The 72089-nt window shown below is 41.7% G+C and overlaps 1 protein-coding gene across 1 annotated transcript; it reads left to right on the top strand.

Moving 5' to 3' along the window:
- The first annotated feature begins 23701 nt into the window (after positions 1-23701).
- LOC119252309 (boLa class II histocompatibility antigen, DQB*0101 beta chain-like) lies at positions 23702-40927 on the top strand. Its single transcript, XM_037519485.2, has 6 exons — positions 23702-23869; positions 25681-25950; positions 38539-38820; positions 39296-39406; positions 39982-40005; positions 40595-40927. Exons 1-6 carry the CDS (start codon positions 23761-23763, stop codon positions 40606-40608), a joined length of 810 nt encoding a protein of 269 aa, XP_037375382.1. The 5' UTR covers positions 23702-23760; the 3' UTR covers positions 40609-40927.
- Positions 40928-72089: the final 31162 nt, after the last annotated feature.

The raw sequence follows: 72089 nt of genomic DNA, 5'->3' as shown, positions 1-72089 counted from the left end.
GAACAAGAACAGACATACAGACCAATGGAATCGAATAGAAAATCCAGAAATAAACCCACAGATTTATGGTCAACTAATCTTTGACAAAGGAGCAAAGACTATGCATTGGAGCAAAGAAAGTTTGTTCAATAAATGGTGCTGGGAAAACTGGGTCGCTACATGCAAAAGAATGAAGCTTGACCACTACCTCACACCATACACAAAAATCAACTCAAAATGGATTAAAGAACTAGACATAAGACCTGAAACCATAAAATACATAGAAGGAAATATAGGCGAAACACTACGGGATTTGCACATCAAAGACATCTTTACAGACACATCACCCAAAGCAGTGATAGTGAAGACAAAGATAAACAGCTGGGACTACATCAATTAAAGAGCTTCTGCACAGCAAAAGAGACAATAACAAAAACAAAGAGAAACCCCACCAACTGGGAGAACATTTTTGCACCCAACACTAATGATAAAGGACTGATCACAAAAATCTGCAAAGAGCTGATGAGACTCAGCAACAACAAAGAAAATAATCCAGTCAAAAAATGGGCAGAAGAGCTAAAAAGAAACTTCTCTGAAGAGGAAATGCAAATGGCCAACAGGCATATGAAAAAATGTTCAACATCACTTGTCATCAGGGAAATGCAAATCAAAACTACCATGAGATACCATCTCACACCAGTGAGAATGGCACATATTAAAAAACTAGCAACAACAAATGTTGGCGAGGGTGTGGAGAAAAAGGAACTCTTCTGCACTGTTGGTGGGAGTGCAAACTGGTCCAACCACTATGGAGAGCTGTGTGGAGATTTCTGGACCTACTAAACATAGAGCTTCCATATGATCCAGCAATTCCACTCCTAGGTATTTACCCAAAGGACACAGAAACATCAATTCCAAAGAGCACCTGCACCCCTATGTTTATAGCAGCACTGTTTACAATAGCTAAGCTTTGGAAACAACCCAAATGCCCAAAAGTAGATGACTGGATCAAGAAGATATGGTACATATATACCATGGAATATTACTCAGCATTCAAAAAAGATAAACACATGCAATTTGCAGCAACATGGATGGCGCTGGAAGGGATCATGCTCAGCGAAATAAGCCAAAAAGAAAAAGAAAAATACCGGATGGTCTCACTCATAGCAGGAATCTAGAAAACTTAAATAAGGGACCAGGAAAATGAATATAAGAAAGTGAAAATCAAAATCAACAAAAAACTATGAACCAGAGACACTTTTTGGGGGGTGGGGGGCGGGAGGGGAAGGATTGGGGTCAGAATGGGGCATTTGCAATTGTATGGGGGAATATAAAAATAAAATTTAATATTTAAAAAAAAAAAAAGAAAACTATACAATTTGGCCCACTTGACAATGGGAGACAATTTATTGTACATGCCTGACAAACATCCCAGCACAACAATTATAGTAAGTCCTCCTTTTGCTTTTTTAGAAGTTTCTTAGGAAAGTTTTAAATGAAGTTAACTGTGTTAAGGAGTTTCTAGGTAGAAAAAGTTCTGATAGCTAAGTAGCAGCTGGTCTCCAGCTGAAGCCATATGAATAGAAGAGTCTTTTGATGCTTAGACTTTAGCTGATAGGGATGTACTGGCGGCTATCCACTGTCTTAGGTAATTGTCTAGCTAAAAAAATAAGTTTTAGTGTAAGGTTTGGTTTTTTATCTATTAACCTTGAAGGCTACCATCTAGCTGAGACCCGTAGGAGCCAATAGTCCATGGGAATAGAATACACTAACTTTTCCTGCTTTGTACATGATGATGTATTTTTCTGATTACCCAAATTGTATAGTTTTCTAAACAGATAATTTTCCATGCCATTTATTTGCAGTATACTGATGCATATAATTTATTGCCTAATGTACTTTTTGGAAATTTTTCTCTTTTTATGACCGAGAACAAAAGTGAAGAGATGTTAGATCTTCAGCCCCATGGTGTGAGGCACAAGGAATCTTCGGCCCCACGGTGTGAGGCCCTTTAGCTTCACTGCTTGCCAGTGTCTTATCTGGCTAGGACAACAAGGCCCCCTGCAACAGTAAACAATCCAGTCATGAAATGGGCAGAAGAACTTCAAAGACTCTTGTTCAAAGAGGAAATGCAAATGGACAACAGGCATATGAAAAAATATTCAACATCTCTCATAATCAGGAGACTGCGAATCAAAACCACAATGAGATATTACCTTACACGTGTAAGAATGGCACATATCAAAAAAACTAGCAACAAGTGTTGACAAGGATGTGGTGAAAAGGAACTCTCCTACATTGCTGGTGGGAGTGCAAACTGGTCCAACCACTATGGAAAGCTATGTGGAGATTCCTCATTCTACTAAAAATGGAGCTGCCATATAACCCAGCAATTATGCTACTAGGGATCTACATATGACACAAAAACATTAATTCAAAGGACTATCTGCACCCCTATGTTTATGGCAGCATTTTTTATAATAGGTAAGATGTGGAAACAACACAAGTACCCCAAAATAGATGACTGGATCAAGAAGATGTGGTATATATACACAATGGAACATTACTCAGCAATCAAAAAGATAAATCCATGCCATTAGCAGCAAAATGGATGGAGCTGGAAGGGATCATGCTCAGTGAAATAAATCAGATGGAAAAAGAAAAATATCATTTATAGGAGGAATATAGAGGAACCAAATGAGGGACCAAGGGGAAAAGCAATAAAAAACACAATAACAACAACAACAAAAAACATTAAAGAGACAACTATAAATCAGAGACATTCTTCAGGGGAGGAGGGGGGATAAGGACCAAAGCAAAGGTGGAAGAACACAAGGGACTATGGTGATGATGCATGTGTCAATTGGTGGTGGAAATTCTATGGGGACTATACCTGAAAAAGAAAGCAAACATTGTAAAAAAAATAAAAGGAACAATGATGTAAAATACACAAACACACACACACACACACACACACACTGAGGGCTTTTGTTAACTTGTGGGTAAATAAGCAGAGGAAGCAAACTTTATTTCAAAGTGTAAAGGGAAAAATTTATTTAGAGGAAGGAATAAAAGAATAAAAGCTGAGACTCCTGAGCCTGTGCTGCTAGGGAGGGCAAAGATGCCATAATGGAGTCACACCTTGGGGAATATATCTTTTTCCCTAATTAGTCTTCAATGTCCTCAACCTCTTTGTGATTGGCTCTCTCCATGCTTGCACTCCCCGAGCTCCCAGCTCTTATTTCAGTGTTTTTTTCTTTCATTACCCTGAATTAAGGGGTCTTGTTACTGTTTTGAAATTTACTGTTTTTTTGTTTGTCTTCCTGGATTTTACTGCCCGTATCTCCCAAGAATGTTTTGGGTAGTCCTTTGGAATTTACTGGCCTTATTGCTGCTTTCTTCTGAAGATCCCTGTCTATTGATAGCTGACACTGATGAGTTCCCTACATATGCTGACGCTGACCCTAACTTGCCCCAAGGACCAGTTATCATCAATTAAATCTTGTTCTAGGTAAAGAGAAAGAGAAATTCACATACGAACGAAATTCTTGAAAAATAAGTATAGTAAAAAATACAAGCTATTGTATTTGACAAAAAAACATGGATGGTACAACTCCAAAATTAAAAGAAGCACATGGATTAAAAACAACTTAACTATTAAAATAATAATGTAACCTTGATGTATATTTCAAATCAGCAAACATACTTCTGTAAACTAAGCTTAAATTTGGCCCTCTGTTGGCTTTGTCTATAAATCATGAAAAAGCTAACAAGGCTCCTCTAGAGGGGCCCTCTCAACTGGCCACTCACAGGGCAGGGGCAACTGCTGGGGGAGGGGTGCCACCCTGCTGGACACTGCTGCTGCTCCTGTTACCTGTCTATCGCCTGTCGCTGAAATAAAGACTTATTCCTGGCCCCACATGCAGGCTTTGTTACCTGTTTTCTTGTCTGCTGCCATGGAGAATGGGGCAAACTTGTAGTTGAGGTGCCACATATGGCTAAGCAAACAAGCAGGAGGCCCACCAGTACCCCCTACAGCTCTTGGTTCTCTGAAGGCCCTGGGCAACCCTCTGATGAGCTGCACCAACCTGGGCTGTGCCACAGCAGCCTGGTACAGCCAGATATGGGTTTTAGGGGGAAAAAAAAACAGAAATAAAAGGAGAAATAAAAAAAAGACCACAGCAGTATCGAAGATGCTCAGGTCGGGTTAAAGCTGGCAGTTGCCATTCAGATACAGCAGAGCTTACCTGGCTCTCGCATGAGACAGTTCAAGGCAAGTCAGATGCACTACCTGGGTTTCAATTTTGAATCCCGAGCTGGCTTTGAAAATGGACAAGTTTCAAGCACCCACTGGCACTAATTATGTTTAAACTTCCACTGGCACCAGTTTAGTATTGGAAACAGATAGTTTGGAAATAGCCTAGGTTGAAAGGTAGGTATGGGAAGAAGGATATAAACCAAAGCCCCAGCGAGGCCTGAATCAGTTCAATAGAGAGGCTTGATTCGGCTTCAGGAGGGACCGTCACAGAAGACTTTGCTACTGCTTTCATTGGGAGTGCCGCAGGCTTATGCCCAGCTTATTTAAAGAGCTGTCCGGTCTGATGTCTGGCACCACGCAGCCTGGTTTTGGATTGTTTCCACACTGCTGGGGTGTGGCCTGTGACTACCTCCAGCTGCCACAGATTAGTTGGGTTCTAGTCCACTACTTACTGGGGTGCCACCATCTCCAGGCTCTCATTGGATGGAAAATACCGTCTTGCACAAACAGCTTTTGGTTTGGATACTGGACACTGTGGCCACTATCTGGGTAGGACTGTCAGCCAGCTGTGGCCTTAGGAATGTTTACTTTTTCTCAATCATCCCTTTGTAAGTAATTCCTTTTGTTGTTGCACCCTGAGATTAAACTGTGTTTTATGATTGTGAATGCATGGATGAGAACCCACCACCATAATAGCTCCCCTTTTGCATTACCATCCTCATAGTGACTGATTCTTTCTTTGGGTCTACTTGATCTATTCTACTTCCATAGCTTTCTCCAGAATTTTTAATCTCTACTGATATTATTACACCCTGCATCTACTATTTCTTATTTAAAGTTGTGATTTCTGGCTTCTGTTCATTAACCTTATTTCTCAGGACTTTGCAATTGTTTATCTGAGCTTCATTGTATATCTTTGCTCAGATTTTCTGTGTTTTCTTACATTTTTTTGAATGACTTTATCATGACAAATTTGGATTCTGTATCTAATAGGAAGAAAATCTCTTCCATGTCAAATTTCGATTATATTTCTAATTATTTCACTTAGCCTACTCTAGGTTCATTCATGTTGCAAGGAGAAGGAATTCACTTTTAGTTTTTATAGCCAAAGAGTATTCCATTGTGTGTATATGCCACAAGTTCTCATCCAGTCACCTGTCCGTGGGCATTTAGCTTTTTCCAGCTCTTGGCTACTGTAAATAATGATGCAATGACCCTGGGGTTATACCACATTCTTAATTTTTCCAACATGAAGGCAGGATAACTTATTCTGTCCTTGAAAGTAGTCCAACATGGCATTCTTTTAAAGAAACAAAAGTTAAGTTCTTCAATACATAATTCAGGGTCCTCCCTGGTGGCGCAAGAGTTAAGATGCAGCCTATGAGGCTGTCCGCAGCCACTGCAGCACGAGTTTGATTCCCGGCCAGCCAGGGAGCAGCCCACATGGCACAGCAGATCTCTCCTTACTGGTCTGCTGCTCCCCTCAGCAGTATACTTCGGTCAATCTGCCTGTTCTGTTCCCTACTCTGTCTCTGGTGAATCCTCTCACCTCCCCAAACCTCTGGCCTGTACCCCAGCTCTTGGATGCATAAATAAATAAATCTTTAAAAAACTACATAATTCAATACATAATTAAAAACAGTTCAAATCATTTTAATTTGCAGTCTCTTGCGAAACATCAAATTTTTATTATAGTTCTTTTTTTTAAAGATTTATTGATTTATTGATTGATTGATTGATTGATTGATTTATACAAGCACTGGGTACAGTCAGAAGCATGGGAGGGTGAGAGAATTCACCAGAGCCAGAGCGGGGAGCAGAGCAGGCAGAAGGACCAAAGTACACTGCTGAGGGGAGCAGTGGGCGGCAGGAGAGGTCTGCGCGCCATGCTGGACCCTCCCTCACTGGCCGGGGAGCAGCTGGGGATCGAACTGGCACTGAAGAGGCTGAGGGCAGCTTCACAACCCAGCGCTCAACCGCTGTGCCACTGGGGAGGCCCTGATTATATTTCTAATTCGAGAAAAATGTTTTAAAATATCTTCTCCTAAATTTTCACACTAAAATTTCTTCACCAGCAGTTTCCTCACCACCAAATTGTTTTCCCTTCCATTCCAAGTTGTAAGTGCCCCGATGATCAAGCAAATCTATAAAGACTCTCAAAAGACATATGTTTGGTGGTGGGTGTGGTGTGGTAATATATCTGAAGATGTGTGAGTCTATGTCTTTAAATTATATACAGAGTTGTAAACTAATGTTACCTCAATAAAAATGATAAAAATAATTAAAAAATCAGTTCAAAATTTATTATGAACAGTAGCAAAAAGAGACTTATCTTCTCACCCCCTTCTGACTCCTTCACACTGCATTGACTTGCAATGTGCTTCAACTACTCTTCTTCACCCCTCAAACCAAGGCTGACTCCAGAGCAGTGGAGTGTGCCCGTCTGTGCAACGAAGAAGTAACTGTACTATGAATGTTTCTTAGAAATATGTTTCTGTCTCCCATTCCAAATTTCTCTCAAAGCGTTATCAGATCCCAAGAAATATAGTAAACAACATCCTCAATCTCATTAATCTTAACATAAATTTTTTTCTGCACAATTTTTTTCCTCAGTTGTCCTTTTTTAGACATGTTATTAACTGTTTTGCTTTATAATCATTTTCAACACCTATTAGAGCAACTTTGATTATTCTTAACTTTTTTTGTACATTTATTATTCTTGAAAAACTTAGTAAAATCTAACTGGCTACCCTATTGATATTTAGATTTAAGCAACGCCAAATCTATGTATAGTGTTTGGGAAATTAGCATTATTTTCCCAGTTCTTTATTAAACTTCTTTCTGTCTTTATCGTAGATTGCATACATGACTGTAGAGTTTACTGATTTGTTATTTTATATATTTATTGCTCTTACAAAGAAACAGACTTTGTGTGTTATTCTGCCAGAACAAATGATGCTGCCTCACATCAGCTCGTTGGATGAAGAAGAAATTATTTGGTACCAAATATGGTATGGTGCTAAAAAAATATTCATTGACGTTATATTTAAATTAAACCTGCAAGAGCCAGGCTTGTGGTTAAAAGACTCCTCTGTAGTCACTTAGTCATTGCTTCCCTTGTTCTGAGTGTCTGGGCTGCTACTTTCATGTACTCACTTTCTTCTAAATTTCTTATGTAAACTTTGATTCACAAAGTATTTTAAGTGGATCTATACTGTAATAATAATATCCCACCAGTGTGAAGAATATAGGCAAATATCATTTTGAAGAAGTAATATCAGTAGAAATACTTTAAACATATACAAATTCTGTCATTCAGAATATCTTTCTATAATTAACAAGCTATATATTTTGCAGGCTATAATTAGAAGGCTATGTATTTTGTTTATTTTCAATTAACTATATATTTTAGAGAACACTTGCATATCAGTATATTAATACTTGTTTCATTTTGAAAATAGCCACTTAGTCTGATAGTGAGAGCCTTTTGAGTTGTTTTCTATCTTTGGTCTTTTAAACATTGGTGCAACAAAATATTTATAACTGTATGTACATACATTACTTTACACATTCAGGTATATGAAAGATAAATTACTAAAAGTGGAGTTGCTAGGTCAAAGACTGCACATTTGCAATTTTGATTGATCGTACGAAATTTCCCTCCACAAAAGTTTTACCAATTCATAGCTCATCAGCAATGTATAAGTGTACCTCTTGAGATTTGTGCGTTTTATAGGTGAAAAATGATATGCCCCCACATCTTTCTTACTACATTAGTTAGGGTAAGTCAAAGTGCTGTAAGAAATTATAGCTCACAAATATATTTGATACCTCAAATATATAGCAGTTTATATCTCATGAATGGAACTGGCAGTTGATGTTGAAGATTAGTAACTGTTCTCCAGAGGTTGACTCAGGGACCAGGCTCCCACACACAACCCTAGCTTCCCATGGTAATTAATATTAATTTTTCTTACAAGACATAAGCTCCCTTGTTTGTCTGTTGGTCCATTGGAATGAGAAGACAATTACAGTCAAATTTCATTGAAATCTTTGTGCCATCTTGCAGAAGCATTTCTTTTCCATGAACCAGGATATCTAAACTGGTACAGTCTAAAGTCATAGGGACAGCTAGCATAAATGTGACAAGTGGCTTTCATACTGAGAGGAATCTCTCCATTTTGGTTCACATAATTGGTTTAAGACTTCCAGCACATCTTGAGGGCAGTGTTCTCCAGCCAAACCCATTCATTCTATTGAACTGGTTTTGTCTTGGTAATGGAGCATATTTCATTAGAAATTGTCTATCTCCACCATTGTTAAAATGGTTCTGTTGTTTGAGGCAATATTATGCATGATATTATGCTAATGAATGCACAAGTCCTTTAATGGTGATTGTTCTGGAAGCACTGTGAACAAAAATGGCAAACCCAGGTTCAAATATTTACCAAGTCACTTTCCCTCCAAGGTGGAAGGATTTGATATAGTCAACCTGCCAATTGGGCTCTATTGGTCTTCCCAATGAATGGAGCTATGTTAATGGCTCTGTGTCATTCTTATTCTCAGCTATGGGGACTCAGCTCTGTCATTAATTGTGTCATTCTTGTTGAATGCAAATTTGTTGTTGAACTCTTTCCCTACTATTATGTTGTGCTATTCATGAGCTTATTGCACTATGCTGCTATAGACAAGCAGAGAAACAAGAGGATATTCATAGGATTGTTGCCAAACAAAGGGTTCACTACCCAACATGAACAGGAGCTAATCCACCCAATTCTGAGAAAAGAAAAAAAGCTTTGTTGCTAATCAATGGCAAAGATGTAGAGAAAATTCAAATCTACCACCTCATCCCAAAAAGGGAAAGGGTTTACATTGTTTTGGGGAAGTATGTTTGAGAACAAAGGAGCTAAATTCTATTGGCTAAAAAGTGTAGAAGCAAAGAAGCAAAGAAATGTATACATGACTGAAGTTCATTGGCTAGTTGTGGGGCAGTTCATACATGGAAAAATATAACTAGGCTTTTTTAATTTTATAGCTTTTTTTGTATTGGTCTACAATGCTCTTATATGACATAGGAGCATCATATACATTCTTACACTTTGAAGAAGCTTTTCTTTGGATAACTGGAGCTGTGAATTTCTGTTGGTGAACCCTTTACCTCTGGAGAGCTCCCTGCCTCTGCGTTTGCAGTCACAGCTGGTCTTGGAGCTCAGTTTAAATTTAGCTGCTCAGGCAGAGTCAACTGTGTTTAGGGAAATAAACCTCAAAGAAAAAGTAAAATGAGTCTTTTTCTTTTGTGCTGTAAGGACTGAGAGAAATTTAACCATTTTTCAGTTCCAGGGTATGTTGTGCTAGCCCCTTCTAAGAGCCACCTCTGATGTAGATCCTTCTAGTATGATAATTGTGAAATACAAAGGTCTACACATTTTGTATCTATTCACAGGAGCCCACATATTTTCCTCTCACATTCTTCTTGCTCCAGAACTAATAGGTTTATTCCTTTTAGGATCTTGATCAACCAGATGAACTGTATGAATGAATTCTATACTGCAGGCAATTCTTCTTGTATTCAATACAGATAGTAATCAAGTTATTGAGTCATCACCAAGTGAGGCAGTAAAATAGCAGCAGTCCCTTTCCATATAATGCCCATGTAATCCAGTCCTTTTGGGAACTAAGCCATATTCTTTCTTCCTCCAAAGATTATATAAAAGTCTCATGAAGTTATAGATGGATGATCAGGGAGAGGTGATTTGGGGTAGAAATAGGTAAGATGTGCTATTATAGACTTACTATTTATGTAATTTACTAATGTATTTTGGATTTGTTTATATTTGGTTCCAAGTATACCACTTAATTGCACAATGGTTTGTGGTTAGGCATGCCCAATCCTAGACTTTATGAATTCTCTAACATCCATTTTCAAGTAACAAATTCACTTAATTTGCTAAGTGCATGTCAAGAAGTAGATTCAGTTGATCTTATCCTTAGAACAGAGAAATTAAAGCAAAGTTACTATTAGAGAAATTTTCCTATGATCATATTTTGGAATATGTGGTATTTGTGATAGTTCTCAGAAGAGTTTGAATTGTGACTTTCAACTTTAGACCATGAGAGTAATTGGTAACAGACATAGTCTATTAATGTAAATAATTAGAAAACAGGAAAATTATATGGGAGAATATAAGGGCACTGTTGGACCTGGGGTCTTATAGGACTATGGTTTCTGAGAGAAGGACATAGGAAGAGGAACACTTTCATGGGTTTGGATTTCAGTCTGAAGAATCTCTTTAAAACATGGTGCCCAGAAGTTGGTTACAAGCAGAGAATGGTGAACTTGCTGAGTTAAGATAATGTGATTTGAATTTAGGGTGGCTAAGGAGGATGGAGTTTGAAGAGTTTCAGAGAAGAGGGATGACTGAAGAAAGCTCCAGAATTCTACATAGAGTCCCTTCAAGACTATTTGCTTAATATGAAGTTGAAATGTATAGAGTGAAATTATAAGGCCTAGGGAACAGTTATCCAGAAGCTGTATTTGAAGAGTTCCTAGTAGACACACACTAAGAGAATTGCATTTTAATTAGCCAGAATGTGGCATGCCTTGAATACCTGGAATTCAGTGGTGACCAGGAAGATCATACCTTAGTAATAGATCTTTCAGTCCAATTTATTTAAAAATAAATTTTGAAAAGAAATACAAAGGGAGTAGGGCCTCCCCGGTGGCGCAGTGGTTGAGCGCTGGGTTGCGAAGCTGCCCACTGCCTCTGCAGTGCCGGTTCGATCCCCGGCTGCTCCCCGGCCACCGGAGGAGGGTCCCACATGGCGCGCAGACCTCTCCTGCCGCCCGCTGCTCCCCTCAGCAGTGTACTTCGGTCCTTCTGCCTGCTCTGCCCCCGCTCTGGCTCTGGTGAATTCTCTCACCCTCCCGCGCTTCTGACTGTACCCAGTGCTTGTATAAATAAATAAAAATAAATCTTTAAAAAAAAAAAAAGAAATACAAAGGGAGTAATCATATCTTCAAGTAACTTAACTGTTTGTTATATAAACAACTATTTAAAGAAATACAACAAAATCAGGCACTTAGCACAATAAAATCAATGAGTCACATCTAATGAAAATTATCAGACACAGCAAGGAAGAACAACAATGAGGAGAAACAATAATGAGGAGAACTATAATGAGGAGAAAAAGAAGTGGGTGGAAAAGAAAGAAATGAGAAAGGAGATGGAATTAGTAGATAAAGAAATTAAAACATCTTTGATAAATATGCTCATGAACTAACAGAAAAAAGCATGGGGGTGTAGAGCAATGGAAAGTATAAAAACAAAAGAGAGAGAGAGACCTCTAGAAATGCCAAGACAATATCTGAAATAAAAAAAAAATTAGATGAATCCATCTCCCCTAAGTGACTAAAGCCTTAATCTACAAAGTGAACAACAAAAAAATCATAACCTGAGGATACTTGTGGAAACAAATTACATCTGGGGAGAGACAAGGAAAGAAGTATCACCTATGGGGAAGGGAAAAAGAGCTTGTGAAGGTTGCTATGACATGACCCAAGTCCACAGGGTCTGTCTAAGATTAAAGCATAATTATAGCCTGAGAAAAGGACCTGATCCTACATCTCACCACTATATCACAGGTATTGAGGAAAAATAATGAATCAAAGTGGGATATCTCCAGGAGAGATACAAGAGACAGATTCTCTCTGGAAAGTGACAGAAAGCTATGTGATGACGAAAATACAAGTTATTGAGAAATTTGAAGACACTGATGCACTGAGAGTGAATTTTACTATGTATTGCCTTTACCATTGATAACATGTTTCTGTTATAATGACCAACTTTTTCTTTCCACTTAAAGAAGTTTTATATTTGCTGTAAGATGAGGCTAACTGGGGATGAACTCCTTTAATTTTCACTTGTCTGGAAATTTCTCTCTCCTTCAATTCTTTTTTTTTTTTTTTTAAAGATTTTTATTTATTTATTTATACAAGCACTGGGTACAGTCAGAAGCGCGGGAGGGTGAGAGAATTCACCAGAGCCAGCTAGAGAGCAGAACAGGCAGACTGACGAAGTACACTGCCGAGGGGAGCAGTGGACGGCAGGAGAGGTCTGCGCGCCATGTGGGACCCTCGCCCAGCAGCCGGGATTGAACCGGCGCTGCAGAGGCTGTGGGCAGCTTCGCAACCCAGCGCTCAACCACTGCACCACCAGGGCAGGCCCTCTCCTTCAATTCTTAAAGACAAGTTTGTTGGATAGAGAATTATTTGTTGGAAATTATTTCCCCCTTCAGAACTTTAAATATATCATGCCAGTTCATTTTGGCCTTGAAAGATTCTGCTGATAACCTGTTCATAGTAATGGGGTTCCCTTGTTCATGAGTTGTTTTTCTCTTGTTGCTTTATTTAAAATGTCTCCTGTCTTTTGGTGTTTTGATTATAATGTATCTTATTGTGAGTATTTTTTGGCTCATCCTATGGAACTCTCTGAGCATCAGCAATCTGGATGTCTGTCTCCTCCCCTGGATTTGGTAAGTTTTCAGTCATTATTTTTTCAAATAAGCTTTTTGTTCCTTTCTCTGTCCCTCTACTTGATGTTGTATCACAAGTCCCTCATTTTCACATTTTAAAAATTATTTCTTCTTTTTTGCTACTCTGACTCAGTGAATTCAATTACCCTGACTTTGATTTCTTTGATTCTTTCTCTACTTCATTTAGTTGGCTGTTGAAGTCCTTTGTTCTATTTGTCACTGCAGTTATTGTGTTCTTCAATCTGTAACTTCTGTTTTTGTGTTTCTTCTATTTTCTCTCTGTTGAAATTTTCACTTTGGTTACCCATTCTCCCAAGTTCTGTGAGCATTTTTATGACCATTATTTTGAGCTTTTAGCAGGCAAACCATTAACACTGCTTCATAGATCTTTCTCTGAGTTATCTTGTTCTTTCATTTGGAACATATCTTCTGTTTCTTCAATTTCCTTTGCTTTCTGTGTTGTGCCTTTTTGCTTGTCCAATCAGAATATTTGTGTGGCTTTCAGCAGTTGAAAGTGTGTCAAGAACTGTCAATCTCACAAAGGGAAGGATTTCAGTCGGAGCCTATATTTATGCTGATTGGAATTCAGAATTTCAGGCAGCAGATTTTTAAAATATACAAATATACCTCTTTCAGAGGAAGAGAGGTAAATGAGTGTTTCTGTCTTCTTTCTCTGTGTTGAGTCATGGAGTGACAGCCAATTAAGAACTGTTTGTTTCTTTACTACTATCCCCTGAACTTGTGGCCATCCTTGGGTGGTAGCTGAAAAATTTGGGACATCAGATGAGAATACCATGTCTTCTCCCTGGGAAGCTGGATCAAGGCAGAAATGGGAATGCAAAGATTATACCCACCAACCTCCATTCTTCTGTAGGCCCCCAGATGTGTGCTGGCCTTTGGTCTGGTCTCCACTATAAGTCACTAGGCTTCTTTTACAGTCTGTCTTCTGTGCAGTGCCTTGTTGCTGGTAGCTGGTCAGATTATTATAGTCCCATGGGACCCACAAAAGCAAACTCTACTTGTCACCAAAGCCAGGTGATCAAGTAACATCCCCTGGGAAACAGCCATGAAAATTGGGGCACAGACATTAAAAACTGGGGTACCAAGCATATGTATACATTCCTTGCTGGGAGATACTAGTAGCTTGGGGGTGTGGTAGAAGGAGACCATAAAGATAGCACCTGCCCCTCTGGGAGGATTAGATTGACCCTATGTGTGTGCTTAATTAAGTCTGTCACTCAGGTTGCAGATAAAGATAAGCTACTAGGTTTCTTTAACAAAGGAATTAGATGTTTTTCTTTTCTCTCTGCTGTTTCCTGGAGTTGGTAGCTGATTAAGAATTCTCTCACTATTTGTTACAATCCAGTGAAATTTGTGAGCTTAAGCCTTGCGGCTACCAGAGCCAGATGAACTAGAAGTGTTGGGTTGATGGTGTGATTGGGTGGCCTTTTATCATTCATCTGATGTGTAGAATTTGCTTGGGCTAGTTTTATGTTTGTTTTCAGATGAAATTTCCTATTCAGTTGTATATTTGTTGGTCCATGGGGGGAGATGACTTCAGGATCTTCATACACTGCCAGTATGATCTGGAATTCCTGGTTTAGGTATATTTATTACTATACTTTCGTATTGAATTTGGGAAGGTATGTTCAAATTAAATTGCATTGCTTTATAGTGCTGAAATAGGAGACAGTCTCCCAAAACAACAGGAAAACAAAAATGAAAAAACCAAACAGGCAGAATATAATGTGATTTAATAGTTAACATAAATTCAATAGTTAAGTCAATATTCAATGTTTCCATTAATAAAATTTTTAATGTTCAATATACTATTGAGTACAGTTACAACAAATATGAACATCTGCAATTAACATACATGCGCTTTGTTTATTTGAAGTACTTGTTGATTCCTAGAGGAGAGAACCATGTATTTTCACCTTTGAAATCCAGGATCTTAAATCTGTAGGTGTATGAAAAATATTGTTAAGTGACAGTACCTCTCCAATTGGGATCTGTTGAGTTTTTGGGAAGGGGGACAAAACTACTAGAAACAAAACCACACACATGTGTGATAACTCACAGGTGAGGGTCCCCTAATCAGAAGGGTGAGGAACACAGAACACTCAGGCATGTGACCAAAATGGAGTTTTTAGACATTTGACAGAAGCTACAATGAGGAACGGCCAGTTCCTCTTCCTCTAAATCAAATCAAGATAGGTGAAATATAATCCTGGATTTTTTGCCAAAACAGTCTGTATAGTTTATGACTATACTGTCTCTTCTTCTCCCATCAATTTATGTTGACTGTGATTTGTACTCAAATTCCCACATTTGTGAGCCTACTCAGGTTCTGAGACCCAAGTTATACTTAAAATGACAGTTCTGTGTAGGGACAGCCAAAGCACTTCAGAGATAGAAAACACAATGGATTCAAGATCAAATGCATCTAATGTGCTCTTCCTGCTCTATGTCTCCATACTGATGAGATAAAAGTCAGTGATATTGTTATGGGGCAACCCCGATATAAAATGGGTTGTCTGGCTGTGGGTCCTCACCCGCGTGCTTACAAGGGACTTATTAATACTCCACTACAGGCACACACAAAAGGTTAATAAAAGGTTTATTTACAAGGGAAAGGGAATTAAGGAAATGTACAACTCAGGGAGAAAATAGGGAAATAAAGTCTTTAATGCGTCCTACCCGATCCACCGACCTGGAAACCCAAAGGTACTCTCAGAGCTGGCCGAATGCTGCAAGCTGGCGGAGAGCCAAAATGGGGGGAATCCTCTCCAAAGCCTACATGTCTGGCTTTATACCAAACCTGGCTGCTTAACCCCACCCTCAGGTCCCAGTAACCTTCCCTTTGGTGGTTATGGGATTTGGAGTCCCCAGTGTCTTTTGGCTTTGGTCTGGAGTGGGGGGTGGAGTCCACAAAGCCTGTATGGAATCAACACGCAAAAGTCAGTAGCCTTCCTATACACAAACAATAAATCTGAAGAAGAAGAAATCAAAAAAACCATCCCTTTTATTATTGAAACAAAAAAATCAAATATTTGGGAATAAATCTAACAAAAGAGGTAAAGGACCTACACAAAGAAAACTATAAAACACTGTTAAAAGAAACAGAAGAAGACACAAAGAAATGGAAAGACATCCCCTGCTCATGGATTGGAAGAATAAACATTATTAAAATGGCCATCCTTCAAAAGCAATATACCGATTCAATGCTATTTCAATCAAAATTTCAATGTCATTCTTCAAAGAAATAGAACAATTATTGATGGAATGCATATGGAATCACCAAAAACCCCGAATAGCCAAAGCTCTCCTGAAAAAAAAAGAAGGGAATGGAGGCATCACACTCCCAGACTTCAAACTATGCTACAAAGCCATAATCATCAAAACTGCATGGTATTGGAACAAGAACAGACTACAGACCAATGGAATCGAATAGACAATCCAGAAATAAACCCACACATTTATGGTCAACTAATCTTTGACAAAGGAGCAACGAATATGCATTGGAGCAAAGAAAGTTTGTTCAGTAAATGGTGCTGGGAAAACTGGGTCACTACATGCAAAAGAATGAAGCTTGACCACTACCTCACACCATGCACAAAAACCAACTCAAAACGGATTAAAGAACTAGACATAAGACCTGAAACCATAAAATACATAGAAGAAAATATAGGAGAAACAGTACACGATATGCACCTCAAAGACATCTTTACAGACACATCACCCAAAGCAGTGATAATGAAGACAAAGATAAACAGCTGGGACTACATCAAATTAAAGAGCTTCTGCACAGCAAAAGAGACAATAACCAAAACAAAGAGAGACCCCACCAACTGGGAGAAAATTTTTGCACACAACACTGACGATGAAGGACTGGTCAATGTGGTTTTGATTTGCATTTCCCTGATGATAAGGGATGTTGAACCTTTTTTCTTATTCCTGTTGGCCATTTGCATTTCCTTTTTGGAGAAATGTCTTTTAAGTTCTTCTGCCATATCTTGACGGGATTGTTTATTTTGCTTTTGTTGAGTTGTGTGAGTTCTTTATATATCTTTGTGATCAGTCCCTTATCAGTTGTATGGAGTGCAAAAATTTTTTCCCAGTCAGTGGCGTGTCTCTCTGTTTCGGTTAATGTCTCTTTTGCTGTGCAGAAGCTTTTCAGTTTGATGTAATCCCAAGTGTTTATCTTTCCCTTGACTTTCTTTGCTTTGGGTGATGAGTCTTTAAAGATTTTCTTGTAGTGTTTTACCTATATTTTCTTCTATATATTTTATGGTTGCATGTCTTATGTCCAGTTCTTTTATCCATTTGAGTTGATTTTTGTGCCTGGTGAGAGTAGTGGTCTAACTTCATTCTTTTGCGTGTGGTGGTCCAGTTTTCCCAGCACCATTTATTGAATGAATTGTCCATGTTTGATTACATATTCTTTGTTCTTTTGTCAAAGATTAGTTGTCCATAGAAGTGTGGCTTTATTTCTGGGGTCACTAATCTCTTCCATTGGTCTGTGTGTCTGTTTTTTTCCAATACCAAACTGTTTTAATTATTATGACTTTGTAGTTTAGCTTGAAGTTTGGAAGAATGATACCACCTTTTTCCTGTGTTTTCATCAGTAGGGCTTTGTCTACTCACAGTTTCTTGTGGTTCCATATGAATTTCATCAGTGTTTGTTCTATTTCTTTGATGAATGTCATTGAGATTTTTATTGGAATAGCATTGAATCTGTAGACTGCTTTTGGTAGGATGGCCATTTTGTTAATGTTAATTCTTCTGATCCATGAGCAGGGATGTCTTTCCATTTCTCTGTGCTCATTGGCTGGAGAGGAAACTTGAACACAACCTCAGTAACTCTTTTTCCTTATACTTTTTAAGCAAGTTTCTATATTTGATTGTACACTGGTACAGTAACAACTTTCTTCAGCCAAGTTCACCCTCCCATACTTTAGGAGTCAGGTATCTGTGGGTGTTGAGTGTCTGAGTTGCTAGTTTTATGTATTCTCTTCCAAATCTAAACTTTCTTCCTAATTCCTTACAGCAAGTTTTGATTCAAGAAGTATTTTATTTGCTCAACAATACAGTAATTCTCACAAGTGTGAAGAAGATTATAGTATATATAATTTTGATGTAACATCAGTACAAAGCATAGGACAGAGTGTCTAGATTTGAAAATAACATTTAAGAAGGTAACCCTTTTATAACATGCTTCTAAAAGAATCAAAATTTATTTTAATGATACAGACTCAGGAGGCAATATGTGAATGAAAAGCAAGTCAGCACCCTGTAGTTAGCATAGAGGAAGAGAGGCCAGTGGAAAAAGGTCCTGCTCTCAAGGACAGGATGAACTGTGGGCAGGAAGAATTGATATAGTCTGAACTCTACACACATACCTTAGCTGCATCATCATTAGCTTGAATTTTTTAAGGAGATCATGTCCTACATCTCTAACAATTCTAAGGCAGTGAGAACATGAGAGAACGGCTAAGAGAAGAAAGAGCATATGGAGGGGGCAGGTTACTGTCTCCCTACTGGCTCATTTCCCCTAACCTGTGTGGATGATGTCAAGGGCTCGAAGTATCTTTTTTTTTTTTTTTTAATAGAGGCATGTTTTATTTATTTATTTATTTATTTGTTTGTTTGTTTGTTTGTTTTTGTTTATACATGCACTGGGTACAGTCAGAAGCGCGGGAGGGTGAGAGAATTCACCAGAGCCAGAGCAAGGAGCAGAGCAGGCAGAAGGAGCGAAGTACACTGTGAGGGGAGCAGCGGGCAGCAGGAGAGGTCTGTGCGCCATGTGGGACCCTCCTCCGGTGGCCGGGGAGCAGCTGGGGATTGAACCGGCACTGCAGAGGTTGCGGGCTGCATGGCAACCCAGCACTCAACCGCTGCGCCACCGGGGAGGCCCTCGAAGTTTCTTTTTCAAGCATCCTGAACTAACGGTGAACCTACCTGGCCTGGGATGGTTGCAGAACAGGGGAATACTCTTCTGAGGGCAACATTTCTAATGATATTAGTACTGACATTTGGGTCACAGAACCCTTTAGAATATACAATGTGCCTTGATTCTTGAATGCAGAATAGAGTCCTGGGTGTCCCTTCTGGTGATGAGCTGACTACTGTGTTCACAATTAGCCCCACTGTCCGAGCACAGATTTCCAGGGATACTAATCAGGGTGATACTTCTCTCTGAATCCCCATAGGGAAGAAATTCACAGTTTTATCCTCCACCCCCAGGGAACAGGGGATGCCTCTGGGAAGAGACTTACTTAGTGTAACCCTGACCCATGTCAATGACCATTTCTCTATCCTATTCTCTATCACCCTTGTCTTAAGTGCCTGTCTTCATGGAGGTCATGCAGGGTGATCCTGGTGAGGCACCTGGGATCAGAATGTTTGTCAAGTTGCCTTCCCCTCAGACCAGGCCAGTAGTGGCTGCCCTAAGTATTGGGGCAGGGATATGAATGGTGCAGAGAACTCTGGAAAATACAGAGTATGTCACTGGCTCAGGGTGAAGAAAACTGGTAGAAGCCCAAACTAGAGTCTTTTAGGTGAGGTTTTAGTCAATCAGAAAAAGAACTTAAGCACCCTTTTGTTGCTAGTTGTAAAGTATATGAGAAAACCTGGGAGACTGGGAAATCTGATGTAGCCCCCAGGTCTGACATTGGTGCCACAGCCCTAGAACAAAACTAATTGAATTTCCCTATTAGGAAAGATGAAGGGGCTGGACCAGAGGTCTCTGTTTATTCTGAGGGAAACTGAGGTAGGGCTGAAGCAATGGAGGCACCTTCAATATCCCTCTCTTGGGGTACAATTTCCTTGTTCCCAAACTCTATTGCAGGTTGCTTGATGTTCCCCCTTCATGCTTTCATCTCATCTATGGAAACCTGCCTTATTCTAGGTTACCCAGATCATGATACACCACTGCTGGTGGAAGTCTAGTGACTAATTTTCTGACAAATGTTCTGGAACTGGCACCCAACACAGACTATTGGAGTGCCGTCAAGTGCCACTAGTGGGAGCTTCTTATTGTTGCCTTTAGGGTAAGTAAAGTATCAGGCTTTTCTACACTCTCACCATTAGGATTGATGATGGACCCCTGCAGTCCTGAATGTACACTTGATGGCAGGCACCTGGAGTAGGGTGTGGGCATATATAGGGGTGCACAACTGGGCTGAGAGACTGGGCTTATAAGGTTGGTGTTACAGGGATGCTAGCATAACAGTCCCACCAGCAGAGAAGCAAGACCATGAGAGAACAATGGAGAGCCCAGAAAGAGTGAAGACCTGCTGGGGGCTGGGAGGCTGGAGTCCTGCCAGCCTCCTAGCCCCCCAGCACCCCTGCCTGCTGTGTACCTGGTAAATTCCAATAAAAGCCTGCAAAATCCACCGAGGGCTCCAGGACTCCTCCTTCACCTGTCTGCATAGGGTCATAATGATCTTGCTCTGTGCCCTTCCTGTCACTACAATTGGCATAAATTGGCAGGATGATCTGATGTAGATGGGTATGGAGCCCTCCAAAGACCTCACAAGGGATGGAGTAGCAGACTATGAGCCTGTGACAATGCTGGAGGCTCTGTGGCAGCACAGATGGTAACCAAAGACCAGGAGCTGCGAGAAGAGCTACAGATGCTGTAGGAGAACAGGAGGTGGACAATGTCCAGGAGCTGTGGGAGGATACCTCAAGTGGAGGACAAGATGGCCTGTGAGGACCAGTGCACGATTCCTGAGGCAGCAGAATTGTAGGAGAAAGAGTACCATGATTTGGAGTTCGCCCAGTGCTGATGCAAGCAAAAAACTGATGGACTGAGCAATCCCGCCATAAGATGGAGGAATTTTGGCAGGTTGATGTTATGTTTTGGGGACCCTGGGGGAGGACAGTATCATTTGTAAGCCCCAAGAGATGTAAAGCATGGCTAGTTGGGTCTCAGTGGCCAAAAGCAGCCTGTGTACAGCCCAGCAATCTTAGGGACACAGCCCAGAGAGGCAATGGCCAGAGTGGAGGAAGGGGCAGGCATCAGAAGGACCCAAAATTGGCTGAGGGAAGAGTCCTCACCAAGATTCTCTACAGCCAGGCAGAGGTGATATCAAAAAAGTCAACTTAGAAAGGCAAAAGCTGGTGCTGAGACTGGGAAACCCTGAGTGGCTGTTCAGCAGCTTAAATACATTGAAGAAGGCCAGTGAGTCTCTTGAAATCACCTGTGGGTGATGCCTTGTTCATTGTCGAGTGAAGGTGAGGAGCTGAGGAACCCATCCTTGGGGGATTGGTGGGGAACATGGCTTTTGGGGACCCAAGAGAGACTGCATGTGGAGCTTGTATCCACGGATCCCTGACCCATGTGCTTGTGCAATGGGTTGGCCTGAATGCAGGGGTCTGCGTGTTGCATTGGTGGCTATGAAAGCCAAGTGTTGGAATGACCATAGACGGAAAACCCTGAGGATTGGGCGATTACCCCCAAAGAGTAAAGAATCGTGTAAGGCCAGGGAAGGACACGGTGCAGGTTTTCTGATCCCATGCAGACCGGGTAAAGGAGGAGTCAGAGTCCTCAGTGGTTTTTTGCAGGTCTTTTATTGGGGTTCACCAGGCATATGGCAGGCAGGGGTGCTGGCTGGGGGGCTGAGAGTCTTCACTCTATGTGGGCTCTCCGGCGTTCTCTGCTTTTCTCTCAGCCTCTTTTGCTCTTCTCAGCTTCTTGGCTTCTCTTTCGGCTTCTGCTTTGGCTTCTCCTGGCGTCCCCATGACGCCGCCCTTAAAAGCATAGTCTTAGCCCAGGTGTACCCTATCAGGTGCCCGCCATCAGGCATGCATTCAGGATCACAGGGTTCCCTCATCTATCCTGATGGCGGGAGGGCAGAAAAGCCTGATACCTTTTACCTTACCCTACAAATCGCCAATCCAAGAGTGAGTGCATCCTGGGGGTGGGTGTGATATATGGCTTGTGGCTGAGACCACAGCTGGAGAAGGTCAGGAAGCTTAATGGCTCCTGGCATGTGATGGCAAATGCCTGAGTTTTCTATTAACACTATTTGGGACCCCCTCGCATGAGCAGTGCCTTCAGCAGTAGAGGTGGTGGATCATCTGCTGGTGCCGATAATCTTGTCTTTTGCCACTAGGTTGGTGCCCTGACTGGATTATTTGTGTTCTGTTGTATTTTTTAATGTATTCAGTTATATTGTGATATATTCTATTTACTTTTATGGGCCATGGTTGCAGTGTTCATATTTGCCAAGAGAAACATGTATATAACTTGTATATAGACAGTCTTGCAGAAAACCCTGAGGGGGTATATTGTAGGATAAGTAAAGTATCAGGCTTTTCTGCCCTCTTGCCATTAGAATTGATGATGGAAACCTGTGGTCCTGAATGCATGCCTGATGGTGGGCACCTGGAGTAGGGTGTGGGCCTATGTAGGTGGGTACACCTGGGTCGAGAGACTGGGCTTATTGGCCGATGTTATGGGGAAGCCAGCAGAACAGAACCACCAGCAGAGAAGCAAGGCCACGAGAGAACACTGGAGAGCCCAGAAAGAATGAAGATTCCCTGGGGGCTAGGAGGCCTGCTAACCTCCCGGCCACCCCGGCACCCCTGCCTGCCGTGTACCTGGTAAATTCCAAGAAAAGTCTCAAAAGCCACTGAGGACTCCAGGACTCCTCCTTCACCTGTCTGCATAGGGTCATAGTGATCCTGCTCTGTGCCCTTCCTGCCCTCACATTGCCATATCCTATTTATTTTTTTATCCAATAACTTCCTTATTGTCTGCTTTTATATCTTATTCTCTGTTTTAAAAGGTGATCATAAATTTCAGGGAAGAGAGAGGGAGGGAGAGAAAAGGAGGAGACACTGACTTTTTTATTAACCTTTGTCTGATACTGTTCTAACTTTTCCAACCATTTAATACTGTTCTGGGCAAGATGTGTCTAATAATGACTTTATTTAGAAAACAGATTATTTCCTCTCTTTGATATTTGATGTTGTAGGCACAGTATAATCTGTAACTCTAAGCATGTGCTCCCTCATTAACACTATTTGGGCTCCTGGAAATGCTTCTCGTCTTTTGCTCTCTGTCCTTGAAATGAAGTGTGACTATTTGAATGCTGGGGTGTTTGTGGATTGTGCCTTCCCTGATATAGAAGAACCTTCTCATGGTTCAGGGAGAGCTTATAAGAGAAACACTAAATTCATTAACTTTTCCAATATTTTTACCCAAAGAACATGAATGAAATAGATTCTTACATAGTGAAGAGTCACTCACCAGCAGGGCTAGCTGTCTTATTTTTTTTTTTTTTTCTGGTTTTCTTGGACTAATCTGTTATTCCAACAGTTGCACATGGCAGTTAAGGAACAATTTGAAATAGTAAACAAATCCTATTGTTCTTAAGTTTATATAAAAAGCTCTAGATATGAAACACATTTTACAAAGAGAAGTCTGAGGCAACAAGATATTCTGTCATTTGCTGGCATAAAGAACATTAGTGATAGAACTATAGCTCTAAGTCGTTTTCTACTAAGAATGTTGCTCTTCCCACCACAACTGAAGTTTCCTCAGTGTGTACACTTCCCCCATGATAATTTTCCTTTCCCCTGAAGTAAGATTCTTCACTTGTTTTCCCTACAAAAAAAAAAAAAGGCTCCAAATAAATCACACAAAGATGTGTACTATTCAATCACTATTTTTTTTTAGGTTCTTTAAACCCCAAGGCATTCGATCTTTGGATCTGCTCTCAGATCTGGGAGCAACTTTTTACCTCAAAAGGTACAAATTAATGAAGACACAGCGCCAGGCAGTGGATTGAGAACCTTCAGAAAAAGAGTCTGCCCAGAGACAGATGAGGCGCTGCAGCGTCAGTGCTGATTGGGTCCTTTTCCGTGGCCTCTCCAATCCTGCTGTGCGGGAGGCTTTCCCAGGGTTTTATTCTCTGAAGGGGGTACGTCATATCCACGAGGTATGCTGACTACCCATACTTGCCCCTTGGTTCCTAATTATGTCTTGGAAGGCAGCTCTGAGGACCCCCGGCAGCCTGTGGACAGCAGCTGTGGTGGTGATGCTGGTGGCGCTGAGCGCCCCAGGGACTGAGGGCAGAGAGTCTCCAAGTAAGTGCAGGGGACTGACCCTCGGAACAGATTCTAGGGACCCCTGGGCGGAGGTTGGGGCTTCCATGATTTCAGAACACACCTTTTTTCTTTTTAAATTAACACATTTCCTCTCTCTGAGAAAGAGCTATGTAAATTCTCATTTCCGCCTTTTAATGAGAGGGTGAGGAAAGCCCGGCGTGTCACACCATGAGGGAGACAAGCTGCTCTCCTGCTGTGCAGGGCAGAGAACATGGTTTATCAATAGTGGTGGCTTTTTTTTTTTTTTTTAAGATGTGAATCTCTCCAGAGAAGACATAGCAGGATTTGTTATTTGGGAGCCCAAGACGTTGTCTGGACTAAATACTAAGGGGTTCTGAGGTGGGGAAATGTGGGGACCTCAGTACTGGAGGAAGAGGACGCCAGTTCCCAACTCTGAGTAGTCAGCCTGGGTGGCGGGCCCCCTGTCTGAGCGCAGCCGGCTGGGCGAGCACAGACAGGGCGCCTCACTTGCATTTTCACTGGTTTTGGGTAAAACCGTGACTTGAGCGGGCTCAGGCAAGGGAGGAGGGCGACCTGCCAGGCACCCAGAATATGCTTGCAAGGGTAGGATGAGCACTTAATTCTAGACCTTTTTCATCATTATTCTTGAAGTTTCCTGCTTCTGGGACACTTGTTCGTCCCGAGATTTCCTGGAGCTCTGCGGAAAATGAGATTTCATGTGAGAATTTTCTGATTCCACTAAATACGGGGATCGACATGAAACTGAGACACAGGGCTAGCTAGAAATTAGGCAGTTTTAGGGACAGTGCAGGAGGGGACCTCTGAAGAATTTAGGGAGGCTTCAGAGATAAGGACAACCAAGGGAATGTAACCAATTCCACTGGGAAAAACAAACATCTCAGGACCAAGGACAACATTGTTAATGCTGGTCCTGGTTTCCTTCAGGTGGTAAAGGGAGGCGGAGATTGGAGAAATGGAGAGTGGTTTAATTTATGGACAACTTAGAAGGGCAGCTGTTTAACTTCAATGCAGGGATGCCCATCCAGAGGACTGGGCCATAAATTTAAAGATGCAACAAATGAGGAAAGAGAAAGCTGTTAGATAAGGAATGTGAAGATCCCCACTCAGTAGCAAATTAAGTGAGACAGCCGAGAACTAACCAACCACAAAGAGACTGGTGGCGCTTTAGAATAATGAGGGAAAGAAGGTCTATATTCCCTGAGACAGGACTCCACTTTGGCTTCCTTGCCCCTCCCAGGCCTGGTTCCCTGGCCTGGGAGTCCCACTTTATTTCTGTTCTTTTTCTCCTCAATAAACCTTTTCTTTCTCAAAACAAACCTGCCTCTTCCTGCTTGCTTGCCTGAGTGTCTGCGAAGTTCCTGCTGCGGCTTCGTGAGACACCAACCCGTGGGGGTCTAGTGGCCGGGACTCAGTGCTGCCCCTGCAGCCTGGGATCCGTTCCTGGCCCGGAGACTAGGCCTGATTCCGGTATCAAAACGAACCGGACCGCATCTGTCCTGTTTCCTGGCTCGCGTCTCTCACCCCCGGGCCTGGCCTTAGAGACACTGTCCTCCATCTTCCCCTCAGAGGGGAGCCCCGAGTGCGCAGCGCGGGCGGCGGGGTTGGGGGAGCGCCTCCTGGGGACCCAGGTTCAGAGCCCGCGGCAGGTTCAGAGCCAGGGGCCCCACAGGGTTGGGTGGAGAGTCTGAGGGGAGCAGCCGGTTTTCAGGGGTCTCGACCCCAACAGCGTGACCTGGGAAGGGCAGTGGTGGCGGCATCGGGGCGGGGTTGGGGGCTGCGGGGCTGAGCCGCGGGTGTGGTTCCCGCAGAGGATTTCGTGTACCAGTTCAAGTGCCTTTGCTACTACACCAACGGGACGCAGCGGGTGCGGTACGTGACCAGATACATCTACAACCGCCAGGAGGTTGTGCGCTTCGACAGCGACGTGGGGGAGTTCCGCGCCGTCACCGAGCTGGGGCTGCCGAGTGCCAAGTCCTGGAACCGACAGAAGGCCTTCCTGGAGCGGGTGCGGGCCGAGGCGGACACGGTGTGCAGACACAACTACAAGCTGTACGCCCCCCTCACCTGGCAGCGGGAAGGTGAGCGCCTGCGGCTCGCCCTTGCGGCCCGCTCTCTGGGAGGAGCTCTGCGAGGCCCCCCAGCCTCTGAGTCCCCGCCCGGGCCCACAGCCACGGGATGCTGGGGCGTACCCCCCAGAGGGGCTGGGCCCAGGGCGGGGCGGCAGGAGGGGAGTAGCTGCTGGGAGAGTTCGTGGGGCGGAGGTGGGCAGGCTTGCCTGGGGAGGCCCCCCTTCTGCTCTTCTTTCCACTGGTTCTGCACACCCTTGTCTGTGCCTCAGTCCTGTTTGCTTCTGCTTTCCTCACCTTTGACTAAGCTGTGCCCTGTGCCCCCCCCCACCCCATGCTTTCCTCTCTCCTCCCCCCAAACTCTTCTTTGAGGAGAGGAAATATGTTAATAGTCCTTGTATGCCTAATACCTGATGCACTGATTGGCACCTAGTATGAGTTCAAACCTTCGTCCATTTAAATGAACACAGATACTGCCCATCCACTTAAGCTCAAGAAAAAACAGAAGGGTAAACAGAACCATAAAAACTGGCTTTATTAAATTATTCTTTACTGTTTTGCTCAGTGCTTTATTTTATTATTTTTAAAAAAGATTTATTTATGCATACAAGAACTGGGGTACAGGCCAGAGGTGTGTGGGTGGTGTGAGAGGATTCACCAGAGACAGAGTGGGGAACAGACCAGGCAGACTGACTGAAATACACTGCTGAGGGGAGCAGCGGGCAAGACAGGAGAGGTCTGCTGCACCATGTGGGTAGCTCCCTGGCTGGGGATTGAACTCATGTTGCAGTGGCTGCAGATAGCTTCATAGATTGCCTCTTAACCCCTTGTGCCACCAGGGAGGACCCTCAGTGCTTTATTTTAAAATATTTTTCTCTCTGTGTTGAGATTTTTTTTAATTAAATTAATTTATTTTCATATATTGTTGTTAATTTTAGGACAGTATTTGATTTTTCCCCTTGTATGTAGTCCCAGTAGTTCTCGCACCACTTCAGCACCCATGATCCATCACCATAGTCCCTGTGCTCTTTCCTCCTCTGTTTTGACCACCTCCCTGACCCTCCTATGCTGTCTGCCTCAGATCTGTGGTCAGCCTGTATTCCACATATAAGTGAAACCATTCAATATTTGTTTTTTTTCCTTCTGTCATACTTTTGCTTAGCAAAAGTATCCTTTGCAGTTCCATCCATGTTGTTGCAAATGTTGTGAGTTTATCTTTTTTTTATTTTTTGGTCACTGACTAGTGTTCCATTATGTAGAGTTTTTATTTCTTATTGAAGCTTAACAGGTGGCATATTAAGAAGGGTCGAAATTTTGGAGTGAATAAATTGATACTGTGAAGTCATTGAGTAAAAATTGTTTCAGGCTGTCTTTGGTCTAAATCCTGCCTCTTCCCTCCCTGTCTCTCCTTATCCTGGCATCATCATCCACTTCAGGGGTAGACATTTCGAAAGTTAATTATGGTCATTAATGACACCTATTCCAGACAGTTACCTTATGAAGCAGCTTCTGTGTTATGCCATTTAATTTCACAACTACCTCGAGTGTTAGGGATTAGCATCACCACTCTATATGTGCTGATATTGGACATAACAAGCATTTTAAGTAACTAGCCCACAGTTATTCACCAGGTTCTGATGCCTCCCCCAAAATACATGACAGTCATTATGTTCTTTAGTACATGTATATAGACTCCAATCTATACACAAAGCCCCTTACAGCTAGTGATGATCAAGATCAACAATTTAAGTCTATTACTGCTTATTTTCAGTGTGGGTGGACAAAATGATACTTTTAAGGCATTGGAATTTCACTGATTAATCAATCTCTAATTAATTCCAATGTTACTTATACATAGTCACATAAATTTTAGGTGACTTTTTACTTACTTGCTGTCTCTTACCCACATTCTAATAGCACTGAAAAATATATTTTTGCTAGTCCTGTTCTTTTTTAATGAAAATTATTCTAACATTTTTTCTTAAGAACTCAAGTTCTTTATTTTTACTCCTAACCTGTTTAAATTGAACAGGTTTTTGTAAGTACATATATTTAACCATGACAACAGTGAAATCTCAGCAAAGAGAACCTGATGATGACTCACATGAGGTACCAGATAGCCTGCTGAACTCAGCAAGAGCCAGTTATACTTTTATGTTAACATTACATTTTTATTAATCCAGATTGTAAGAACCTCAGTATTTCTTTTATGGAGAATATACATGATAATAGTGTCTGAAGTTGCTAACAGGAAGTTCTTCATTAACAGCGAGGGGATGGAGTAGGATAAGCAGCTAGTAATGAAATTCGCTTGAATGTTAAAAGAATATTAGGGGAAAATAGAAAAATGAGACAAGGTAATGTACTAGCAAATAAAATACATGCAAATTATTAATATAGTTTCACATGAAGGTAATACGGGAGGTGCAGTAAAATGGCTGGAGAAATAAAGGAGCAGATGTGTAAAGTAGGTAAGGAAAGGTGGGTTATATTTGACCATGAGCAGCAATCTGAGATGATACAGGAATAGAGGCATGGGAAAACATTTATTTTTCTTCAAAGTTCCCTTTTCCTTCAAAAACTACACACTTTTGAAATAACATTCTATTTTTGTTGTTGTTGTTTTGGTCTCTGTAACTAGATTGCAAATTCTGTAAAGGTAGCAACCTTGGTCTCTTGGTTACTTCTAAATTTTCAGTGCTTGTGAAACTTATATTTGTGGCTGGATGAACAAATGAATAAACAAAAGAATGGAATATAGGTGGCATGTGATGTGGAAATGCAAGTTGATGTATTTAATATACATTTTTGTGGGGAAGCTTATCATAAAAGGGTATCTAAGCTTAGATTTGGGTAAAAGCTGAGATAGATGCTTTGTTTGGTTTTTAAAAAGATTTATTTATACAAGAACAGGGGTACAAGTCTGAGGCATGGGGGGGTGAGAGAATTCAGAGACAGAGCGAGGAGCAGAATAGGCAGACGGACTGAAAACACTGCTGAGGGGAGTGGTGGACAAGACTGGAGAGGTCTGCTGCAGCATGTGGGTACCTTTCTGGGTGGCTGGAAATTGAACACATGCTGCAGAGGCTGCGGACAGCTTCACAGCACTGTGCTCAACCCACTGCACCACAGGGAGGCCTGAGATAGATGCTTTGTTGACTAGCTACTTTAAGAAGTGCTCTTGCTCTTAAATTTTAAGAATTATAGAATATCACCTGTTTGAGAAATATTTCTTTGTAGGAAGGATGAGATCACCACTCTGTCCTACTTTGTTGGACATAGTGTTACAGGGCAACCCCGATATGAAATGGGTTGCATGACTGTGGGTCCTCACCTGTACGCTAAAAGGGACTTATTAATGCTTGACTACAGACACACACAAAAGGTTAATAAAAGGTTTATTTACAAAAAGAAGGGGAAATGAAGAAATGGATAACTCAGGGAGAAAAGAGGAAGGTAAATTCGTGAATGTGTCCTACCTGTTCCGCTGTCCTGGAATCTCAATGACCTGCTGACAGCTAGCGAAAAGCCAAGAGCCATGAGGCCAAGAGAGTGACCCAAGCCCATATTGCTGGTTTTATACCCAAACAAAAAATGTGGCTGCTTAACTCTAACCTCAGGTCCCAGCAACACTCCTTTGGTTATGATGGGATTTGTAGTTCCCAGTGTCTTGATGGCTATGGTCTGGAGTGAGGGTGGTGTCCACAAAACCTGTGTGGAGTTTGCTCAAGACATCCTTTTCCCCTAACAATTCCCCCATTTCACTTTTTGCCACCATTTCTATGGTGATGAAGATCAAATATATGGGTGCTGGGTGCAGTCTCAGATGAATTTTTCAGGGTTCCAGTTCGAAAGAAAACCAGTCTCTCCAGGTATTGTCTATTGTGGAAAACAAAAGTCCTCCATTCCCGGAAAATAGTTCATCAGTCCAAGCCAAATGGAAAAGAAAAAACCTCTGGAGGCATTAGCCAAAACAAGATAGCAAATATATCAAAATCACAGGAAGGAAAAAAATCTTAAAATTGGTTCAACTTTTTTAAAAGTAAGTTCTCTCCACTTTGTTCCCTATTTTTTTTTTCAACAGCATAGCAAAAATTTGCAAACTAATTTTTTGCATAAAATCACAGGGCAGAATAACCAAACAGCAATTTTAGCTGGCTTTGTTGGAACACTCCTTATAGGATGAGAGTGAACTCTTGACATCCAGTCCATTTAGGCTTCATGAACAAATTTGGTCTTGCCAGATTCCACCTGGGCTTTCCTCTAATCAAGGGTACCAGGACTTTTTCTTTTTTTGGGTTGTCCAGTCCTGCCAATGAAGGCAAGCTTCCTCACCCCCTTTCGAGGTTTCTGGAACCCTACAAACAAAGCAGCACGTTCTCTTCTTGGTTCAGCTCTATTTCAACTTCCTGGAAGAACTCCATTCAAAGCCACACAATGAAACTCATTTCCAATTCTTTTTTTTTTTGGTTTAAACAGACAAAATCCCTACGGAAGTTATGCAAAAATAGACACTGACATGAGTAGAAAAAAAATTACAACCACTATTTTCATGCTGTGTTAGTATCAAGGGGAGAGAAAATGCAAACGGAAGTTAGCTCTACTGGAAAAAAAAAAATGCATCAATGCTGCAGTCCTGGTCAGTCAAAACAAGAAAACTTTCTTTGAATCAAAACAAAATGAAAAAAAATTATCAGTATTATGTCAAACAAAACTTAATAAAAATCAGTTGTATCTCCAACAGTCTATTCAGTCCTTTGTAGGACATTTGTGGCATCAAAAGTTCCACCAATAGGAATCTGTTGAGGTCTTTTTCCCTTATTTTCTTCAGAAACAATTTCTGTAGGTATCAAACCATTGAGGCATACAACATTGCAAGGCAACAATCACCATTGACAATTTATATACATATTAGATGCTGAGATGTTTTATACACATTTTAGAAAACCACTGTTAACATTTCTGTACATGGCAAAGTTTTACTGTTTTCCCAAGTGACAATGCTTCCCTTCCAGTTTTACTTTACTAGGTAAACCAAATAGGACAAATTCATCTAATGACTTTCCCAGGACGAAAGGGAGAAATTTTGTGGAGTGTCTCAGGAGCTCTACTGAGGTTCCACAAAATTTCCTTCAATCAACCAAATGACAGACTTATCAAATTTTACTTCAATTTAGATTTCTGGGAAGCTTTGCCATAAATACCAGAAAACAACTGCAATAGCAATATTTAATCCCTATGAAGGCACTGACTCAGTTCAGTAGTACAATGTTGACAATTAAAACATAACCTTTAGTTGTTTTTTTTTCCAATGTCTATAGGCACCATGTATACCAATTTGTCAACCTCTAGAGGCCAAGACAAGAACACAAGGAAAGGACATACAGACATATAACATATAGACACAGAGAGCTCTTTAGTTACCATTTATCATGCTTGGGATATCTCATACAGCTTCCATTTCACTCATAGGCCAAAATAACAAAAACAAGCAGGAAAAAAATCCTCAAAGTTAAAAAAAAAAAGTTAAGAGGAAATACCAAAATCAAGATTGAAAGCTTTTCTGTGTAATAAAAATTTAAATTATTAAAAAAATACTGCCAGCATATGCATGATTCTAGATGTTATTTAATGTCTCCTAAACTTTGAAAGGAAAGAGATTGGTTAGAGCATGTCAGTCATCTCAGGGCTTCTTCAGAAAAGTGAGTCCTTGGGTATCCCACTACAATAGCTGGAAAAGAAGTCAGCAACATTTAAGTTTTTGTCTTTTTCTTAAATAAATATCTCAGGTCCTTGATGGTTTCACAGGACCAATGGGATTTCGTCTCTGGGTCAGTTCCTTCTGGGACTTTCTTAACTCTGGAATAATATACCCAGGGTTTAATGCCTCCAAGTTTTAAAGAAGTATGTGTGCTCAGCAAAACGTCCATTTTTACAGACCAGTCCATTTTTCTGACAGCTGGTTTTGGGCATCCCCACTCTGCCAGGTCTTTAGTAAGACCCGATTTCCAGGTCTGAAGGGATGCAATGGTTGATCAGGAGGCACAGAGATCCTCCAGATTGCAAAGCTGTGGATTACCACCAGAACCTCCTGGATGTGTTTCACATATTGTGTGATCCTGCAGTCTTTTTCTATTTCTGGAGTGGCTTTCAGAACTGAGGCCTGGAAGGGTCTTCCAAACACAATTTCAAAGGGGCTTAATTGTAGTCCACTTCTAGGTACCACTCTTATGCGGAGGAGGGCAAGGGATAGTACCTGGTCCCAGCGCAGTTGTGTTTCTTGGCAGAGTTTTACCAAGGTTTTCTTTAAGGTGTGGTTCATTTTTTCAGTTTTTTCCAGAAGACTGTGGCCTCCATACAGCATGCAATTTCCAGTTGCTCTGTAATACACTGCTTACTGCATGAGTAACATCAGAGAAGAATGCCAGCCTATTATCGCTGTGGATGGAGTTGGGCAACCCAAAGCGAGGGGCTATCTCCTTTAGCAGCTGTTTTGTGACCTCGGAAGCTTTTTCTGTCTTGGTGGGAAATGCTTCCATCCATCCTGAGAATGTGTCCATAAAAACCAGTAGGTATTTGAAATTGCCTGTTGTTCTAGGCATTTGTGTAAAGTCTACCTGCCAGTCCTCAAATGGGCACTTGCCCCGGTATTGAACCCCAATGGCTTTAAGGTGGAGTCAGTCAGTTTTGGGGTTATTTCTGGCACATATTTGACAACCTTGGGTGATCCATTGTGCTGTTTTATGTAAATATGGACCCTTCAAATATGGGCACACTGTTTCTAATAAGCCATCTCTCCCATAGTGGGAACCTTTGTGCAGATGTTTTAACACTGGATATACCAGGGCTTCTAGGAGGAGTATCATCCTATGAGGATTTACTCTCCAAGTGGAGCTGTGGTCAAACTAGGTAAATCCCCATGCACGAGCTCTCTCCTCATCCCACTCAGTGTATTCAGGAGCATACTGAGTCAGGTACACAAGAGGGTTGAGTGCACCCTAGAGAGCAGAATGAACAGCAGCCTTAGCAACCCGATCAGCTGCCCTGTTGCCCTTTGCCATGTCAGACCCACCCTTTTGGTGGCCAGGCATCACAGCAATAGCTAATGGTAAAGCTACTGCCTTTAACAAGGCCCGGATTTCTAATGGGTGTTTCACATCCATGTTACTGGTGGTAAGGAGTCCTTACTCCTTCCAAATGGCCCCGTGTATGTGGAGAATCGTGAAAGAGTACTTTGAGTCAGTAAATATATTGACTCTTTTGCCTTTTGAGAATTCCAAGGCATGAGTCAGGTCTATTAATTCGGCTTTCTGTGCTGATGTACCTGCCAGAAAAGCCTTGGCTTCTACGGTGATCTGGAGCGTCACCACTGCATATCCTGCACATCGATGGCCTTGCTCCATGAAGCTGCTGCCATCTGTAAATAGTTCCCACTCTGGATCTGGCAGAGGCTGGCCAGTCAGATCCTGTCAGCTGGCATATACTAAATAGTTATGGATTAAATTTTCATCCCCAGGTGCATCTGCATTGCTTGGAAACAGTGTGACAGGATTCAGGGAATAGGAAATCTGCAGTTTCGAATTAGGATTGTCCAACAGAACTGCTTGATTATTTTCCCATTTGCCCAGAAGTCAACCAAAGTCCACCCTTATGCTCTAGCAATTTCAAGACCTGATGTAGCACACACACAATAATGGGCTGACCCAATGTAAATTTCTCTGCCACGTGTAGGAGGTCACAAGTGGCAGCCATAGCACACAAACATGGAGGCCATCCCTTAGTGGTATGGGCCAATAGTTTGGACAAATATGCAACGGGTTGCATTTCTGGTCCCAACAATTGGATTAGCACTCCTAGGCCAACTCCCTGTCTCTCATGTACATAAAGTCTGAATGGCTTCCTAGGATCTGGAAACCCTAATGCTGGTGCTGAGATCAAATTTACTTTTATTTCATCAAAGCCTTTTTGACATTCTGTAGTCCAAGACAAAGGTTCAGAGTCCAGACCTTTGAGAGCATCATATAAGGCCTTTGAGAGCATCATATTGATTCAAAGCTAGGAAGCCAAATCCTACAAAACCCAGCCATACCCAAAAATCCACGCAATTGTTGCTGGTTGCTGTGGACTTAAAGGGCTGAAATTACCTGTTTTCTTTCTCTCATCAGTCTCCATTTGCCTTTCTTAATTTCAAACCCCCAATTGTCACTGTTTGTTTGTATGTATGTGCCTTTTGAGGTGACACCTTGTAGCCACATTCTGCCTGGTGGTTCAGTACCACTGTGGTATTTTCCAGACAAGATTCATAGTCAGGACTTGTGATCAATAAATCATCTACGTATTGTAATAAGATGCCTTGGTTTAATTGAGGCTTCCTGAGATCCCTGGCTAGTATTTCCCCAAAAATAGTTGGGGAGTTCTTAAACCCCTGTGGATGCACAGTGCAGCAATACTGAAGAGTGCTCTTGGACTAAGGGTCTTGCCATTCAAACAGTTGATCCTGGACATCTATTGGAATACAGAAAAAAGGCATCCTTAAGGTCTAATAACGAAAACCACCCAAAATCACCAGGTATGGCTATTAATAAGGTGTAGGGATTGGGCACAGTGGGGTATATATCCTGGAAAATGTCATTAATGGCCCTTATATCTTGAACAAAGCGGTACTTGCCTGTGTGGGGTTTCTTCACTGGCAAAATTGGAGTGTTGTACGGCATGGTGAGGGGCAGGGCTGAATGAGTCCAGATTGAAGGAACCTTTTCAAAACTGGCTCAATCCCCCTCAAGGCCTCCTCCATTAAGGGGTATTGCTTCCTCCTTGGGGTTTTGCTCTCCTCTGTCACTTCTATCTTTACAGGCTCTGCATTTTTCACACGTCCTGGGGTCACATCAGCCCATATCCATTTACTTACTCTTTCAAAGATTTCTGAAGGTAAAACTTCAGCTCTTGGTGGAACATCTTGAGTAAGTAACATCTGGATCTGCAGCACATGTTCTGGAGGTACCTGTAGGTGAAGCCTCTGATTTTGAGGTGGGAACATAATTCGTGAATTAAGCTTGCTTAAAAGGTCATGGCTAAGTAGAGGGATTGGACACTCTTTCATGTACTGGGAGTCGTGCTAGAGCTGTGTGGTGCCCAGCCAGCACTCCAAGGTTGTAAGAAGGCTTTCTGTTGTAACCATCCTGTAATCCCAGTGACTGGTATGGTCTCTTTGCTCACTTTGGTCAATTTAGAATTCAAAACAGAGTATGTTGCTCCAGTGTCTGCCAAGAAATCAGACGTTCCCCAATAGTGAGTATTATCTGGGACTCCGAGGGGGTTATTCTAATGGGCTTCATTAGATCTAGTGGAGCCCTGGGCACCTATTCTTCGTCTGAATCTTCTCTATGTACTAACATTTGTTTCCTTTCCTCTCTCCTTGGTTCTGGTTTCCTTGTACTCCGTCTATATTCCTTCCTGTACCCACTGTGTGAATCATCATGTTGTGGTGTCATCGGCCTTCTTTCCTGCCTTCCTGTCATTATTTTATCTTCTGCTTACCTGTAATCTGGGACAATGGTACTTCCAATGTCCTTCTTCCTTGCAATAATCACACTGATTTCTCCCTAGGGATTCATTTCTCCTGGGTCCTCTCCCTGTTCTGTTTCCCTGAAACCCTGTCCTGTGTTCCCTTTGTACAAAACCAGTCACAGTTTTTGGTCTCCTGTCTTCTCTTTTGTTATAAACCCTGAATGCTAAGTCCACTACCTGGGATGGACTCATCTCTGTGACGCCATCCACCTTTGTTAACTTTCTCCTTATGTCAGGGGCACTATGTGTAATGAATGCCATAGTGATCAGATGAGCATTTTCTGGGGCATCTGGATTTATATCCGAGTGAGTGGTATATGTCTGGATAATTCTTTCAAGGAACTTTGAGGAATCCTCATTAGCTCCCTGTTCAAGCTGTAAGATTTTGTTGAATTTTTTTGTTTGGGAATTCCCTGCTGCCGCAGACCAGCACAGCAGTAGATGATGAGGCCGTCTCAGGGTTGAGAGACTGCGCAGGGTGGTCAGGGATTCGGTTAAAGAAATGACAAACAGACACACTTCAAGAGAGAGTGTAAATCTGAGTGTAATTTTCTTTGGGTTTGTGGCCAGTATTTATATGTTCTCTAAAAGCATAGGAACAGTGAATATACTTTTCACAAAGTAATATTTTTATCATTAAGATAAAAGCTAACAAAGCCAAGGACACAACAGAGAAATCATTAAACTAACAATTCTATTGTTACACAGAGTTTAATAATGTTTCATTTGTATTAGCCTTTTTATATATTTTTTAATTAGCAACTAATGACCAGAAAAGGGAAAGATTTTAGAAATACAGTTGTAGCAGAATAAAGTTTGTAGATCTGAGACAGCGAGATAAGGTTCTGTGTGGTCAGCATTTCTTTAAACAATCTTTGTGGCAGCTTCTGGTGGTCGTTATCTCTTGGCAGGCATTCGGCTTCTCTGCAACTTAGGGAGTTTGCTGTTCTCCCCCTGCGCGCATGGTTCCTTGCCCACGCCGGACCTCAGGGACCGTGGCAACAGCCATTAGCCCTGAGGGTCACTGCAGGGGGAGGTGCAGCACCTGCTGCAGTTCTGCCAGTAAACATTTTTTATAGAGCTCTAACATCTCCATTCCCCCATTGTTGGGGTACCATTCAGGATCTACCACTGGGACAACCATCTCTGGCTTTGGGGATTCTCCATCCTATTGGTGGAGATGGCCAGACTCCTCCCTGGCTTTCCTGAAAACCATTCTCTGCTTGTCCAGAGTCAGCAGTTTATAGCATAGACTGTATATCTGCCCAGTAAGGGCTGTGGGAGAGGAAGATAGAGGCAAACAAATTTGCCATCCTCTTAGGATCCTGCAGGGGACAGATCTCCTCAAATTTAGGAGATCCATGTTGCTAAAAGGATGGTGTGACCAAAAATACCCAGCGGGTTGCCCATGTTCATTCAAGCTGCCCATGGGCATCTGTCGAAGAGGAAACTATCCTACTTCAGGGTGATTCCTCCTGCCAAATTCCTCCTCTAGTGTGGGGAGGAGGAGGAGATGCCATTTTAGTTTCTTCTTTGGAGGGCAGTGGGGGCTGTGGATCCTCAGGAGTCTGTGTAGGAGGGGCCTTGTCACATGGAGAAGGATTTTGTCCTGATGTGTTTAAGATGTTTAACCAATGATAATCCTGCTCATCTAACTCTGCCCTCTTGTAGTCCTCATGGGAAGGGGAAATTTTATCCCTTCTTTGTGTCATCAGCCAAGCCTCCCCATATCCAATTTTTGGAGGGCAGCCTCCATCTGGTCCTGCATACTTTTAAAAGCTTGATCCTGCATGCTTTTAAATGTTTGGTCCTCTATACTCTCAAAAGCTGACTCAAAAACAGTACAGTTTTCATCCCTCATACTCATAATAGCTTAATTAAGAGCCTGAATGTGTTGTTGCAAATTCTCAATAGGTGAAGTGTCCTGCAGACCTAGTGCGCTTATGGTGACCAATGCAAGGAAAGTTACTTTGGGCTGGTCAACCATGGGTATAACTTTGTCAACCACATTGGGCGCCAAACTGTTACAGGAAAACCCTGCTATGAAGTGGGTTGCATGACTGTGAGTCCTCATCTGCGTGTTTAAAAGGGACTTATTAATGCTCGACTGTGGGCACACACAAAAGGTTAATAAAATGTTTATTTACAAAAGAAGGGGAAATGAAGAAATGAATAACTCAGGGAGAAAAAGAGGAAGGTAAATTCGTGAATGCATCCTACCCATTCCTCTGACCTGGAATCTCAATGACCTGCTGAGAGCCAGTGAAAAGCCAAGAGCTGTGAGGCCAAGAGAGTGACCCAAGCCCATATTGCTGGTTTTATACCCAAGCAAAAACATGACTGCTTAACTCCACCCTCAGGTCCCAGAAACCCTCCTTTGGTGGTGATGGGATTTGTAGTTCCCAGTATCTTGATGGCTATGGTCTGGAGTGGGGGTGGAGTCTACAAAACCTGTATGGAGTTTGCTCAGGACATCCTTGTCCCCTAACAATTGGATGTTTGTAATTCATAATTCTCAGTCTATGTTACTATTCCTGAGGCCATGATGAGTATTGATGGTCACATGGCCAGTAGAAAAGTCAGAGATGCTGAATTTCCTCTTCTTAGGAGGGTAGGAGGAAACCAGTGTCACTGTCCTAGTGTGAGTAATTAGGGCCACTCCTGAGGGTCACCTTCCATAGGTGTGGGGAAAGAAGTTCAGGTTTGTTGTTTTTATTTTTTAAAATTTTATGAATAATGGATTGTATAATATAGCAGTTTATAATTTTAAAGACCTTTAGTTAGTGTTGAAATATGTCTAACAATTAGTATCAATAGAGTAACTCCAAAAGAATGATTCTATTATCTCTTAACACTGAAAGGAAACTGATGAATATGTTTATTTAAGCTAATAAAGTGTTCAAGCTCAGATCCTAATCTAAGACTTGGAATCTAGGGATACAAGAACTTTGAACCCAAGGAAGGACTTTTCCCCTTGGGAAGATTTGCGGTGTGGTCTCACATCTTACTATGTCTTCTCTCTGTTGCTCTCAGTGAAACCTACAGTGACCATCTCCCTGTCCAGGGCAGAGGCTCTAAACCACCACAACCTGCTCATCTGCTCGGTGACAGATTTCTACCCTGGCCAGGTCAAAGTTTGGTGGTTCCGGAATGACCAGAAGGAGACAACTGGTATCGTGTCCACCCCCCTCATTAGGAATGGGGACTGGACCTTCCAGATCCATGTGATGCTGGAAATGACCCCCCAGCGAGAAGATGTCTACATTTGCCATGTGGAACACCCCAGCTTGCAGAGCCCCATCCTCGTGAAGTGGAGTAAGGGGCCATTTGTTTACTTTTTCCTTGGGTCTCACAAATCGGAGAGCATACAGAGCTTCTCTGGTTCATCCATCTAATCCTTTATCCTCGATGTTACTACTGAGCTAGAAATCTAGAGACTAGATCACTTATTTTTTGGTGGGGGCATCAGAAAAATCCTAATCTTGTTTTCTTTCCAGATACTAGAGAGATCACTCTACACATCATGGCCCCAGATCCCAGCCCTGAGTGACTATTGTGGCTGGTGACTGGGGTCTTAGGGTTTAAGGTGATGGATGTGTCCCTCCCCTTGCTCATCTACCCACTATATCCAAGGATTTATTGGCTGGTCCTTTCCTACCTTAGGGAAAGTTGGTCAGAAAGGAGGTCTGGGTTTCCCTGTTATCCCTACCTGCTGCATCTGGACTTCAGACTTCCCAAAGGGACACCATGGGTGGGGGACAAGTGCTAACATTCAGGCTCTGATCCCCAGGGGCACAGTCTGAATCTGCCAAGAGCAAGATGTTGAGTGGCATTGGGGGCTTTGTGCTGGGGCTGATCTTCCTCGGGCTAGGTCTTTTTATCCATCACAAGAACCAGAAAGGTAAGTTACTCTGGGGAAGTGGGGGAGATGAGCTGGGCCTGACCCTTTGCTCAGGGAGGCTTCTGTCTTTAGTTGTAGTTCTTCTTTCTCTTGATGCTGAAAGAAAGGGGGGTGGACTGGTGACTGTGGGTCCTCATCTGCGTGTTTAAAAGGGACTTATTAATGCTCGACTATAAGCACACACAAAAGGTTAATAAAATGTTTATTAATGGGAGGAGATGGAATAACATAGGGGGAGACTTGGAATAAGATTTTAATGGCTGAAAGGTTGCCTGACCACAGTTATAACAGGTGTAATATATTCTAGGGCTTTCTTACCATTCAACCTTGTCTCACTGGTTCCTTTCTGAAAGTTTCTTCCTTTAAGAGAGTCTGAGCATTGCTTCCTTTCCTTTACATGCCAGTTTCATTTATTTTGAATGATTTTACTTTCAGGCAGTTAAGGCCTTGTGGTTGATGAATAGGGAGAAAATTAATTTTTAAGTGGCTTATTTAATTTCCCTTTGGGTGAGTGAAGGGCTGGCTGTTTGTATAATGAGTAATGAGAATTTTCTGTCTATAAATTCCTTTTGTAGGACCTCGTGGGCCTTCACCAGCAGGTACTGTTTCTGCTCTGATTTAAAGGGGATTTTGAGAACAGGTAAAGAAGGTAGGGGTGGGGTGAGTGTACCTGGGTACAAAGGTCTTGGCTTATAGCCTAATTCCCACTCCAGCATTAACAGTTAGGGGAGAATTTGCCCAGTTCCTGAAGGACACTCCTAAGGATAATCCTCAGAGCCAGGCTATGATGTTGGTAACATCTTTCTGTGAAACTTGCAGTCAGAGCCACATCTTGAGTATTAGACACCAGAATGATGTCCACTATCTTGAGCCCTATGTTGGTGGCTACTCCTGTGTGAATTTATAGTGAATTTCCACTAGGGATGGAAAGAAGGTCAATTATTACATTTACTAGAAAGTTTGAAACCTTTGTCTTGTGGAGGGGCTAACAGCTGCTTCCCCACCTCACACACATCTATGTGGGACTGAAGTGCTGTCTTATTTGGCTGATTTCTCTACACAGATATTAGTGGCTGTGATGACAATAAGCCCTACCTTAGCTTTCTCTGATGCTGCGGTGGCCACAAGGGATGGTGAGATGCATGTCCTGCCGGGTCCCCTTAACTGATCACTGTCTCTCTCTTACAGGGCTCTTGCACTGACTCCTGAGGACACTTTGATGGGGATTGATTTTTGCTCTTCTGTAATGCCTGCCTGTCATTACCCAGAATTCTCAAATGCATTTTAGTCTGTCCCTCTGAGATGAGAATCCTACATGACTGACTCAGTCACCATGTCCATTCCTGTGACCCCTACCCCAGGGATGTGGCTGTGATGTTGCTTTTAGCACTGACTCGGGAGCCTGACTGAGTGCTGCCAGCAGCGTCTCCTCAGTCAAAAGGAATTTTTTGGTTTCCAATTCCCCTCCACAGGGAATACATTCAATCCATTAATGTGGCTATAGATATTTATGATAATTAAACATGGTTACATGTTATCTGTCTGTTGAGTCTACTTTTTTAAATAAGTTCATGCTAATCATAGATTTAAAAAATTGACACATAATTGACATATACCTTTCAGGTTGCTGGGATATAACTCAGGTGTAATCTGAAGCTGATTCATACACAGAGTGTAAGGAGCAATTGAAGAAAAAGATATTTTCATATTGGTTGGCGTCATTTCTTTTTGTTTTTATTTTTTATTTTTTATATACATCCTTTTTCGTTTTTGCACGATGTATGCATTTTTATCTTGGTTATATTCCCCATACAATTGCACCCACCTTATTTTGGCCCTAATCCCTCCTCTCCACCCCCCCCCATAGTGTGTCTCTGGTTTAATGTTGCTTGTTGATTTTGACTTTTTCTTTATTATAGTTATTCTTTTTCCTGGTCCCTTATTTAGGTTTTCTAAGTGCTGCTATGAGTGAGATCATCCGGTATTTTTCTTTTACTTTCTGGCTTATTTCGCTGAGCATGATCCCTTCCAGCTCCATCCATGTTGCTGCAAATTGCATGAGTTTATCTTTTTTGATTGCTGAGTAATATTCCACTGTGTATAAGTACCACATCTTCTTGATACAATCATCTATTTTTGGGCATTTGGGTTGTTTCCAAATCTTAGCTATTGTAAATAGTGCTGCCATAAAAATAGGGGTCAGGTGCCATTTTGAATTAATGTACCTGTGTCCTTTGGGTAAATACCTAGGAGTGGAATTGCTGGATCATATGGAAGCTCTATGTTTAGTAGGTTGAGGAATCTCCACAGAACTTTCCATAGTGGTTGGACCAGTTTGCACTCCCACCGCAGTGCAGGAGAGTTCCTTTTTCTCCACAACCTTGCCACATTTGTTGTTGCTAGTTTTTTAAATATGTGCCATTATCATTGGTGTAGATGGTATCTCATTGTAGTTTTGATTTGCATTTCCCTGATTACAAGTGAAGTTGAACATTTTTGCATATGCCTGTTGCCATTGCATTTCCTTTTTGGAGAATTTTCTTTAGTTCTTCTGCCCATTTTTGGCTGGATTATTTTCTTTGTTTTTGTTTAGTCTCATCAGCTCTTTGTACATTTTGTGACCAGTCCATTATCATTAGAGTTCTGTGCAAAAATTTTCTCCCAGTTGGTGGGGCTTCTCATTTTGGTTATTGTCTCTTTTGCTGTGCAGAAGCTCTTTAATTTGATGTAGTCCCAACTGTTTATCTTTGCCTTCACTATCACTGCTTTGGGTGATGTGTCTGTAAAGATGGTCTTTGAGGTGCATGCCATGTAGTGTTCCTATATTTTTCTTCTACATATTTTTATGGTTTTCAGGTCTTATGTCTAGTTCTTTAATCCATTTTGAGTTGGTTTTTGTGCATGGTGTGAGGTAGTAGTCAAGTTTCATTCTTTTCCATGTAGAAGCCCAGTTTTCCAAGCACCCTTGTTGAACAAACTTTCTTTGCTCCATGCATATTCTTTTGCTCCTCTGTCAAAGATTAGTTGACCAAAAACCTGTGGTTTATTTTCTGGTTTTCTATTCAGTTCCGTTGGTCCATGTGTCTGTTCTTTTCCAATACCATGCAGTTTGATGATTATGGCTTTGTAGTATAAGTTGAAATCTGGAGAGTGCTGCCTCCATTCCCTTCTTTTTGTTTCAAGAGGGATTTGGCTATTTGGGGTTTTTGGTGGCTCATATGAATTTCATCAATATTTGCTCTGTTTCTTTGAAGAATGACATTGAAATTTTTATTGGAATAGCATTGAGGTTGTAGATTGCTTTTGGTAGGGTGGCGATTTTGAATAATGTTAATCTTTCTCAATTCACGAGGAAGGGATGTCTTTCTATTTCTTTGTGTCTTCTTCTATTTCTTTTAATAGTGTTTTATGGTTTTCTTTGTATAGGTCCTTTACTTCTTTTGGTAGGTTTATTCCCAAGTATTTGATTTTTTTTTTGTTTCAATAATAAAAGGGATGGTTTTCTCAATTTCTTCTTCTTCAGATTTATTGTTTGTGTATAGGAAGGTTGCTGATTTTTGTGTGTTGATTTTGTATCCTGCCACTTTAGTAAACTGACTGATTAGTTGAATTAGTTTTTTCTGTGGAGTTTTGGGGTTCTCTATGTATATATCATATCATCTGCACATAGTGATAGTTTGACTTCTTCTTTGCCTATTTGGATTCCTTGTATGTCTTTCTCCTGTCTTATTGCTCTGACTAGGACTTCCAGTATTATAGTGAAAAGCAGTGGTGAGAGTGGACATCCTTGTCTTGTTTCCAGATCTTAATGGAAATGCTTTCAGCTTTTCACCATTGAGAATGATATTGTCTGTGGGCTTTGTCATATATGGCCTTTATGATGTTGAGGTGTGTTCCTTGTATCCCGAGAATTTCAAGGGCCTTTATCATGAGTGGGTGTTTGTTACTTTGTCAAAAGCTTTCTCAGCATCTATTGATATTATCATATGGTTTTTATATTTCTTTTTGTTGATGTGTTGGATTACATTGATTGATTTTTGGAAGTTGAAACCATCCTTGTGTCCCTGGAATAAATCCTACTTGGTCGTGTTGAATTTCTTATGGATACTTTTTTGGATTCTGATAGCTAAAATTTTTTGAGGATTTTTGCATCCATGTTCATTAGAGAGATTTGCCTGTAGTTTTCTTTTTTGTGTTGTACTTGTTTGGTTTGGTATTAGTAGTAATGTTGGCTTCATACAACGTGTTTGGTATTATCCTTTCCTTCTCAATATTTTGAAAGAGTTTGTGAAGAATAGGCAGTTATTCGTCTCTGAATGTTTGGTAGAATTCATTGTAAAATCCATCAGGTCCTGGGCTTTTGTTTTTGGGAAGGGTTTTGATTACCATTTCATTTCACTGCTTGTAATTGGTCTGTTTAGGTGTTCTATGTCTTTCTTTATCTAGCTTTGGGTGATTAGAGAGTTGTAGGAATTTGTCCATCTCTTCTAGATTTTTGAGCTTGTTTGCATATAACTGTTCATAGTAGTTTCTGATTATTCTTTTGATTTCTGCCGTGTCTGTTGTTGATTTCTCTCTCTTTCATTTTGATCCTATTTTTTGTGCTTTCCTCCATTTTTCTTTTGTGAGCCTGGCTAGGGATTTGTCTATTTTATTCATATTTTTGAAGAACCAACTTTTGGTTTCATTGATCTTTTGGATTGTATTTTTAGTTTCAATTTCATTTATTTCTGGTTTGGTTTTTATTATTTCTTCTACCTTTTGGGGTTTTGTTGTGCTTTTCTAGTTCTTTGAGCTTTGAGATTAGGTTCTTTGAGTTCTTTCTTGTTTCTTGATGTGAACCTCTATTGCTACATATTTTCCTCTAATTTCTCTCCTTTTGCTGCATCCCATACATTTAGATAATTGGTGTCCTCCTTGTCATTTAACTCAAAGTGTTTTTTATTTTATTTTTTTATTTTTTTATTTTTTTATTTTTAATAATACATTTTATTTTTATATTCCCATACAATTACAATCCCCCCATTTTGACCCCAATCCCTCCCCTCCCGCCACCCACCCCCCAAAAAGTGTCTCTGGTTCATAGTTTTTTGTTGATTTTGATTTTCACTTTCTTTATAGTTATTCATTTCCTTGGTCCTTATTTAAGTTTTCTAGATTCCTGCTATGAGTGAGACCATCCGGTATTTTTCTTTTTCTTTCTGGCTTATTTCGCTGAGCATGATCCCTTCCAGCGCCATCCATGTTGCTGCAAATTGCATGTGTTTATCTTTTTTGAATGCTGAGTAATATTCCATGGTATATATGTACCATCTCCTTGATCCAGTCATCTATTTTTGGGCATTTGGGCTGTTTCCAAAGCTTAGCTATTGTAAACAGTGCTGCTCTAAACATAGTGGTGCAGGTGCTCTTTGGAATTGATGTTTCTGTGTCCTTTGGTAAATACCTAGGAGTGGAATTGCTGGATCTATGGAAGCTCTATGTTAGTAGGTAGTAAAAATCTCCACACAGCTCTCCATAGTGGTTGGACCAGTTTGCACTCCCACCAACAGTGCAGGAGAGTTCCTTTTCTCCACAACCTCGCCAACATTTGTTGTTGCTGGTTTTTTAATATGTGCCATTCCTTACTGGTGTAAGATGGTATCTCATGTAGTTTTGATTTGCATTTCCCTGATGACAAGTGATGTTGAACATTTTTCATATGCCTGTTGGCCATTTGCATTTCCTCTTCAGAGAAGTTTTCTTTTAGCTCTTCTGCCCATATTTTGACTGGATTATTTTCTTTGTTGTTGTTGAGTCTCATCAGCTCTTTGGCAGATTTTTGTGATCAGTCCTTTATCATTAGTGTTGTGTGCAAAAATGTTCTCCCACTCAGTGGGGTTTCTCTTTGTTTTAGTTATGTCTCTTTTGCTGTGCAGCAGCTCTTAATTTGATGTAGTCCCAGCTGTTTATCTTTGTCTTCATTATCACTGCTTTGGGGTGTTGTGTCTTGTAAGAATGTCTTTGATGTGCATAGCACGTAGTGTTTTGCCTATATTTCCTTCTATGTATTTTATGGTTGCAGGTCTTATGTCTAGTTCTTTAATCCATTTTGAGTTGGTTTTTTGGTATGGTGTGAGGTAGTAGTCCAGCTTCATTCTTTTGCATGTAGCAACCCAGTTTCCCAGCACCATTTTATTGAACAAACTTTCTTTGCTCCAATGCATGTTCTTTGCTCCTTTGTCAAAGATTAGTTGACCATAAATCTGTGGGTATATTTCGGATTTTCTATTCGATTCCATTGGTCTGTGTGTCTGTTCTTGTTCCAATACCATGCAGTTTTGATGATTATGGCTTTGTAGTATAGCCTGAAATCTGGGAGTGTGATACCTCATTCCCTTCTTTTTTTTTCAGGAGAGCTTTGGCTATTCGGGTTTTTTGTGATTCCATATGAATTTCGTCAATAATGTTTCTATTTCTTTGAAGAATGACATTGAAATTTTGATTGAATAGCATTGAATCGGTATATTGCTTTTGGTAGGATGGCCATTTTAATAATGTTTATTCTTCCAATCCATGAGCAGGGGATGTCTTTCCATTTCTTTGTATCTTCTTCTATTTCTTTTAACAGTGTTATATAGTTTTCTTTGTAAAGGTCCTTTACCTCTTTTGTTAGATTTATTCCCAAGTATTTGATTTTTTTGTTTTCGATAATAAAGGGGATGGTTTTTTTCATTTCTTCTTCTTCAGATTTATTGTTTGTGTATAGGAAGGCTTCTGGACTTTTGCATGTTGATTTGTATCCTGCCACTTTGAGAACTGATTGATGAGTTTAATTAGTTTTTCTATGGAGTTTTTGGGGTTTCTATGTATATTATCATATCATCTGCAAATAGTGATAGTTTGACTTCTGCTTTTCCTATTTGGATTCCTTGTATGTCCTTCTCTTGTCTTATTGCTCTGGCTAGGACTTCCAGTAGCATATTGAAAAGCAATGGTGAGAGTGGACATCCTTGTCTTGTTCAGATCTTAATGGAATTGCTTTCCGCTTTTCACCATTGAGAGTGATACTGGCTGTTGGCTTGTCGTATATGGCCTTTATGATGTTGAGGTATGTTCCTTGTATCCCAAGAATTTCAAGGGCTTTTATCATGAATGGGTGTTGCACTTTGTTGAAAGCTTTCTCGGCATCTATTGATATTATCATATGGTTTTTATTTTCTTTTGTTGATGTGTTGGATAATGTTGATTGATTTTCGGATGTTGAACCATCCTTGTGTCCCTGGAATGAATCCTACTTGGTCGTGGTGAATTATCTTATGGACACACTGTTGGATTCTGATAGCTAAAATTTTATTGAGGATTTTGCATCAGTGTTCATTAGGGAGATTGGCCTATAGTTTTCTTTTTTTGTGTTGTCCTTGTTTGGTTTTGGTATTAATGTAATGTTGGCTTCATAGAACGTGTTAGGTATATACATTCCTTCTCAATTTTTTGGAAGAGTTTGTGAAGGATAGGCACCAATTCGTCTCTGGATGTTTGGTAGAATTCATTTGTAAATCCATCAGGTCCTGGGCTTTTGTTTTTGGGGAGGTTTTTGATTACCATTTCAATTTTGCTAATTGTAATTGGTCTGTTTAGGTGTTCTATTTCTTCTTTATCAAGCTTTGGGTGATTGTAGAGTTGTAGGAATTTGTCAATCTCCTCTGGATTGTTGAACTTGTTTCCATATAACTGTTCATAGTAGTTATTAATTATTCTTTTGATTTCTGCTGTGTCCGTTGTGATTTCTCCTCTTTCATTTATTATCCTTTTTATTTGTGCTTTCTCCCTTTTTGCCCTTGTCGGCCTGGCTAGGGTTTTATGTATTTTTATTTTTTTTTTTTTCGAAGAACCAGCTCTTGGTTTCATTGATCTTTTGGATTGTTTTTTTTGTTTCGATTTCATTAATTTCTGCTTTGGTTTTTATTATTTCTTTTCTTCTACTGATTTTGGGGTTTTTTTGTTGTTCTTTTCTAGATCTTTGAGCTTCGAGATTAGGTTGTTTCTTTGAGTTCTTTCTTGTTTCTTGATGTGATCATCTATTGCTATATAATTTCCTCTTATTACTGCTTTTGCTGCATCCCATCCATTTAGGATATTGGTGTCCTCCTGGTCATTCAATTCAAAGAATTTTTTAATTTCTTCTTTTATTTCCTCGTTAGTCCAGTGGACTTCCAGTAGTGTGGGTTTCAATCTCCATGAGATAGGAGAGTACCTTGCCTTCTTTTTTGGTTTCTTTCTAGTTTGATGCCTTCATGGTCAGAAAAGATGGTTGGTATGATTTCAATCTTGGTGTATCTGTTGATGTTTGTCTTGTCCCCCAGTATATGATCGATCCTGGAGAATGATCCGTGTGCGCTTGAGAAAAATGTATACTCAGATTTTTTGGGGTTTAGTGTTCTATAGATATCTGTTAAGCCCAAGCGCTGTAGATCCTTATTTAGAGCTTTAGTGTCTTTACTTAATTTTTGTCTTGTTGATCTATCCATTGATGATAGTGGTGTGTTGAAGTCTCCCACTACGTATGTGTTTTCTCTGATGTCTGTTTTCAGAGATGCCAATAGCTGTCTGATATATTTTGGTGCTCCTTCGTTTGGTGAATATATGTTAATGAGTGTTATTTCTTCTTGAAGTATTGTCCCCTTGATCATAATGTAATGACCACTGGGGTCTCTTTTTATCTTTTTGAGTTTGAAGTGTGTTTTATCTGATATGAGTATAGCTGTTCCTGCCTTCTTTTTTGGTCCATTTGCTTGTAGAATTGTTTCCATCCTTTAACTTTGAGTCTATTTTTATCTTTTGCAGCTAAATGTGTTACCTGGAGACAGCAAAAGGTTGGGTTTGTTTCTTAATCCAGCCTGCGACTCTGTGTCTTTTTATTGAAGAGTTTAGTCCATTTCATTTAGTGTTAGTACTGATATGTTAGCATCTGTATTTGCCATTGTGTTTGTCTTTCCTTTGATCTTTTTATTTATTCTTTAATAGCTTTTTTTTTTGGCCTTCTTTTGTTGTTATTTGTCCCTCTGAGGTTCTGGCTTTAGGACTCCTTGTAGTATTTTTGGAGTGGGTGTTTAGTTGTAATGAAATTCCAGAGTTTCTGTTTGTCTGGGAAGGTCCTTATTCTTTCTTCATAGAGGAAGGAGAGTGTTGCGGGATAGAGTATTCTTGGTTGGCATCTGTTTTCTTGGAGTCTGTTGACTATGTCCCTCCACTCTCTCCTTGCCCTAGTGTTTCTTCAGGGAAGGCTGATGTCAGTCTGATTGGTTTCCCTTTGAATGTTATCTGTTTCTTCCCTCTTGTCAGTTTCATTATTTTTCCCTTGTCTTGGATTCTTGGGAGCTTTACTATTATGTGTCTTGCTGTATTTTTCCTTTTGTCATGGAAGTTTGATGTTCTTCTTGCTTCTTGTATATCAATATTCAGCTCCTTCTTCACGTTTGGGAAGTTCTCTTTAATTATATCCTTGAATATTTTCTCTGTTCCTACATCTCTCTCCTCTCCTTCTGGGATTCCTATAACTCTTATATTTCCTTTCCTCATGGAGTCAGATAGTTCCCGAAGTCTTTCTTCTGTCTTTTTCCTTCGTACTTCTCCTTCCTTTTCTGTTTTAGTTCTTTTTATTTCTGTGTCTTCAAGAGTACTTATTCGTTCTTCCATTTCATTTATTCTGCTTTCATTGCTTTTCCCAGAGTTCTTTAGCATCTCCATTAATTCTTTGATCTCCTGCATTTCTTTTACTTCCCTCTTTAGGGACTCAATTTCATTCTTCTGGTCATTAATTATTTTCCCCTTATCATTGTTTTCCTTTATGACTTCTGTCAGCTTTTTAATCACAGCAATTTTAAATTCTCTATCTGGAAGGCTCAGAAGTTCTTCCAAGTTACTGTCGTTGAATCTGGTAGATGGTTTTCTTTTTGCGGTGTGCTTTTTTGCTGAGGAGTTGCTGGATTGCATGTGGTTTTTCTACTCCCTACTGCCTGTTTTCTAATTTGCCATATTCCTTGTGACACTTTGTTGCTGGTACTGGCCGGCATCTTGGGCGACCTTCCCAGCTCACCTCTGGCTCCTCTGGGGAACTTCTGCTGGGTTCACACAGTCTCCACCAAAGAAAGGTCCCTGCTGCAAATGCCGGTGCCAGGCACGCTCCCCTGCATGCCCGGTCTGCCCCAGCGGTGTGTGCCGCTCCCCTCTGGGCTGGGACTGCAGGCTAGAAGGTGCCAGGCATGGGCAAGCCTCCCAGCTTACCTCTGGCTCCTCAGTGAGCCTTCTGCTTGCTTCACACAGTCTCCAGCAAAGAAAGGTCCCTGCTGCAAAATGCCAGTGCCGGGGACACGCTCCCCTGCACGCCCGGTCTGCCCCAGCGCTGGGTGCTGCTCCCCTCTGAGCTGGAACTGCAGGCTAGAAGGCGCCCAGCATGGGCAAGCCTCCCAGCTTATCTCTGGCTCCTCTGTGAGCCTTCTGCTTGTTTCAGTCTCCACCAAAGAAAGGTCCCTGCTGCAAAATGGCGATGCGGGAATGCACTCCCCTGCACGCCTGGTCTGCCCCAGCGGTGGGTGCTGCTCCCCTCTGGGCTGGGACTGCAGGCTAGAAGGCACCTGGCATGGGCAAGCCTCCCAGCTTACCTCTGGCTCCTAGGTGAGCCTTCTGCTCGTTTCACAGTCTCCACCAAAGAACAGTCCCTGCTGCTCAAAGTATTTTTTAATTTCTTCTTCATCTCCTCATTACTCCAGTGGTCTTCCAGTAGTGTGGGTTTCAATCTCCATGAGGTAGGAAAGTTCCTTGCCCTCTTTTTATGGCTTATTTCTAGTTTGATGCCTTCATGGTCAGAGAAGATGGTTGGTATGATTTCAATCTTAGTGTATCTGTCGATGTTTGTTTTATGTCCCAGTATGTGATTAGTCCTGGAGAATGAGCCCTGTGCACTTGTGAAAAATGTGTACTCAGATTTTTTGGGGTTTAGTATTCTATAGATGTTTGTTGAGCCCATGAGCTCTCGTTCCTTATTTAGAGCTTTAGTGTCCTTATTTTTTGTCTCATTGATCTATTCATTGTTGATAGTGGTGTGTTGAAGTCTCCTACTACATATGTTTTCTCTGATGTCTATTTTCAGTGATGATAATAGTTGTCTGATATATTTTGGTGCTCCTTCATTTGGTGAGTATATGTTAATAAGCGTTATTTCCTCTTGAAGTATTGTCACCTTGATCATAATGTAGTGACCATTGGGTCTCTTTTTATCTTTTTGAGTTTGAAGTCTGTTTTATCTGATATAAGTATAGCTGTTCCTGCCCTCATTTTGGTCCATTTACTTGTGGGATTGTTTTCCATCCTTTTACTTTCAGTCTATTTTTATCTTTTGTGGTTATGTGAGTTTCCTGGAGACAGCAAAAGGTTGGGTTTTATTTCTCCATCCAGCCTGCGACTCTGTGTCTTTTTATTGAAGTGTTTAGTCCATTTGCATTTAGGGTTAATACTGATATGTTAATGCCTGTATTTGCCATTTTGTTTGACTTTTCTCAGGTTTTATTTACTTATTTTTTTAGTAATAAGTTTTTTTTTTGGTCTTGTTTCATTTTTATTCATCTCTCTGTTGGTTCTGGCTTAGGACTCCTTGTATTTTTTGGAGTGGGGGTTTAGTCATAATGAAATTCCAGAGTTTCTGTTTGTCTGGGAAGGTCCTTATTCTTTCTTCATAGAGGAAGGTGAGCTTTGCGGCATAGAGTATTCTTGGTTGGCATATGTTGTCTTGGAGTCTGTTGACTATGTCCCTCCACTCTCTCCTTGCCCGTAGTGTTTCTTTGGAGAAGTCTGATGTCAGTCTGATTGGTTTTCCTTTGTGTGTTATCTGTTTCTTCCTCTTGCCATCTTCATTATTTTTCCCTTGTCTTGGATTCTTGGGAGGTTTACTATTATGTGTCTTGCTGTATTTTTCTTTTCATCATGGAAATTTGGTGTTCTTGCTTCTTGTACATCTATTTTCAGCTCCTTCTTCACATTTGGGAAGTTCTCTTCAATTATATCCTTGAATATTTTCTCTGTTCCTAGGTCTCTCTCCTCTCCTTCTGGTATTCCTATAACTCTTATATTTCCTTTCCTCATGGAGTCAGATAGTTCCCAGTCTTTTTCATTTGTGCTTCTCTCTCCTTTTCTGTTTTGGTTCTTTTTATTTCTGTGTCCTTGAGTGTACTTAATTGTTCTTCCATTTCATCTATTCTGTTATCACTGCTTTTCCCAGAGTTCTTTTGCTCTGGGACTCTGGGGGTGGCCAGTGGGCCTTGAAAAGCAGCCTGTGTATGCCCAGCAGCCAGGTGGAGGAGAAAAGCCAACTGAGAAGGCAAAAGCTGGTGCTGATGCTAAGTTTGAGAAGCCTTGAGCAGCTGTTAAGCAGCCTAAGTGTGCTGAAGGCCAGTGAGTCTCATAAAATCACCTGTGGGTGATGCCCTGCTCATTCTTGAGTGAGGGTGAGGAGCTGAGGAACCCGTTCTTGGGGGACGGGTGGGGAATGTGGCTTGGAGTGAAGACCAAGACAAAGAGGGGACCCAAGAGAGGCCGCATGTAGAGTTTGGATCCCCGACCCATGTGCTTATGCAGTGGGTTGGCCTGAGTGCAGGGGTCTGCGAGACGCATTGGTGGCTATGAAAGCCGAGTGTTGGAGCTACAGCAGACAGAAACCCTGAGGGTTGGCGATTACCCCCAAGAAAATAGAATTGCCAATCCCAGAGCTAGTGCATCCTGGGGGTGGATGCGGTGTGTGGCTTGTAGCCGAGACTACAGCCAGAGAAGGCCAGGAAGCCTGACGGCTCCTGACTTGTTACAGTAGATGCTGTGAGTGATTCCTCTCCCTCTTATGAGCAGTGCCTTTGGCAGCAGATTTGGTGGCTCATCGGCTGGTACCAATAATTGTCTTTTGACACTAAGTTGGGGCCCTGTCTGGACGTATTTGTGTTCTGTTGTATTTTGTTATATTGTGATGTATTTGCTTTTGTGGGCCATGGCTGCATTGTTTATGTTTGTTAAGGAAAATTGTATATATAAAGACTATGGCAGAAAACCCTGAGGGGGTGGACTGTAGGGTAAAGGAAAAATGTCAGGTTTTTCTGCCCTCCCGCCATCAGGATAGATGATGGATCCTTGTGGTCCTGAATGCATGCCTGATGGCGGCCACCTGGAATAGGGTGTGGGCATAGGTAGATGGGATTCACCTGGGCTAAGACTGTGCTTTTAATGGCGGCTTCACGGGGACGCCAGTAGAAGCCGAAGGAGAAGCCGAAAGAGAGACGCAGAGAGAGAAGCAGAGATCACCGGAGAGCCCAGATAGAGTGAAGATTTGCTGGGGGCTGGGAGGACTGCCAACTTCCTGGCCCCCCAGCATCCTTGCCTACTGTGTATGAGGTAAATCCCAATAAAAGACCTGCAAAAACCACTGAGGACTCTCTCTGACTCCTTTACCCGGTCTGCATGGGATCAGAAAACCTGCACTGTGGTCCTTCCTGTCCCTACAGGCTGGCAATAGAATGTTGCCCTGCTGTCCAAGTCCTGGTTTTAATAAGATATCTGAAGACTTTATTTGTAATTGGATGGGAGCAGAGGCACGATGCAGCCTTGCCTCCACTGGAGCCAGGCCACCTTTCCTGCTCCTCTCATTTAATGTCTGCAGCACCTCCCATAGACGTCGGCTCCACCCGGCCAGCCTCTGAGTGGGGGCAGTGGCTCTTAGTCCTTGCTTCAGCAGGCCATTATACTACTCTATGATCCCTGCAGCTTTGGGATTATAGGGAGTGTGAAACTTCCATTCAACACCCATGTTCTTGGCCCACTGCTGCACACGGGCTCCTGTAAATGAGTCCTTTGGTCGCTCTCCACTACGAGCGGACATCCATGTGCAGCACATAGCCGTGCCAGTGCTGCCAAAACTGCCTTTTGGTCCACATGTAGAGCAGGGTAAGCTGCCAATAACCCGGTAGCACTGTCCACACAGGTGACCGCATATTGTTGTCCATCGGAGCGAGGTAGTGGTCCAATGATGTCAATCTGCCAGCGTGTCAGGGGTACCTGCGCCTACAACACCTGGCCTGTGGATGCAAAAGTTCTCTGGGGGTAAGTCCTGGAACATACTACACATTGTTTACAAACAGTCTGAATTTCTTTTAAAGTTACAGGTAGACCCCAGGCACGCACAGTGGCCCACATTGTCTTTTGCCCTGCGTGAAGCAAGCGTCTGTGTAGCCACTGTGCAACATCCCACCCTGGAGCAGTTTCAAGCCATCGAATCCGGGCTAGGGTATCTGCCTCATCGTTGCCTGGTGAGGCAAATGGGGCATGTCCTGTGACATGATAAACAGTCACCTGCTTCTGATGCCCCAGATCCCATAGATCTTTCCATAGGGCCTGGCCCCACAATGGCCAATGCATAACTGTCCAGTCATTTAGATTCCATGTGGAAATCCAGTGTCAGACCCCTGTACACAGCCCAACTGTCAGTACAGATAACTAGAGGGGAAGGCTCATGGGCCACCACCATCCATACTGCTCGCAGTTCAGCCCAGTGGCTGCTCTGTCCTGTCCCGATTTCAAACCAAATAGTGTCCGTTTCTGGGTGTACAGCCACCACTGTCCAAGAGGCTGGCTGACCCCAGCTGGAGCCGTCTGTATACCAGGCCTCTGCTCGAATCGGTGCTTGACCCTCCTTGTAGGGACTAACTTCGGGTTCAGCTTCTACACAGGCTTCTGAAGTTGGTTCGATAGTAACATATGTCACAGGACCAAGAACCTCCTGCAACTCCACCCTTAAGGGGCTAGTTGACAGGGTGCAGCACTGTTTTAAGTATGCCCCCCACTTCGCCAAAGTGGGCGTTTGAGCAGTACCACTATGGGGCTTGGTTGTCCAGTCCTGTACCCATCCAGCTATTGGGTAAGTGGTTCTCACTGAGACAGGGGCTGTGGCAGTTATATTTTCAGTAGCTAGTAAGGCTGTATATACCACTGCTAACTGTTTCTCAGTTAAGGAATACCTAACCTCAGCTCCCTTCCAGAGTTGGGACCAGAACCCAATAGGTTGTCGTAGCCTTTCTGATTTTTGTCAGAATCCCCACCCGAACCCTTCCTGAGTAACATGCACATTGAGCTCACGGGGTTGGGCTGGGTCAAAAACCTGCAAGGCCTGAGCAGTCTTTATAGTTCGTTTGGCCGTGGCAAATGCTGTGTCTGCCTCAGCTGACCAATCCCACCTGGCTCCCTTACGTATTAATATATACAAGGGTCGTAGGAGCTGGGCCATGTGAGGTATAAACGCTCTCCAGTAACCCAGCAGACCCAGAAAGGCTTGCAGTTGCTTCACTGTGGTTGGAGTGGGGTAAGCTTGCACTTTATCTATTACAGCTTAAGGGATAACCTTTGCTTACCCGACCAAACAACTCCCGAACTTAACTGACAGTCCAGGCCCCTGCAGTTTGCTTTCGTTGATTGCCCAGCCGCATGTTTTCAGGTGTGTTAATAAGAGAGCTACTGCCTTTTCCAGATCTGTAAGAGAGTCACTTGTCAATAAAATATCATCAATATAATGGTATAAACGCACTGAAGATGGCCTCTCCCACCTGGCCAAATCTGCTGCCACCAGCCCGTACACAGAGTAGGGCTGTGCAGGTATCCCTGTGGCAGCACAGTGAATGTCCATTGCCAGCCTTCCCAGGTGAAGGTGAACTGGTCTTGACTTCCTGGGGCTATATCTATCGGGAAAAAAAAGCATTTGGCAGATGGGCTACAAAATGATACATTCCCAGCTCATGGCTCAGACAATCCATTAAATCTGCCTGCGAAGGCACTGCAGCATGCAAGGGGGGAATCTACCTTATTCAACTCATGGTAATCTACTGCCATGTACCAAGAGCTATCGGGTTTCTTCACTGGCCACATCAGTGAATTGTAGGGACTATGGGCTGTAAGCACAATGCCCACTTTCTCCAGTTCTGATATTGTGCCTGTAATTTCTTTGTAGCCTCCGGGCAACCGATATTGCTTGGTATTAGTCACTCGCCAAGGGACTGGCAGTTGTATGGGTGGATGCTTAGCATGTCCTCTCACCACTGCCTTTACCACACGCACTCTAAGGTGAAACTCTGACTGTGGTTTCTAGCCATAAGCCACGTAGCACATCCACCCCCAGGATGTACTCCGGGATGGGCGATACATATACTTTATACTCTTTCGGGGGTAATCACCCAATCCCCAGAGATAGTCTTACTGCCGTCACTTTGACACTCTGGCCTCCATAGCCATCAATATAACAAGTAGACCCATGAAATCTTTCTGGATTTCCAGAGCAGAGTACATTCTTCTCCTGTGTCTACCAGAGCTAAAACCCTTTGCTCCACATGTGGCCTCAGGTCCCTGCCTGTCCCCTGTGGACGGGTTCCTTGGCCCTCACCCTATTCCAAAGATATCAGGCCATCACCCGAGGACGGGGTTGGCAGCAAGTCGTCTTCCAGGTGCAGGGCGCGCGCCTGAGGCCTGGGGCTTCCAGGCTCCCCCTGAGCAGCAGTCCTTCTCATGGGTGTGAACCTCTGGTCTTCTTGCAGCTGCTGCCATAATTCCAACAAATATGCATTGGGCTGCACGTGTATTTTAGTGCCATCTACACCTGCTCTTACTAAATCCATCTACATTTGGTTACAGGTGACTTTTATAGGTTCTGTGATGCCAAGAGGCTTCCTTGCCCTCCTTGGCATTCCTTTTGACCTTTCAGAAACTACCCATATTCCTTTCTGAGAGCGCTGGCTCTCAACTTCGCCCAACCTGGCTATCATTGTTGTGACGACATGTATCTGATGTCCCACATAGGGTGCTATTACTGCCATGAGGGATCCAAATGTAGATGAGGGGGCACTCTTTAATATCAAGTCTCTCATCCCTGCTGTGAAACACTTGTCGTCAGGACCATGGGTATTCACATTGAACATGGCCTGCCGCATCCCCAATTCCTGAAGTACCTGTACCAGCTTGGCGTACGTCTGCCATCTGCTTACTGTCCCCGGCACGCCTCCTGCATCAGCCCATACTGTCCGTATGGCAGCCATTATCCACTCCAGGAGGGTGTGGTCGCCCTGGCCATACCGCCAGCCTCTGTCGCAAGGATGGGTGTGAAGTCACTGAGGCCAGTCTCTCCATCTCTTGTGCTGTGCAAATAATCCCATCCACTCCCAGGTCCCATAAATGCAGCAGCCAGGCTGCCAAGGGCTCCCCTGGTTTCTGGCGGAACTGTTTGCCCAAGTCCACCAGTTCCGCCTGGGTGTATGGTCGATAGGTAGTAAATTCTGTCATTTGTGTTGGTCTAGCAGCCATACCCCTGGGGCCATGGGTCGCTGCCACTTCATTTTCTGAGTCACCACCGGGTGGACTCGGAGCATGGGACCAGCCTCCTCCTCCTCTCCAGAGAAGTCTAGAATCTCTGGAGTGGCAGGTTGGTTTGCCACCACCGGTTGCGATTCGGGCAAAGGGCCAGCCTCCCTCTCCTTCCTTTCTGAACTGGAGTCTGGCATCTCCGGAATGGTGGGTTGGTTTCTCTGAACTTCTTCCTCCAGAATCCTCAAATGTTGTTGCAGTATCCACATCTCTTCCCGCATCTCATCCTGTACTTGCTGGATTCTAGATTGCTCTTTCTGCCTGGACTCTCGCAGAGCTGAGAGAAACACCCATTCCACGGCTCCTGCCGCCTCGCGGGCACTGCATCCACTCAGGGTTTCTTCTATTTCATACAGGGCCTGTTCCAACTGCCCCGGGGATCCATCTACCTCTGGCCATTCCTGGGGAGGTGCCCACTGGGTGAGGAGGTCGGCCACCGAGTACCATCTGCTCGTGGCCAGCCACCCGGCAATTCCTCTCCAGGTTCCAAAGGGTTTTGTCTGCGTAGAATTGTCCTGCTTTGAACCGTCCTGCCGTCTATGCCAGTTGTAAAGCAACCAATCCATTCCGGGTAGGTTTATGAATGGTTCTAGCAGCCACATGCTCTTCACCGTTGTTTGTAGTCACCGTCCTCCTCTGCACACTCCACTCCTCCACCCTCGACCCCGCACTACCACCACACTGCACTCTGCTGCACCACCCTTATAAATCAGTCTCTTAGCTCAGGTGTACCCACCTACGCATGCCCACACCCTACTCCAGGTGCCTGCCATCAGGCATGCTTTCAGGTACTACACTTGATCTTAGCCAAAAGGCCGAGAAGCGATAGGCATGCTTTCAGGACCACAGGGTTCCGTCATCCATCCTAATGGCGGGAGGGCAGAAAAGCCTGATACCTTTTACCTACCCTACAGAAGTGATCAGCTTTTTTTTGCCCTCCTGCCATTAGCATCTGTGCTTGACACCTGTTGTCTTACACTTGTGCCTGATGGCAGCCCTGGGAGTGTGGTGTGGGTGAGCATAGGTAGATGCACCTGAGCTGAGACTGAGCCTGTAAGGGCTGCGGCAGGGAAGGGGCAGAGGACCATGGGTGGAGAGACCAGTGAAGAGAGCATGAGAAAATGCCTGAGAGTTTAGAAAGAGTGAAGATGTATTGGGGGATAGGAGGCCTGCCAGCTTCCCGGCACCGGACCTTCCTGCCTGGCCTGTACCACGACAAATGGTGCAAAAAGATTATTAAAAGCCCAAAAAGCCACTGAGGGCTCCAGGACTCCTTTACCCATCTGCATGGATCATAGAAAACCTGCTCTGTGCCCTGCTGGCACTACAGGGATGGACAGCCAGACTGGGAATCAGACTTACTCTGCTCAACTCTGCAGCCATATCAGCCTGGGACCAGAGTCTGGGTACCCATCAGCCCCTCACAGCTGAAAGCCTGTCTCTGTAACCTGGCCCATGACAGGATGAGCCTGGGTTCTGCTCAGCCCTTGGAGGAGTCAGCTTCCTCGTCTAGAGTGAATGATGGAAGAATGTCTGCAGGGGAGGTGTTGGAGAAAGTCATCAAGAGGATGCAATGGTTGGATGATCTAGACAATTGGAGGCTCCTCACCCACTGTCCTTGGAATGTGTATCCAGCTGACTTTTGCTCCCAGAAGCTGCTCTAAGGACTTAGCCTTGAAATAGTATTGTGGTAATGAGACTACGTGGGTAGTACATGTGACTCAACACAGCTTTGGCCTCTGTATTCTACGGTTTGGTAGGTGCAGAAAACTACTTGGTCTTGCCACTTAACAATCTGGAGTGGCTTACTGACTTTCTGGCCTCTCCCTGCATTCTGTGTACAGGGGGCAGCTTCACATAACACCTAGGAAGCTGCAACTCCAATATCAGGTACTATTTTTCAACTCTGAAATTCATTTCAATATGTGATGTAATGTAAAAGAATAATTCTCCATAACCTCTCTTCTGTAGTATTAAATTCTCATGACAGAAGGACCATTTTTGTGATCATTTTACTCACCTGCTTCAGAAAGTAAAAATAGTGTTTTTTGGTATTTTAGCATATTCTCAAGAAAATATTCCTTAGATTAGTATTGCATTAAAATATTGTGCATTTAAGAAAATTCCTATTCAGACTTAGTCTTTAATGTAGTATACCAGTCTATCACCTTCATGGGAAGTTTATACATATATTCTTTCATCAGTTCCTAATGTAATATTGTTGCAATTGTAAACAGGATCTAATAATGTAACTAATACTATTTTTTTTTATAATACTTTAAACCAATTGTGCATAATGCCCTTTTAACTCTTTTTTTTTAATTTAAAATTTTCTTACATCATTGTTCATTTTTAAACAATATTTGCTTCCCCCACCACCTCAGATGTAGTCCCCATAGAATTTCCTTCCCAAGGCACTCATGCACCATCACTCATTCCTCTGTGCTCCTCCCTCCCTCCCTCTGATCCCTCTCCCTCCTCCTCCCCTGCAGAATGTCTCTGATTTATAATTGTTTGTTTTTGCTTTTTTGTGTTTTGTACTGTTACTATTTTTTTTGCACTGATGTCTTATTTGGTTCCCCTATATTCCTGCTACAAGAGAAACCATGCGATATTTCTCTTTTTCCTTCTGACTTATTTCACTGAGCATAATTCCTTCTTGCTCCATCCACGTTGCTGTGAATGGCATGAGTTTATCTTTTTTGATTGCTGAATAATATTCCATTGTGTATATATACCATATCTTCTTGATCCAGTCGTCTATTTTTGGGCATTTGGGTTGTTTCCAGGTTTTACCTATTGTAAATAGTGATGCAATAAACATAGGTGTACAGGTGTTCTTTTGAATCACTGTTTTTTGTGTCCTTTAGGTAGATCCCTAGTAGTAGTGGAATTGCTAGATCATATGGTACCTCCATTTTTATTAGACTGAGGAACCTCCAGACAGCTTTCCACAGTGGTTGGACTAGTTTATACTTCCACCAGCAATGTAGGAGAGTTCCTTTTTTACTACATCCTCACCAGCATTTGTTATTGCTTGTTTTTTTGATACGTGCTATTCTTACTGGTGTTAGGTAGTGTCTCAGTGTGGTCTTGATTTGCATTTCCCTGATGATAAGGGATGTTGAACATTTTTTCATATGCCTGTTGGCCATTTTCATTTCCTCTTTGGAGAAATGTCTTTTGAGTTCTTCTGTCCCTTTCTTGACTGGATTGTTTATTTTGTTTTTGTTGAACCATGTGAGCTCTTTGTATATCTTTGTGATCATCAGTTGAATGGAGTGCAACAATTTTATTGATGTGTTGTATTACACTGATCGATTTTCATATGTTGAACCATCCTTGTGCCCCTGGGATGAATCCCACTTGGTCTTGGTGAACTATATCCTTTGATGCCTTGTTGGATTCTTTTGGCAAGGATTTTGTTGAGGATTTTTGTATCAGTGTTCACTAGGGAGATTGGCCTGTAATTTTCCTTTTTTGTGCTGTCTTTGTTTGGTTTTGATATTAGTATATTGTTGGCTTTGTAGAACATATTTGGTAGTATTCCTTATTTATCAGTTTTTCGAAAGAGTTTGTGTAGGATAGGCACTAATTCACTGCTGAACATTTGGTAGAATTCATTTGTGAAGTCATCTGGGCCTGGGCTTGTTTTTGGAAGTGCTTTGATTATTGCCTCAATTTCCCTGCTTGTAATTGCTCTGTTTAGTTGTTCTATTTCTTCTTTGTCCAACTTTGGATGATTATATCATTTTAGGAATTTGTCCATCTCTTCTAGGTTGTTGAATAAGTTTGCATATAAGTGTTCAAAGACATCTCTGATTATTCTTTTGATTTCTACTGAATCTGTTGTGATTTTTCCTCTTTCATTTATAATCCTATTTATGTATGTTTTCTCCCATTTTTTCTTTGTGAACCTGGCTAGAGGTTTGTCCTTTTTTTTTTTTTCAAAGAACCAACTTTTGGTTTCATTGATATTTTGGATTGTTTTTTTAATTTCCAATTCATTTATTTCTGCTTTGATTTTTATTTCCTTCTACTGGTTTTAGATTTTTTTTGTTGTTCTTTTTCTAGCTCTTTGAGATGTGACATTTGGTTGTTTCTTTGAGTTCTTTCTTGTTTGTTGATGTGAGTATGTATTGCTATATATTTTCTTTTTATTACTGCTTTTGCTGCATCCCATATTCTGGAAAGTGGTGACCTCCTTGTTGTTCAACTCAAAGTATTTTTTAATTTCTTCTTTGATCTCCTCATTAGTGCAGTGGTCTTCCAGTAGTGTGGATTTTAGTCTCCATGAAGTGGGAGGGTTCCTTGTTTTCTTTTCATGATTTATTTCTACTTTGATGCCATTATGATCAGAGAAGATACTTGGAATGATTTTGATATTCATGTATCTGTTGATGCTTGCTTGTATCCCAGTATATGATCAATTCTGGAGACTGACCTATGCGTGTTTGAGAAAAATGCGTGCTCGGATTTTTGTGGATGCAGTGTCCTATAGATGTCTGTTAAGTTCATGATTTCTGTGTATTTATTTAGGGCTTAATTGTCTTTGTTTATTTTTTTGTTTCATTTATCAGTCCATTCATGAGCGTGGGGTATTGAAGTCTCCCACGATATATACATTTTCTTTAATGTCTGTTTTCAGAGCTGATAATAATTGTCTAATATATTTTGGTGCGCCTTCATTTGGTGAGTACGTGTTGATGAGTGTTATATCTTCCTGATGTCCCCTTGATAATATGTAGTTTCTGTCTATGTCTCTTTTTACTTGTTTTAATTTGAAGTCTGTTTTTTAAGTATAGCTGTTCCTGCCTTCTTTTTTGGTCAATTTGCTTGTAAGATTGTTTTTCAGTCTTTACTTTCAGTCTATGTTTATCTTTTGCAGTTAAATGTGTTTCCTGGAGACAGCAGAAGGTTGGATTTTGTTTTTTAATCCAGCCTGCTCTCTGTGTCTTTTTATTGATAAGTTTAGTCCATTTACATTTACAGTTAATACTGATAGGTTGGCATCTGTATTTGCCATTTTGTTTGTCATTTCATTTCTTGCTTTATTCTGTTGTTCTTATTCATACCTCTGTTGGTTTTAGCTTTAGGTCTTCTTGTAGAATTTTTTGGAATGGGGGTTTAGTTGTAATGAATTTCTGGAGTTTCTGTTTATCTGAGAAGTTCAATATTTTTTCTTCATAGAGAAAGGAGAGCTTTGCAGGATAAAGTATCCTTGGCTGGCATTTGCTGTCTTGAAGTTTGTTGAATATGTTACTCCATTCTCTTTTTGCCCATGGTGTTTCTTCAGAGAGGTCTGATGTCAACACAATTGGATTTCCCTTATAAATTATGTTTCTTCCCCTTGCCAATTTCATTATTTTTTCCTTGTCTTGGACTCTTGCAAGCTTTACTATTATATGTCTTGTAGTTTTCTTTTCATTGTGGTAACTGGGTGTTCTTCTCGTTTCTTGTATGTCTATATTTGTCTCCTTTATCATGCTTGGGAAGTTTTCTTTAATTATGTCCTTGAATAATTTCCTAGTTCCTTTTTCTCTCTCCTCACCTTCTGGAATGCCTATAACTCTTATATTTTCTCTCTTCAGGGAATCTGATAATTGTCGATGATCTTCCTCATTTTTCTTCCTTTGTATTTCTCCCTTTCTGTTTTTGGTTCTTTTTATTTCTGTATTTGAGAACTGATCCGTTCTTCACTTCATTGATTCTGTTCATGGCTTTTCCCAGAATTCTTTATCTCCTCCAGTAATCTTGTAATCTCCTTCATTTCTTTTATTTCATTTCTTAAGGTCTCATTTTCGTTCTTCAGTTCATTGATTATTTGTCTCATATCATTTTTTCCTTTTTGTTTTCTTTATGCTTTTTAATCATTATTATTCTAAATTCTCTATCTGTCAGGCAGAGAAGTTCTTCCATGTCATTGTTGAGATCTAGTGACTGTTTTTCTTTTTATGGTTTACTTCACCTGCAGGCTTGCTTGGTTATTTATATTTTTCCTTCTCTCTGCTGTTTGCTTTCTAATTAGTTCTATGCATTGGGATATTGTACCACTGGTGTTGGCAGGCATCTCTTTGGAGTGCTCCTTCATGGGTGTCAGAAACTGTTTACCAAACTAAGTCCAGCACTGTTAGGCCAAACCTCCCCCAGGGTGTTGATGCTGTGGCTGTGTTTCTGGGCACTGTCACTTATAGTTCCCTCCCCCTGTATTTACTCATCTCCAGCAGGGAATGTTGGGAGTCCCAGCCTTCCAACTATCAGCTAGTTGGTGATTTTGTTCTGGTCACTAGTTGGTGCCAGCGATTTATACTTTTGACCTGTGCTTTTTTCCCAGTAGTTCTCTGAGAAATGGAATGGGGGGAAGGGAGCCCCTCAAGATAGGGGTTATTGCTCATGCTGGGAGCTGTGTCTGCCCCGTGTTCACTGGGTGCTGTGCCCGCAGCTGTGTGGATCCCATGCTCTGAATTCTGTGCTCTAGTTCTCAAGTCCAGTGCCCTCAGATCCAAAACACTGGCTGTCACTCTGTGCAGTGCCCACTGTTATGCTGTGTCCCATGCCCTGGATCCCGTGCCCGACTCTCAGTTCTAGAATGTGGGTTGTTGTGTTGGAACTTCAGTATTTTTGCTCCACATCTCATTTCCCTTCTCACCCCCATTTGCGTAGCCTACCCCTTCTCAGAACCTGAGGGTAGTTTTGGAATCCCTGGCTTCCAACTATCAGGAAGTTCATGAGTTTGTTCTGATCACTAGGTGGCACCAGAGATCTTCCCTAGTATCCTTCCAGAACTGTGCTTTTTTCCCTAGAGACCTAAGGGGAAAAGAGGGGTAGTGTGTGTGTGGGGGGGGGTGTTGTGGAGTGCCTCAATGGCATGGGAGATGCTGTGTCTGCCCTGTGGCCTGCCATCGTGGGGATCCCAGGTCCCAATTTTCGTGCCCTGGTTCTCAGTTCTGAAGCCCTTAGATATGGGATGTGGGTGGTAGCTCAGTTCAGTGCCCACAGATATGATGCTTTTTGCACCCCAATCCCATGTCCGGACACCTAGTTTTTGATTACCCAGTGAGGGTCATTCACCTCAGTGCCAGCTCCCATATGTGGTCCCACAGTCATAGGTTGCGGGTGCTGGGCCCTGGGTTTCCATGATATGCTATGCTTTTCGAGCACATGCGCATTTTGCCACACAAGCTTACCAGCTGGCCTTTGGCTATTTGCAGGTCTTTCTGCAAAGTCCCTATCTTCCTCTAATGGTGGTGAGTTTGCAATTACCCAGTGCCATTTGCTCACCTCCATGGCGATTCCTGCATGGTTCCCCAGAGTTCCTGGTCACGGGGTGTGGTGCCTGCAGTTGTTCCTTTCAGCTCACTATCCTGCTTGATCTCTAGTTTGTTCTTTTTTTTTCTCTTTTCTTTTGTTTGGCATGTGCCAGCTTTGTGGGTGGCAGAGGGTATTGGGGTTTAGATGCTTTCCTCTCTTCTTGTACTCTGATATTGCAACATTCCCCTTTGGGCAGTTTGCCAGCATCACCACTTTATCTTATATGTCCTGGTTTTTGCTGGTTCCTACCCCTTTTTCTCCTTATTGATTTTATGGGAGAACTTACTTGTAGTGTTTCTTCACCGTCATGTGATCCTCTAAAGTCTATTTCGGGTTTTCTATTTGATTTCATTTGCCAGTTTGTTTTTTTTCCAGTACCATACTGTTTTAATAATCATGGCTTTGTAGTATAGTTGAAGTCTGGATGTGATAGCTCCATTCTCCTTTTTAGTCAGGAGAGCTTTAGCTATTGGAGTTTTTTTTGTGGTACCATATGAATTTCATCAATATTTATTCTATTTCTTTGAAGAATGTCATTGAGATTTTTATCAGGATTGCACTGGATCTGTAAATTGCTTTTGGTAGCATGGCCATTTTAATATTTTTAATTCTTCCAATCTAAGAGCAGAGGATGTCTTTCCATTCCTTTTTGTCTTCTTCTATTTCTTTTAACAATGTTTTATAATTTTCTTTGTATATGCCACTCAGCTTCTTTGTTCAGTTCATTCCTAGGCATTTGATTTTTGTTTTGTTTTAATTGTAAATGGAGTGGTTTTTTAATTTCTTCTTCTTCAGATTGACTGTTTGCATCTAGGAAGGCTATTGATTTTTGTGTTTTGATTTTCTAACCTGACTTTACTAGTTTATTGTTTTAATTATTTTTTCATGGAGTTTTTTGGGTTCTCTCTATTTATTATCAGACACCTAGAAATAGTGATAATTTTACTTCCTCTTTCTCTATTTGGATTCCTTTATGTCTTTCTCTTGCATGTGGGTCTGCTAGTCTTAGAGGGCTGCTTAAGCTTCCATTTCTATAACTTGGTTATTGTAAGTAGTGCCGCAGTGAACATAGGAGTGCATATATCCCTTTGAATTAGTATTTTTGCATTCTTCTGCTCGATACCTAGCAGTAGAATTGCTGGATCATATCATAGATCTGTTTTTAATATTTTGAGGAACCACTATACTGTTTTCTATAGAGGCTGGACCATTCTATAGCCCTATGAACAGTTGCTGTTTCTCATCTTTTTAATATGTATTGTCCTCATAGGTATGATATAGTATCTTGTGGTTTTGAATTGCAATTCACTGATGATAACAATGAGAATTTTTTCACATACCTGTTGATTATCTTTGTCTTTGGGAAGTGTTTATTTAGTTCTTCTGTCTGCTTCTTTGATTGGATTATTTGTTTTCTTGTTGAGTTGTCTGAGTGCTTTGTAGATATTGGCTATTAAACCCTTTTCAGATACATGGTATACAAATATTTCCTCTCATTCTGTAGTATGCCTTTTTGTTTTAATGATAGTTTCCTATGTGCAGAAGCTTTTTAGTTTGATATAGTTCCATTTGTTTAATTTTGCCTTTGTTTCTTTTGCTGTTGGTGTTGAGGCTCCAAAGAAATGACTGAATGTAGGTGAGTGGAAAGGAACTATTTCAGCCACCACACCCCATGAACGGGAGCTGTGGAGAATCCTGCAGGATCCGCCCCGGAGGTGAGCTCCAGGCGCCATTAAAGAGAGACCTCGCCCTCCAGGAGGAGGCCAGGACCAGCACACAGCCCCGCCACCCCATAAGCTTGCACGGAAAAGCTGCGCGCTGGAAAAGCAGACGCAGACCAGAATCGGGATCGCGCGGAAAAGCAGTGCGGTTGAAAAGCAAACGCGGATCCAGATCGCAGCTGTCCAGGTCCCCGCGCCTGCGACCTAGGCTTGCGGGGAGACGCGCGGAGGCCCTCACTGAGTGAGCAGGAACCAGGCGCCCAGGCAGGGAGCGGGATTCAAAAGGCGCCATTCCCGCACCACTGAACTGGGCTACTGCCCGCATCCTGGAACTGAGGGCTTTGGAACTGAGACCCGGGGCACGAAATTAGGGGCGTGGGTTCCCCACGACGGTGAGGCACAAGAGAGACACAGCACCCCAAAGCCGTTGAGGTTTACCCTACCATTCCTGCTCTGTTCTCTGTCCCACGGGGTGGAAAATCAGCTACCCAAGGGCTCTAGGAGAGATCTCTGGCGCCGCCTAGCAACTTGAAGCCAGCAGAGGCTCCTGGAGGAGCCAGTGGCCAGCTGGGGAGTTAGCCCACGCCGGGCCCCTTCCGGCCAGTAGTCTGAGCCCACAGGGGAGCGAGCACCCACAGCTGGGGCAGACCAGGCGCGCAGAAGAGTGTGCCTGAGACCGGACGCGAAGGGAGTGTGTCCCACATCACCATTTTAGAACAGGGACATTTCTTCAGTAAAGACTACCTGCAGAAGGCTTCCTCAGGAGCCAGAGGTGAGGGGGAAGTTCGCCCACGCCAGACCCCCTCTAGCCTGCAGTCCAAGCCCAGAGGGGGAGCAGGAACCCACCGCCAGGGCAGACCAGGTGCACAGGGGAGTGTGTCCCCACATCGGCATTTTAGAACAGGGACCTTTCTCCAGTAAAGACTGCTTGAAACTGACATATGGCTCCTGGAGGAACCAGAGGGGAGCAGAGAAGCTCACCCAAGATGCCGGCCAGTCCCAACAACACAGTGTCCCAATGCATACGGCAAATTAGAAAACAGACAGTAGGGAGTAGAAGAACCAAACGCAACCTAGCAACTCCCTAGGGAAAAAGCACACCACAAAAAGAAAACCAGCCCCCCGATTGCAACAACAGTAACTTGGAAGAACTTCTGAGCCTTCCAGAAAGAGAATTTAAAATTGCCGTGATTAAAAACTGACAGAAGTCATAAAAGAAAACAATGATAAGGGAAAAATAATCAACGATCAGAAGAATGCAATTGAGTCCCTCGAGAGGGAAAACAATGGTCAGAAGAATGAAATTGAGTCCCTAAAGAGGGAAGTAAAAGAAATGCAGGAGATCAAAGAATTAATGGAAAAACTAAAGAATTCTGGGAAAAGCAATGAAAGCAGAATAGATGAAATGGAAGAACAAATAAGTACTCTTGAAGACACAGAAATAAAAAGAACCAAAACAGAAAAGGAAAGAGAAGTACGAAGGAAAAAGAACGAAGAAAGACTTCGGGAACTATCTGACTCCATGAGGAAAGGAAATATAAGAGTTATAGGAATCCCAGAAGGAGAGGAGAGAGATGTAGGAACAGAGAAAATATTCAAAGAGATAATTGAAGAGAACTTCCCAAATGTGAAGAAGGAGCTGAAAATTGATATACAAGAAGCAAGAAGAACACCAAACTTCCACGACGAAAGGAAAAATACAGCAAGACACATAATAGTAAAGCTCCCAAGAATCCAGGACAAGGAAAAAATAATGAAGATGGCAAGAGGGAAGAAACAGATAACATTCAAAGGAAAGCCAATCAGGCTGACATCAGACTTCTCCGAAGAAACACTACGGGCAAGGAGAGAGTGGAGGGACATAGTCAACAGACTCCAAGAAAACAGATGCCAACCAAGAATACTCTATCCCGCAAAGCTCTCCTTCCTCTTTGAAGAAAGAATATGGACCTTCCCAGACAAACAGAAACTCCGGAATTTCATTACAACTAAACCCCCACTCCAAAAAATACTACAAGGAGTCCTAAAGCCAGAACCTCAGAGGGACGAATAACAATGAAAGAAGGCCAAAAAAAAAAAGTTATTAAAAGAATAAATAAATAAAATCAAAGGAAAGACAATCACAATGGCAAATACAGATGCTAACATATCAATATTAACTCTAAATGTAAATGGACTAAACTCTTCAATAAAAAGACACAGAGTTGCAGCCTGGATTAAGAAACAAAACCCAACCTTTTGCTGTCTCCAGGAAACACATTTAGCTACAAAAGATAAAAATAGGCTCAAATTTAAAGGATGGAAAACAATCCTACAAGCAAATGGACCAAAAAAGAAAGCAGGAACAGCTATACTTATATCAGATAAAACAGATTTCAAACTCAAAAAGATAAAAAGAGACCCCAATGGTCACTACATTATGATCAAGGGGACAATACTTCAAGAAGAAATAACACTCATTAACATATACTCACCAAATGAAGGAGCACCAAAATATATCAGACAACTGTTGTCCTCTCTGAAAACAGACATCAGAGAAAACACATACGTAGTGGGAGACTTCAACACACCACTATCAACAATGGATAGATCAACAAGACAAAAAATAAGTAAAGAAACCAAAGCTCTAAATAAGGATCTAGAGCAATGGGGCTTAACAGACATCTATAGAACACTAAACCCAAAAAAACGGAGTACATTTTTCTCAATCTCACACAGATCATTCTCCAGGATCGATCACATACTGGGGCACAAGACAAACATCAACAGATACACCAATATTGAAATCATATCAACCATCTTTTCTGACCACGAAGGCATCAAACTAGAAATAAACCATAAAAAGAAGGCAAGGAACTTTCCTACCTCATAGAGATTAAAAACCACACTACTGGACGACCACTGGACTAATGAGGAGATCAAAGAAGAAATTAAAAAATTCTTTGAATTGAATGACAAGGAGGACACCAATATCCTAAATGTATGGGATGCAGCAAAAGCAGTAATAAGAGGAAAATATATAGCAATAGAAGCTCACATCAAGAAACAAGAAAGAACTCAAAGAAACAACCTAATCTCGAAGCTCAAAGATCTAGAAAAAGAACAACAAAAAAACCCCAAAACCAGTAGAAGAAAAGAAATAATAAAACCAAAGCAGAAATAAATGAAATTGAAACTAAAAAAACAATCCAAAAGATCAATGAAACCAAGAGCTGGTTTTCAAAAAAATCAATAAAATAGACAAACCCCTAGCCAGGGTCACAAAGGAAAAAAAGGGAGAAAGCACAAATAAACAGGATCATCAATGAAAGAGGAGAAATCACAACGGACACAGCAGAAATCAAAAGAATAATCAGTAACTACTATGAACAGTTATATGGAAACAACTTCAACAATCTAGAGGAGATGGACAAATTCCTACAACTCTACAATCACCCAAAGCTAGAGAAAGAAGAAATAGAACACCTAAACAGACCAATTACAAACAGCGAAATTGAAATGGTAATCAAAAACCTCCCCAAAAACAAAAGCCCAGGACCCGATGGATTTACAAATGAATTCTACCAAACATTCAGAGACGAATTAGTGCCTATCCTTCACAAACTCTTCCAAAAAATTGAGAAGGAAGGGACAATACCAAACACGTTCTATGAAGCCAACATTACACTCATACCAAAACCGAACAAGGACAACACAAAAAAGGAAAACTACAGGCCAATCTCCCTAATGAACACTGATGCAAAAATCCTCAATAAAATTTTAGCTATCAGAATCCAACAATGTATCCATAAGATAATTCACCACGACCAAGTAGGATTCATTCCAGGGACACAAGGATGGTTTAACATCCGAAAATCAATCAACGTTATCCAACACATCAACAAAAAGAAATATAAAAACCATATGATAATATCAATAGATGCTGAGAAAGCTTTTGACAAAGTGCAACACCCATTCATGATAAAAGCCCTTGAAATTCTTGGGATACAAGGAACATACCTCAACATCATAAAGGCCATCTATGACAAGCCAACAGCCAGTATCATTCTCAATGGTGAAAAGCTGAAAGCAATTCCATTAAGATCTGGAACAAAACAAGGATGTCCACTCTCACCACTGCTTTTCAATATAATACTGGAAGTCCTAGCCAGAGCAATAAGACAAGAGAAAGACATACAAGGAATCCAAATAGGAAAAGAAGAAGTCAAACTATCACTATTTGCAGATGATATGATAATATACATAGAGAACCCCAAAAACTCCACAGATAAACTAATTCAACTCATCAATCAGTTCAGTAAAGTGGCAGGATACAAAATCAACACGCAAAAGTCAGTAGCCTTCCTATACACAAACAATAAATCTGAAGAAGAAGAAATCAAAAAAACCATCCCTTTTTTATTGAAACAAAAAAATCAAATATTTGGGAATAAATCTAACAAAAGAGGTAAAGGACCTATACAAAGAAAACTATAAAACACTGTTAAAAGAAACAGAAGAAGACACAAAGAAATGGAAAGACATCCCCTGCTCATGGATTGGAAGAATAAACATTATTAAAATGGCCATCCTACCAAAAGCAATATACAGATTCAATGCTATTCCAATCAAAATTTCAATGTCATTCTTCAAAGAAATAGAACAATTATTGATGAAATGGAATCACGAAAAAAACCCGAATAGCCAAAGCTCTCCTGAAAAAAAAAGAAGGGAATGGAGGCATCACACTCCCAGGCTTCAAACTCTACTACAAAGCCATAATCATCAAAACTGCATGGTATTGGAACAAGAACAGACATACAGACCAATGGAATCGAATAGAAAATCCAGAAATAAACCCACAGATTTATGGTCAACTAATCTTTGACAAAGGAGCAAAGACTATGCATTGGAGCAAAGAAAGTTTGTTCAATAAATGGTGCTGGGAAAACTGGGTCGGTACATGCAAAGAATGAAGCTTGACCACTACCTCACACCATACACAAAAATCAACTCAAAATGGATTAAAGAACTAGACATAAGACCTGAAACCATAAAATATATAGAAGGAAATATAGGCGAAACACTACGTGATTTGCACATCAAAGACATCTTTACAGACACATCACCCAAAGCAGTGATAGTGAAGGCAAAGATAAACAGCTGGGACTACATCAAATTAAAGAGCTTCTGCACAGCAAAAGAGACAATAACAAAAACAAAGAGAAACCCCACTAACTGGGAGAACACTTTTGCACACAACACTAATGATAAAGGACTGATCACAAAAATCTGCAAAGAGCTGATGAGACTCAACAACAACAAAGAAAATAATCCAGTCAAAAAATGGGCAGAAGAGCTAAAAAGAAACTTCTCTGAAGAGGAAATGCAAATGGCCAACAGGCATATGAAAAAATGTTCAACATCATTTGTCATCAGGGAAATGCAAATCAAAACTACCATGAGATACCATCTTACACCAGTGAGAATGGCACATATTAAAAAAACTAGCAACAACAAATGTTGGCGAGGGTGTGAAGAAAAAGGAACTCTTCTGCACTGTTGGTGGGAGTGCAAACTGGTCCAACCACTATGGAGAGCTGTGTGGAGATTTCTGGACCTACTAAACATAGAGCTTCCATATGATCCAGCAATTCCACTCCTAGGTATTTACCCAATGGACACAGAAACATCAATTCCAAAGAGCACCTGCACCCCTATGTTTATAGCAGCACTGTTTACAATAGCTAAGCTTTGGAAACAACCCAAATGCCCAAAAATAGATGACTGGATCAAGAAGATGTGGTACATATATACCATGGAATATTACTCAGCATTCAAAAAAGATAAACACATGCAATTTGCAGCAACATGGATGGCGCTGGAAGGGATTATGCTCAGCGAAATAAGCCAGAAAGAAAAAGAAAATACCGGATGGTCTCACTCATAGCAGGAATCTAGAAAACTTAAATAAGGGACCAGGAAAATGAATAACTATAAGAAAGTGAAAATCAAAATCAACACAAAACTATGAACCAGAGACACTTTTAGGGGGGCGTGGGCGGGGGGAGGAATTGGGGTCAGAATGGGGGGGGCTGCAATTATATGGGGAATATAAAAATAAAATTTATTATTAAAAAAGAAAAAAAGAAGCTCAACGAGAGGGCAGGAATACATGGGCAGCCATAAGAAGCTTCCTAGTATTCTTCCCATTCAGCTGGACAGACTTGCCAAATCACCCAGGCTTGGGAAAA

The sequence above is a fragment of the Talpa occidentalis genome, unplaced genomic scaffold (genome assembly GCF_014898055.3).
Source record: "Talpa occidentalis isolate TD23 unplaced genomic scaffold, MPIMG_talOcc4v2.1 talOcc4.2, whole genome shotgun sequence".
Taxonomy (NCBI): domain Eukaryota; kingdom Metazoa; phylum Chordata; class Mammalia; order Eulipotyphla; family Talpidae; genus Talpa; species Talpa occidentalis.
This window is presented reverse-complemented; position numbering and strand designations above follow the sequence as displayed.

Bases quoted from the DNA above. Each gene is read 5' to 3' on its own strand.
- LOC119252309 (XM_037519485.2), top strand. From the start codon at position 23,761: ATGTCTTGGAAGGCAGCTCTGAGGACCCCCGGCAGCCTGTGGACAGCA. The intron at 23,870-25,680 runs GTAAGTGCAGGG...TGGTTCCCGCAG, and splicing joins TGAGGGCAGAGAGTCTCCAA to AGGATTTCGTGTACCAGTTC. The intron at 25,951-38,538 runs GTGAGCGCCTGC...TGTTGCTCTCAG, and splicing joins CCTCACCTGGCAGCGGGAAG to TGAAACCTACAGTGACCATC.